General features: G+C 55.4%; 1 protein-coding gene and 1 pseudogene across 1 annotated transcript; both read right to left on the minus strand.

Moving 5' to 3' along the window:
* Positions 1-3,890: 3,890 nt before the first annotated feature.
* On the minus strand, positions 3,891-42,532 carry LOC130039644 (CAP-Gly domain-containing linker protein 1-like; the record flags this gene model as incomplete). Its single annotated transcript, XM_056131530.1, is given in 27 exon segments — positions 3,891-4,004; positions 4,811-5,701; positions 5,703-6,166; positions 6,169-7,014; positions 7,551-7,609; positions 8,335-8,474; positions 8,477-8,493; positions 9,065-9,148; positions 10,930-10,987; positions 12,763-12,876; positions 15,061-15,143; positions 15,146-15,425; positions 21,473-21,586; positions 22,392-22,880; positions 22,926-23,582; positions 25,541-25,747; positions 26,978-27,082; positions 28,964-29,061; positions 29,064-29,652; positions 30,437-30,494; positions 31,518-31,621; positions 31,976-31,995; positions 31,998-32,172; positions 35,634-35,856; positions 37,634-37,758; positions 41,174-41,715; positions 42,448-42,532. Coding segments are annotated over 27 exon segments (6,741 nt in total), but the record flags the coding sequence as incomplete, so codon positions are not given.
* Positions 42,533-68,623: 26,091 nt separating this feature from the next.
* LOC130039645 (CAP-Gly domain-containing linker protein 1-like) overlaps positions 68,624-70,739 on the minus strand; it is a 19,789-nt pseudogene continuing 17,673 nt past the window's right edge.

Here is a 70,739-nt window from a genome sequence, read left to right on the forward strand (position 1 = left end):
CCCAGCGCCTCTAACTTACTGCAGGGACTGGACACATTTCTGCCAAAAGCCGTTGGGTTTCGAGATTTGTTTCTGATTCTCTGGGATCATGGCCGATAAGCAGTTCAATCAGGAACCAGAGCGGCCATGTCTCCAATTATATAGCTGAACTGGAGGTGGTTTGTGGGTGTATCTCCCACATATCTTTTACCTGTTTACTTTCTTGGTCAACTCTGCCTCAAGTTTTTGGGGTCTGGCCAAACGCACGGCAGCAATTTGGGGGTACCTGGAAGTCTGAAGGCGCCATCAGGCTGCTGATGCACTCGCCTCACAGGTACAGACTGACCTGCTGGTGGCACCATACCCCCAACCCAGTGCTTCTTAGGGTTTACTCCTGCCTCTGCACTTAGAGATTGCTCCTGCCAGGGCACAGATGACTGGATGGGATTTCTGCCATTGAACCCAGATCAGCCACATGCAAGTACCCTACTCACTGCACTATCTCTTTAGCCCAAGATAAACGCTTTTAAGAAAATGGTTTACAGGTCCAGAGCAATAGTGCAGCTGGTAGGGCATTTGCTTTGGCCAATCTGGCTTCAATCCCTGACATTCCATATAGTCTGACCAAGCACTGTCAGGAGTGATTCCTGAGTGCAGAGCCATGAATAAGCCCTAAGACATCACCAGGGGTGGCACAAACATAAAGAAACAAAAAGAAATTGGTGTATCAGAATTCCATGGTAGAAACTGTTTGACTTATTTGACTCTATAATTCTTGATGGTTAGCCAAAAATCTTTTATAAATGAACCTGAGCATAATCAGTTATCACTGGCAAAAAGAAATAATTTTATTAAAGTAGATATAGGACACTTGTTTGCTCAAATTTTAATACTGCTTTACATAGTTTGTGAAACAATTTCAATAATGGTTATTACTAAAAATTTCAATTGATACAGATCTTTCACTTGGCAGACAGTTGATAATCTCCAGAGGAAAATACATCAAAAGCATATATACAATGATAGAAGTTCTTATTATACATGTAGCCTGGATGGTACATTATTTATCACTTTTTACAGAACTAGAAAACATTCAAGTGAAAAAAAATAGATTCAAACTGGATGATAAACTTCTGATGGTTGAGGTCCTTCATTTAATTTTTTTGTGATAAGAAAATCCAAAAGAATTAATGTTGAATTTCTCATCATACATCATCTAAACGCACAGTCAAAAAAAGTAACGCTTATAAAAACAGTAAATTGGTCATTTTAGGTGTTTCACAAGTAGACTGTTATGTCATCCATCAACTGCTGGAGATTTCTGCACAGTGCAGAGAATGGGGTGGCCGGGCCGAAACTGTTGTTGTCGTAATTGTTCAATTGTTGAGGTCGTCCCCCTTCCTGGAGAGCAGCCTCGGACATTATCTCCACTTTATTGTTGAGGTCCCGATTCTTTCTTTGGAGGTCCACAATCACGGAATTCAGGAAATCAATCTGTGTTAAAGGAGAGCGTGAGACGGTGAGCCATCTGCGGGAGCCATCAGAGCCCGCCACAGAGGAGGCTGGGCCCCGCTTCCAGTCCCCGCCCCAGGGTTTGAGGCAGCCAGAGCTCCCCTTTCCCTTCCTGAGCGCAAGCTCCCGGGTGCCCCAGGGAAGACCCCAGGAGATGCCGGGCCCCCTCGGTTCCTCTCAGAGCAGGGAGTCAAGAGGGCCTTCCCTCTCCTACAAAGACAGACTCACTTCTTTAAAATCCACGGGGCGGGGGGGGGGGGGGGAATCCCACTTTACAAAAGTAAGCATGACTATAGGCACAAACATTCATGTTTCACTTAAAAACTGGCAGGTTTGTGTCTGAGTGATAGCACAGCGGGAAAGGTGCTTGCCTCGCACGCAGCCAACCCAGGTTTGATCCCTGGCATCCCACAGGGGCCACTGGAGAGCAGCCAGGAGTGATTCCTGAGTGCAGAGCCAGGAGGAAGCCCGGAGTATCGCCAGGTGTGGCCCCCGAAGAAAGTAGAATGAAAACCAGAAAAACAGACTGATTCTTTTTCTCCCTCAGGGCAAGTTCTGATGAGGAGTCTCTGAGAGTGCCCAGGCCCTCCCACACTGGAACCAAGAAACACAGATCTCTCTTCCTCCAGCTGAAAAAAAAAACAAAAAAAACATGGAAATGTTCAGTTCCCAACAAGCCCATGCAGGGTCCACGTCCACAGCCCACATGTAAAGTTCACTTCAGCCCACATGTGCCGTCCAGGGCCACCGGCTGTTAAGTACAGAAGGGCAGGAAGTGAGGGTGTGCGGGAACTCCATAGGGCACGGGGACCCAGATGGTCCCCTTCCTCAGAGAGGATTCAAACTATAAAGCGCTGCAGGCCCGGGTGTGATGGAAGAGGGTTGGGGAAGGAGAGCCATCAAGGAGGCCCCAAGGCTGACTCCTGCCACAGGCCAGACCTGAGCCTGCTGATGGTGGGTGCGGGCACTGGGGTCTGCAGCCAAGTGTGCACACTCCAGAGGACCCCACCCAGCTGTCTCCCTCAACAGGAGCAAGAAGCATGAAGGCGGCCCAGAGGACCAGACTCCCCATTCTCTGTGCCCAGAGCATGCGCAACGTGGCTGGGACAGTCACATGTTGCTGGACGTTTCCGTTTGCGACCGGACCTTCCTGATGGGAAGGAGGCCCTCCAAAGTGGTGTTCGACTCTGGCAAAGTGAAGATTTGCCAATTTTATGGGAGCCCGAAGCCCAGGTTCTGGGAGAGCAGCAGGAGTAAGGGCAGTGGAGGGGTCTGGATTCTCGGCTCTGGCAAGGACGTGACCCCTTGACTGAAGGGATGTGTCCTTGTCCATGGGGCCTTTCACTCCGTAAGCATAACCTCTTGTGCTGGGAGCGTGTGGGGGTGGGGTTCTGGCAGCAGGTGCCCGGGCCCTGGTTCTCACGGGTGCCAGGTGAGCACAGTCCCTTCTTCCTCAGCTTCCTTCTTTTTGGCTTCTGTTATTTTAATTCATCAATTAATTTGGGAGGGGGGATTTTGGTGTCACAACCGGGCGTTGCTCAGGAGTGACTCCTGGCTCTGCACTCCGGAATTTCTCCTGGCTGTGCTTCGGGGACCATATGGGATGCCGGGGATGGAACCTGGGTTGGCCATGTGCAAGGCAAACACCCTACCTGCTGTGCTATAGTTCCGGCCCCATTCTCGGATATCTTAAATGGTAGATATTCCCCGACTCTTTTGAAGCATACACGCATATATACATATGTACATGTCTGTGTATGTATACATGCTTATCTATAACCTTTGTGGGTAGTCAGTTTGGTTTGTTTGGTGGGGTGGGGACTAAGCCCTGGCTCTGTTCTCAGGGATCACTCCTGGCGAGGGAGGAGCAGTCCAGGCCATCAGCAGTCACTCGAGCCCAGGAAAGTGGGGCTGTGTGGTCAGAGGGCAGTGGCTGGCCTTCTCACGGTCATCAAAGAGCCTTGAGACGCTGTGTATGTCAACACATGTGGCTTCTCTTCCTGTCCCGGCCCAGGCTCTGGGCGAGCTAACTGGGGCATCCAGTCCCTGCCGGGCTCATTGCTCCTCCGAGCAGTCTGGGAGTGGTCAGCTGTTCAGTGATCTCGCCAGGCCGCTCCATGTCCCCCGGATCCTGTGTGGTCACTCCGCGCAGCACCTCCCCAGGTGTCATACAGGGGTCATGCAGGGGTACACTTCCCCTCCTGTCCCATGCGAGAACCAGGGACCAATTATTCCTGGCGGTGCTCAGGGGACCATATGGGATGCCGGGGATTGAACCTGGGTCTGGCGTGTGTAAGTCAAACGCCCTCCCCGCTGTGCTATCACTCTGGCCCAGGATATGGTTTCTCTCAAGGCTGAGGCCGGGCCTACACGCCCTGGTCACCACCATCACCCACCTCATTCTGCAAGTTTGCATTGGTGTTCCTGGTGTCCTCCAGGGAGGCCAGGGTCTCTGTCTTCTCTTGGGACAGTTGTTCCATAAAATGCCTGGCATCTTCCGCTGTCTGCACAGCCTGGAGAGAGAAACCTCGTTGAGCCAGGCTGGGGGGCCAGGGAGGGGTTGGCCGCAGTGGCAGAGCACAGCGCGAAACGCCACACAAACCTGCCACAGTGGTTCCGGCCCCCGCTGGGCGCCGCTCACCCCGCGGGGACTCACGTCTAAACCGCTCAGCGGCAAGACTGACGCCCCGAAACAGCCTAGTGCTCCCAAGAGCCTCCATTCCTCACACAGAATAAAAATGACATGAGCGGACAGCTAAGCAGGCCTGGTTGGAAAGCGTTGGGGGCAGGGGGGAAAGGAAGGAGAGGAGATGTGAGCCGTGAGCACAGGTGTGGGAGTGGGAGAAAGGCAAACCCTGAGTCAGCTGGGAAGAGAGAACACCTGCCCGGCACCAGGCACCCTCGAGTCCAGGCTGCCCTGCACCGGGCACACTGCTGGTGGCACAGGGCACCCCCGAGTCCCAAGTGAGCAGACTCAGGGCAACCGCTCAAAGTACCCGTGGAAGACACCGCTTTACTTTACAACTCAGTGCCTCTCTCATGACTTCCCTTACGTCTTGAAGAGCCACAGTGCAATCTTCCGTGAGAACTCCCCCCGGAAATGAACATACTGTCCTTTTTGGTTTTATTCACAGCTTATGCCTTGTCCTAGAGGTCAGCAGGCACGTGGTGACGAGCTGTCCCTGCGCCCGCAGCAAACAGCCCGTGACACACGGGTTCCGTGGGGATCCACCGCTCCTTGTGCCGACGAAGAGCAATCCTCTTAACCGCTAAAAGGGGGTGCCCTGGGCCAACGGGGGTGGGGCCTGCTCCACTTTACCGTGAAAGACTGCAGCATCTCGAGCTCTCTGATTTTAACGGCGAGCCTGATCTTGTCCTTCCTCAGCACGCGGTTCCCCTTCTGGGCCTCCAGGAGGTTGGCAGAGACGTGGCTGCTGGTCTGGGCCAGCCGACTGACCTTCTGGAGGAGGAAGTAACTGCCGGCCAGCTGCTCCTTCTCTTGCAGGAGCTCGGCCCTCTCTTGCTGCAGCTCCCTCTTCTCGGCCAGCAGGCTCTCGTTCTCTTGCCCGGGCTGGGCCTGCTCGGCCAGGGCCGCCTCGTGCTTGCGCTGCAGGTCGGCCAGGATCTCGGCGAGGCAGCTGTGCAGGCCCTGCAGCTCCAGCTTGGATTTGGACAGGGCCACGAAGTCGCCCTTGAGGGCCTCGATATCGGTGGCCAGCCGGGCGGCATCGGCGCTCAGCATCTCCTTCTCCCGCAGGATCTCGGCCACCTTCTGGTCTGACCGCGCCTTCTCCTCCACCAGGTCCAGGCGCTGGGCCTGCAGTCCCTGTGTGTGCGTCCGCAGCTCCTCCGCCTCCTGCTCCAGCAGCCCCAGGCGGCCTCGCAGCTGGCTGGTCTCGTGGGCGGCCGCCTGGGTCTTCTGGGCGCGGGCCTCCCGCTCCTGCACCAGGGCCTGCTGTGCCGCGAGTCCGTCCTCCACCAGCCGCCAGCACTCCTCCTACCACTCGGCGTTGAGCGCCTCCTTGGCCTGTAGCACGCTGGCGTGTGTCTTCTCCAGGCTGCAGGCCTCGTCCTGGGCCTCCTGCAGCGCCACCTCGAGGGCGCCCTGGCTGGCCGCCAGCCCCTGGTTCTCCTGGCGCTGCTCCTGGAGCTCCCGCTGCAGCAGGTCTAGCTCACCGCGCAGCTTCCTCTTCTCTTGGACGGCCACCCGGGCGCTTCGCCGCCGCCTCCTCGTGCTTCTGCTGGAGCTCGCCCAGGGCCTGCAGGGACGCCTCCCGCTCGGCCAGCAGCTCGGTCTGCTGCGCCTCCAGCAGTGCCTGGTCTTTCAGCAACCAGTCCAGCTGCTGCTGGAGCTTCGTGGCCTTCTGACCCAGCAGCTCCTTCTCGGAGCCCAGGCTGTTCAGCGGCTCGCGCAGGGCCGACTCCACGCGCAACGCCTCCTCGAAGCAGCGGCCGAGCTTCTGGGCCAGGAGGTCCTTCTCGCCGAGGAGCTCCTTCTTCTCGGCCGCCAGCTGCCGCTCAGCCAGGCTCTGCGTCTCCTTCTCATGCAGAAGTTGCACGCACTACGAGTCGGAGTTCTCCCTGCTGGTCTTGATCTGCTCCAGCAGCTGTGCCAGGTGGGCGTTGGCCGCCTGCGTCTGCAGTGCCTTCAGCTTGGCCTTGTGCACGGCCTTGTGGCCTCATCCAGCTGCGTGCACAGGCAGCTGGCCTTGGCGCCCAGCAGCTCCTTCACCTGTAGCGCCGCCTCCAGGCTGGCGCCCAGCTTCTCGTGCTCCTGGCTCAGCAGGTCTTTCTCCAGCTATAGCTCCTTGTTGCTCTGGGCCAGGCCGTCACGCTCCAGCTTCAGAGCCACACACAGGCTGTCGAGGCCCGACTGCTTCTCCACGGCCGACTTCTTCTCGGCCGTGAGCTCCTCGATCTCTTGCACCAGCGACTTCTGATCCCGAGCCAGCTCCTCGTAGGAGCACTGCAGCTTCTGGATGATGTTGTCCTTGTCCTTGGCCAGGGATAGGTTCTCCAGAACCAGCTTCTTCGCATGCTCCTCCAGCTGGCCCCTCTCCTCCAGGCCCTTCTTACACTCGGCCACCAGGCCGCTCTTGCTCATCTGCAGCTCCTCCACCAGGGCCTGCAGTCCCACCTTGGCGACCTGCAGGGCGTCGTTCTCCGCGCGCACCCTCTGGAGCTCCTCCTGCACCGCCCTGCCCTCTTCCAGCACTTTCTCTTTCTCCGCCTCGAGGGCTTCTCGGCCGAGCCGCTCCTCCTGCCAGAGCTTCTCTGCGGCCCGCCTGGCCTCGATGACCTTCTCTTTATCGAAAAGAATCGCTTGGTTCAACAGCCAGAGCTTCCTCTGCTCTTCCCGCAGCGAAGAGTTTTTGGCCTCCGCTTCCTTCAACTTCAATAGCAACGACCCTCTCTCTGACTTCAGAGAGAGCTTCTCCTTCGCCAGCAATTGATTCTCTGACCTCAGGGCCCTGCGATCCTCCGACATCAGCTCAATTTCCTCTTTGTCTTAGGTTAATAAGTAAGTTCATGACTACAGAAACAAAAAGTGGGGAAGAATGGAAACAAGAATGAGATCAAGCAGGCACAAGCAAGCCAAGCACTTCATGTGGCCTAAATACCAGAAAAGAAAATCTCAGAGTAGTCTTACCTGTGCACGCGTGCGCACACACACACACACACACACACACACACACACACACACACAGGCAGGATGGAGAGGCTCAAATACAGTTAGCTTCACAGGGTCAACATACCGACCTGCCTATTTTGGGGATGGGGGCCCCACACCTGGTGGTGTTCGGGTCTCGCTCAGGGTTCTGTGCTCAGGGATCACTGCTGGCAAGGCCGGAGGACCATACGGGATGCTGGGGATCAACCCGGGTTGGCCGAGTACAAGACAGCACTACCCATTCTACTATCAGCCGATTTTATTTTTGAAAATCCGTCTGAAATTTTGTCTGACAGCTCCCTGGAAGGTTTACGTACAGTTGGATCAGAGGGGTGCCGAACCCAGGAGGCAAGCTCTGCTGGGGGATCCCAGGATGGCCCCCAGATACCGGCACTCTCTGCGGGAAACTCCGACGCCGTGCCCAGCTGGGGCAGGCTGGCCGCTCGGCTAAGCATTAAAAGTGCAAGAGTCAAAGCTGAATGGTGGGGCTGGAGCGATAGCACAGCGGGGAGGGCGTTTGTCTCGCATGTGGCAGACCCAGGTTGGATTCCCAGCATCCCACTGGGTCCCCCGAGCACCGCCAGGAGTAATTCCTGAGTGCAGAGCCAGGAGGAAGCCCTGAGCATCTCCGGGTATAACACCCCCCCCCCCCCCACACTAAATAATAAAACCGAATAGTTCTAAACATGCCCGCAAAAGGTTTGTCTTGAAACACTCGTTCTTTATCCGGCAGCTATGCAGAGGGAAGAAGACAAGGGCTGGAAGCGGCAGAGGGGGAGCCTGCCGTGAGTGGCCGACCTGGGTTCCACCCCAGCACCCCATTATGACCCGGCAGCTGTGCCAGGAGTGACCCCTGAGCACCCCCGGGAGGGGCCCTAAGACAAAACAGAGAAACTTCTCTCCGTGTGACACGGGTCAGCTGTCCTTCCTCGGATGGGGACTATTTCCGCTGCCTGGGACAGGCCGTGCCACAAGCAACCCACCACCTTTTCTTCACAAATCACACAAAAAAGTGGGTGACGCTGCCGTCATCCGATTGAGCAGCTGACTTGAGGGTCCCTGAAGGAGCCTCAGAGATCTCGGAGAGGGCCTCAGACAGAATTCCGGGAGGGTGACTCGCGGCTGCAGGCGACACCACAGAACCTTCCGGAAAAGCAGCCCGACACACCCACCTCTCCTGCAGGCGTAGTTCATCATTCATTCTCGTCAGCTGTGCCAAGTTTTCCCCGGACATTTTCATGATGTCCGCGATGTCGTTTTCCAACTTGGCCTTTGCCTTCGTCAACTGCTCTTCTCGTACATCTCTCTCTCTGTGAATTTGGCCTCCATAACTGAGGGGAGGGGAGGAGAGGAGTGGGGGAGGGAGGGAGGGAGGGAGGGACGGAAGGAGGGAGGGAGGGAGTGAGAGGGACAGAGGGAGAGAGAAAGTCAGGGAGAGATGCGGGGGGGGGAGAACAGCTTTGGGGTGTCGTAGGCAACGAAGCGTCCCCTGCGCTTCTGTCCCAGGCCTCCCTCCGAGGACGTTTCACTCTCTGGCCCCTGCAAACTGCTCGAACCGAGCAGCAGCCAGTGAAACCAAGGACAACTCACAAGACGGGGAAGAAACGCAGGCAGCGAGCAACGGATGGGGCCAGGACGGGGGTCCGACCGTACAAGGCGCCTCATAGATGGCCCTCAGGGGGGACCTTGGGCAGCATTTGACAGTCGTCCCAGGGCCGAGGTGGCCGGAGTGTCACAGGGCCCCAGGAACTGATGGGGGGGGCGGGCGCGAGGGGCACTGGGACCTGCTGTGGGGGCTCCCTGAGGGAGGCCGGGAGGCTGAGGAGGGGGCGCGGGAGCGTCAGCAGGGAGGCGCCTCACGCCCGGGGTGCCCCTGCACGACACCCAGAGATCATCTCTTACCTGTTCAATTTCCTCGCAACTTCTCCAGTTCAGAAGACAGTGCCTTAAACTGTTCTTCTTGTTGATGTAACTTAGCAACAGATTCTAGTTAGGATAAAGTTAGAAGTTTAATATATTTCACGCACCATCGGGATTATTTGAGAGTCTGTCTGGCAGGCTCCATCAAATCTCACACTGGCGTCTGAGGTCACCGGGGCGATAAAGCGTCTCTACGGGAGAAGCCCCCGGCCGAGGGCAACACCAGGAGGTTTTGGCATGGAGACGGCGGGTCTGGCGCCAGGAGGAACTCGGGGTCTTGGCTGGGGGCATCCCAAAATCTTCCCACCCAGCCAGCTCCCTGCCAGGTCACACAGCACTTTCCCAAGCACACCTGCATGTCACCACAAACAGTGATGTAGGGACTATGATGCCACCAGCAGGTCAACCTGTACCTGCGGGGAGATTGCATCAGCAGCCTGATGGAGCCTGCAGACTTCCAGATACCCCAAAATTGCTCCTGTGCCTTTGGTCACGCCCCAACAACTTGGGGTCAAGTTTACCAAGAAATTAAACGGACAAAAGTTCAGTATGTGGGAGACACATCCACAAAACACTATATAAGCTATATAAGCTATGTAAGCTCATTTATTGGCCTTATTTCAGAGACCCATACATCTCAAAAGAGATCAAAAGATGCAGTTAGGGTCAGTGGCCCGGAGGTAAACAGGAACCCGTGACTGAGCGCTCCAGGCTTGCTCAGATCAGGACTGGGCCTCCTCCCGCCACATTCCCAGTTTTCCAGTAGCTTGGCAGTCACACCCACAAACTGCCCCCCAGCACCACGTAATCTCGTCAATGGCCAAGACCCAGAGACTATGCAGTACAGCTCCCGGAAGAGAATGACACAGATATTCCTGGTCATTATATTCTAGCCATAAGAAGCAATACGAAACAAATCATCTAGCATTGCCTTTTCAGCAGGTTTGAGTGCTGGTGGGACCGGTGTCAAAATATCGGATGTAACCAAAGTAGAGAGAGAGCATGGGGGAAATTGTCTGCTTGCCACACAGGCAGGGGAAGGGTTGGCACAAGGGTGGGGCTGGTGGAATTCTGGGGATTTTGGTGGTGGAAAATGTGCACTGGTGATGGGACGGGTGTTTGATGATTGTGTGACCGAAACTCAAACATGAAAGCTTTGTAACTTATCTCACATGAATCAAAAAAAGGAGGGAAATATAATAATAATAAAATAATAAAATAAAATTAACATTCAGAACAGAATTTTAAAAAAATAAGTAATGTGAAGTTCATGCCCAATTAAATCAGCTTCATCCATGGCTGAATAATTAGTAGTACTCCTACATTGGGCTGGAGCGATAGCACAGGGGTAGGGCGTTTGCCTTGCATGGAGCCAACATGGCGGATCCGAGTTCGATTCCTGCGCCCCTCTTGGAGAGCCCGGCAAGCTACCGAGAGTATCTCGCCTGCACGGCAGAGCCTGGCAAGCTCCCCGTGATGTGTTCAATATGCCAAACACAGAAACTCCTACATTATTAACAAAAAAAAAATTAAAAAAAAAACAATGTGTATGTGTGTGATGTGTGTGTGTGTGTGGGGGGGGGGGGGGGGCTTTGTGCGCGTACATGCTACGCCCAGGGTACCTCCTGGCTCTACACTCAGGGATCAGCCTGCTGGTATCAGGGATGGATACCAGCTTGGCAGTGGGCAAGGCAAGCGCCTGGCCTGCTCGGGTCTCTGGGAATGAACTTTACGTCAAAGAGGAAAGAGCCGGAGGAAGTCAGCTGCGGGAAATGAGTGGGCAGAGCCCTGAGTGTGGGACCCCAGAGCTCCGGCCCTGGCACAGTCACCCGGTGGCCCGCACCCACCTTGCCTGTTTTTCTGAACAGAGGCTGACTCTTCTGAAGCCTCTGTGAACTTTTCTTTCTAGAGAAACAGAATCAGATATTCAGACCAGGAGGGTGCAAAGTAGCTTCCAATCAACGACATGGGAGACACTCCATTTTGTGATGCTGTTCATGAAAATGAACTTGCACTCCAAACGTAGATATTGGGGGCTGAAGGGCTGGCACAGGGTCCAGGCACCCGAGTACAGCCAGCCGGTTAGACCCTGAGCAGGAGTACCACCAAGTTAGGGGGGAGCCCCAATAAACACGGTGAACATCTGGGGGCTGGGAGAGCACTGGGTAAGGCCACTTGGCCCTGCTTGAATCGTGGCACTAACAGGAATATCCTGAGCACAAAGCCAGGAGTCGCCTCCAAGGACTGACAGGCATGCCACTAGTCCCCCCCCCCCACCAAAAAAAAAATATATATATATATATATATCCCCGGGCCAGAGCGATAGCCCAGCGGGGAGGGTGTTTGTCTTGCACAAGGCTGACCCACCTTTGATCCCCAGCATCCCATAGGGGATGCACCGTCAGTAGTAATTCCTGAGTGCAGAGCCAGGAGTGACCCCTGAACATCCCCAACTGTGACAAAAAAAGACCAAAAACAACAAGAACAACAAGACCAAAAAAACCCAGAAAACAAAAATAATCCACCCCAAACTCAGCTACCAATGCCCATTGTGTATCTGCCTGGCAAACATGAGTGAGTTGTGCAAGTATGTATGTACTTGCTTGCATGTCCAAGGACATGTATGAGTCTGCACATGACAGAAGCCCATGTGTGTATACTGGGGTGTGTGCATGGCTGTGGACACACGTGTGTACACATGTTCTCGACCACACACAGATAGCATGTGATGCCGCTTGTGCTTGGCCCATGCTGCCCCAGCAAGGACGCTTCCCTTGGAATCCTCCCGCAGGTTCTGAAAGGCTCCTAAGTGCTCAGTCCCGGGTCCTGACAGGATACAGTCAGCACTGTCTCAGCAGAAAGGCCCGGCTCACCCAGGCCCAGAGACAGAGTGACAGGACAGCGGGAAGGGCATTTGCCTTGCACGTGGCTGACCCAGGTTCAATCTCCAGATCCCATTGGGTCCCCGAAACTCCACCAGGAGTAATTCCTGTGTGCAGAGCTGGGAGTAACCTCTGAGTATCACCAGGTGTGACCCAAAAAGCCAAAAAAAAAAATACCAAGAAAACAAAAACAACGAGATACTTTAGGTGTTTTGCTTTGTATGTATTCAACCCAGGTTCAATCCCCAGCATTCCACGTGGTCCCCTGAGGGCCACCAGGAATGATCCCTGAGTACAGAGCCAGGAGAAAGTCTCAGCACAGCTGAATACAAGAAAACCCAAGACACAAACCAAAAAAACAAATACAAACAAAAAAATCCTAAAAAGAAAACAAGAAAACACACTTTGATCCACCCCAGGAAGGTGTCTGGAAGGTTCCAGAAAAGCGGCCTTCCCAGCGCATGTCTCTCACCTCCCTCCCCTTGCTGTGAGCCCCCAGTGCTCCCGGCTGTCAGGGGAGACAGAGCTGAGGGGGCAGGGGGCGCTTCTGAGGGGAGCAAGGAGCCCGACACTCCGGGAGCATCGCTGGCCAGTCACTGATCAGGCAGAGGCGGAGGGCATAGCGGGGACAGATCAGCCCACCTACCTTTGCTGCCCCAACGGAGGCTTGCGCAGCCCCTGGGGCTTCCAGCTGACACGCTCGTGAGCCTCAGAGGCCACAGGGCCGAGCTCGCTTGAGGAGGCTTCGCTTTACCCTCAGCAAGGTAAAGATCAGCGTCCGACTCCCCTGGTACTCACCAAACTCCGAAGCTCTTTCTCCAAAGCCTCGTTCATTTGGCTGGCGGAGAGACGGTACAAAGGGCTGGAGTACACACCAGGTCCGAGGTAGAACTGCAGCACCACTGAGCGAGCCTGAGATTGGTCCACAAGCTGAAAAGACCAGCTACTGCTGGGTGGGAGGACCCCAGAGGCGAGAGCATGGCTTGGCGAGGAAGAAGGAAGTAAGCAAGGGAGGAGGGAGGCTAAGGATATGAAGGAGGAAGGGAGGAAACAGGGAAGAAAGAGAAAGGGAGGGGAGGGAGGGAAGAAAAGGTTTATCTTTTTTTTTTTTGGCCTGCTCGAGCTAATTGATGAACAACGGGAGGACAGTGACAATGACAGTGACCCTATGGGATGCTGGAGATCGAACTCACTTAGGCCGTGTGCAAGGCAAATGCCCTTCCCATTGTACTATCACTCTGGCCCCCAAGATTTACTTTCTTGTAGTTTCTTGTCTGTGACTTTAAAAGTTGGAGGGGTTTCAATATGAAATTTAAAATGAAGAACCTCTAATCCACTAGGCAGCAGTCACCAGAACTTGACATTTGTTACATCTTGATGCGAAAGTGGGTCAACTATCCCCTGCTGTGTCCTAGGAATTGATTCCGTTTGTTTCAGCCGGTGTTTCTGGAATGCCAGCTAAGGAGTCCTGAGTCCTGAGAGGAACTCCCGGGGGTCTCTGGGTCCTTCTGTTATGTCTGTCACTCCTGTCTACAAATCCCACAGCCCTTCCAACTTGGCCAACAGAGAACTACTTTCTCCAAGCCGGGGGGGGGGGGGAGGGTCTGGGAGGGCACGTCCCTGTCACCACAATCCTATAGGAGGAAAAGGGCACTTCTCAGGGCTCCTTGGTGAGAAATGCAGCTCGCTTGGCTTGGCCCAGAACTCACTCTCTTGTCCTTCCCCAGGGTCAGGGCTACTGATGTAGAAAAGTAGATAGGGAAAGGCCCTTTGCAATGAAACACAGTTTCATGGAAGAAGAATTCTAGGAAGGACCCACCTTGTGGATATAGAAAACAAAGGCCTGATAAGACCATCCGCAGACCCTCAGGACATAGGCCTCCCCATGAAATTCCTCTTTTTGGACCTCCCTGGTAATCTCCTTAGCAACCGGACTTTTACCCGGGAAGAAGCTTCACGTGGCGACAGGCTGGAGAAACCCTATAAAGGCCACCTGGAAGAAAGGCAGGGTGCGCACATGCTGCCTGAGCCCATGTGTGGTACGTCCACGTGGCTGAGCACATGTGTCGCCCGCATCTCCCCTCTTGAGATGTGTACTTTCATGCTCTCGTGTCGAATGCTGGGATGTGTGGAGGGGCTCTCTCCACCCTCGGAGAAGCCCGCGTTCTCTCTGGACGCGTTACTCTCTCTCTTACTCTCCATTCCCCCGCTTATCTGCTTATCCCTTTCTCTCCCTCTCCAAAAATCCTCCAAATAAAATCTATTTGTTTCACTGCTTGTCTACTCCTGAAATTCCTTTCTGTGAGGCGAGACAAGTACCCAGTAAGTAACCCTGGGTCCCGGGTGGCAGAGGCGGGTGGGGAGAAAGTGACCGTCTTGCTCCTCCCCGCTTCACATAAGTCACCCGTGGGGCTCACTGACATCACTACCATGAGAGTCCATGCCCGTGGCTAGCAGGAGGCCATGCTGGAAGGCGGACTTGGCCCAAGCACCCCTTAGAGACTGAAAGGGATGAAATCTCTGCAGGGCTGGGCGGGGGCTTGTGCTGCAGGCAGGGAGGGGCCGGCAATGAGAAATACCAAGATGGGCCACGTCACCAGCCCTGAGGGAGCTCAGAGGTTCAGAGGCATTGAGCACCAGCTGGAAACTGAGGCGCCTCGGGGAGAGGACGGCAAAGCCAGTCACACGATCAGGTGGTCAGCAAGGCCAGGGAAAGACCCTCGCAGCCAGCCTCGAGCCCAAGGGTCTGGGCGGACTCGGCGAGTACGCAGGGGGTGGGGGGGTCGAGGTTTGCTTTGGGGGCTCCTATCTCGTTTTCTCACTGGCCTTGTGAAGAGTTCTCTGTTTCAGAAAGACCCCAGACGGGCCCGATTAGCTGGGGCCAAGGCTAGCACGGCATCTGGGTGCTGGGGACCAATGACAGCCCCAGAATCGTGCCAACACGTTCTCAGTCCCATCAGAGGGAACCGCACAGGACGTGACTGGGAGACCTGTCAGCACCAAGCCGGAACACGGCGGCGAGCACACTGACACACAGCATGCAGGGAGCGAGCGTGGAAGTGGGCGAGGGCGCCCGGGTACCAACCTGCCGCTCTCGGCCCGCTCTGCATTCTCTAACTCCTGAATCTGCCGCTCAGCCACCTGGAGCTGCTGCCTGAGCTTCTCCATTCCCAATTTAGCTCGGAACTGGCCTTCCGGAGCCCATTGAGCTGCAAGAGCTTCTCCTGGGTGGCCTCCAGCTGCGCCGTGGCGTCGGCCAGGGCCTGGGCTTGCTGACTACACATGGCCCGCAACCCCTCCAGGTGCTTTACCTTCGTCTCCGCCTCCTGCAGCTTGTTCAGGGCATCCTCCATCTCCACCAGGTGCTGGTCCTCAGTCTGGTCGAGCTTGGCCCGCGCGGCCTCCAGGCTGTTCTTCTGCTCCTGGGCCATCCTGACCAGCCACGACCTGAGCGTCTGCAGCTCGGAGGCATGTGCCGCACGCTCAGCCGCCAGCTGGGCCTTCAGGCTCTCTACCTCCTGCTGGGACTCGAACTGCAGCCTCTCCATCTGCATCTTGAGCTCGGCCAGCTCGGCCGCCTCGGCACCCACGCCCCGGCTCACGAACGCCTTCGGCTCGCCCATGGCCTGTTGGTGCGGGGCGATGGCCGTCTCCAGCTTGGACTTCCACAGGGCGATCACGTCCGTGTTCTCCTCGTTGGCATGGTCCAGCTTGGTCCTCAGCCACTCATTCTTCTTGGCGAGCTTCTCGGAGGCCACCTGCAGGGCCTTCGCCTCCTTCTGGTGGGAAAACAAAATTTCCATGAACTTAAAACAGGAAGGAAAAGAAGCAGACATAGAAATTTTTCTTTTGCAAACTGCTTTGGTAGGGTCCGAGCTCAGGACAGCCTCACCTGTCAAGGAAAACTCTGAGAGACCAAGTCCACGCAAAAGCAAGAGGTTTATTCGAGCATTCTCGGGCTCACAGCATGACCGCAAACCGTCAGTGGCTGAGAGCCCTGAGCCTCTTCAGAGGGAGCTTCTTATAGGGCAACTTCCCGCCGTCTCAGAAAAGCCAGCGCACAAATCACCCAATACCTTCGAATGATCACATTAGATGCTGCACGCAGGCAGCCAATCAGGCCTTCTCTGGCCCCATGACCTTATTTGGTGAATTCCAGGGGCAACAAGAAGAAGATTGGTGTCCTTGGTGCTATCAACAGGACGCAGCTGCAGGGCAGGATATGGGCTGGGACTTGCTTTTCTAGGGCCCAATTGTCACGGAGCTATCTTTCAGGTATTCAATTATGTAGGCTAAAAGTAACGTTCTTGCTCAAGTTTTTTTTCCAGAAAAATCAACCTGAGGACACATGTGCTGCAAACGTAAAGGAGTTGGTGCTTATAAGCATCTTTGGTTCTGTTAATTTTGAGTTAATATAGCAACTTCCAGTTTCTTTCCCAGACTTTATGGATTGATGGTGTCTGTACTGCATGGTGTCCCTTTATTTTCGTCTTGTCAAATAGCTATGGAGAATCACTGAAGGTATTCATTTTAGGCTACATTGGTTATGAAGCTTTGCAATAATGCAATAGAGGTTTTATTTGTTTTGGGTTTTTATGCCTTTAAACCTCACCCAGTGGTTCTTTTTTTTTTCATTTTTTATAATTTTATTTATTGAATCACCATGAGAGCAGTTACAAAGCTTTTGGGTTTAAATCTTGGTTATAAAATGAAAGACCCATACCTTCACCAGTGCCATTCTCCACCACCAAAAACCCCAGTATACCCCCATCCCACACCCTCCCCCTACCTGTGGAGAGATGATTTTCACATTGCGCTCTCTCTACTTTGATTACATTCAATATTTTGACACTGGACCCACCACTATTATTTGGGATTTTACCCCAACACTCAGAGCTGCTGAAAGGGCAACAGTAGACAATTTGTTTTCTATTCCTGGTTATGAATAACATATGATGTCACGTGGTTGTAGTAGTGGCTGTGCGATTTTGAAATTCCAAAATTTTAACAATTAAATCTGGAGGAATTTCTTCCCAAAACCTGCTGGGTTCCAGGATTTGTTCCTGAGTCTGTGGGATCATGGCCATTAAGCAGATTGATCGGGAGCCAGAAAGGCCGTTAGTGGGTGGTGACTAGGGGTCTTGCTGGGATGGGGAGGAAAGGGCTGGTCCCACCCCCATCCCGTGAGGCCCCACATGTCTCATCACTGAGGGCCCAAACCTGACTGTCCAATGGCCTCTGGAGGATGGCGGCCACCGAGCCGCCAAGGGGGAGCAGGTGGAGGGGATAGCACCCTTTCCTCCCTGGAACGGCCCAGCGACAGTAACCTACTGCAGGGTTCAGATGCATTTCTGCCAAAAGCCACTGGATTCTGAGATTTGTGTCTGAGTCTATGGGATCATGGCCGTTAAGCACCTTAATCAGGAGCCAGAGAGGCCGTTTGTGGGTGACGACTTGGGATCTTTTTGTTTAGGAAAGGGCTAGCTCCACCCCCATCCCGTGAGGCCCTACATGTCTCGTCACTGTGGGCCTAAATCTGACTGTCCAGTGGCCTCTGGAGGATGGCGGCCAGCGGGCTGCCAGGGGGAACAGGCCAAGGCACAAAATCTATTCCCACCTGGGGTGGCCCAGCGCCTCTAACTTACTGCAGGGACTGGACACATTTCTGCCAAAAGTCGTTGGGTTTCGAGATTTGTTTCTGAGTCTCTGGGATCATGGCTGTTCAGCAGTTCAATCAGGAACCAGAGAGGCCATGCCTCCAATTATATAGCTGAACTGGAGGTGGTTTGTGGGTGTATCTCCCACATATCTTTTACCTGTTTACTTTCGTGGTCAACTCTGCCTCAAGTTTTTGGGGTCTGGCCAAACGCACGGCAGCAATTTGGGGGTACCTGGAAGTCTGAAGGCGCCATCAGGCTGCTGATGCACTCGCCTCACAGGTACAGACTGACCTGCTGGTGGCACCATACCCCCAACCCAGTGCTTCTTAGGGTTTACTCCTGCCTCTGCACTTAGAGATTGCTCCTGCCAGGGCACAGATGACTGGATGGGATTCCTGCCATCGAACCCAGATCAGCCACATGCAAGTACCCTACTCACTGCACTATCTCTTTAGCCCAAGATAAACGCTTTTAAGAAAATGGTTTACAGGTCCAGAGCAATAGTGCAGCTGGTAGGGCATTTGCTTTGGCCAATCTGGCTTCAATCCCTGACATTCCATATAGTCTGACCAAGCACTGTCAGGAGTGATTCCTGAGTGCAGAGCCATGAATAAGCCCTAAGACATCACCAGGGGTGGCACAAACATAACGAAACAAAAAGAAATTGGTGTATCAGAATTCCATTGTAGAAACTGTTTGACTTATTTGACTCTATAATTCTTGATTGTTAGCCAAAAATCTTTTATAAATGAACCTGAGCATAATCAGTTATCACTGGCAAAAAGAAATAATTTTATTAAAGTAGATATAGGACACTTGTTTGCTCAAATTTTAATACTGCTTTACATAGTTTGTGAAACAATTTCAATAATGGTTATTACTAAAAATTTCAATTGATACAGATCTTTCACTTGTCAGACAGTTGATAATCTCCAGAGGAAAATACATCAAAAGCATATATACAATGATAGAAGTTCTTATTATACATGTAGCCTGGATGGTACATTATTTATCACTTTTTACAGAACTAGAAAACATTCAAGTGAAAAAAAATAGATTCAAACTGGATGATAAACTTCTGATGGTTGAGGTCCTTCATTTAATTTTTTTGTGATAAGAAAATCCAAAAGAATTAATGTTGAATTTCTCATCATACATCATCTAAACGCACAGTCAAAAAAAGTAAAGCTTATAAAAACAGTAAATTGGTCATTTTAGGTGTTTCACAAGTAGACTGTTATGTCATCCATCAACTGCTGGAGATTTCTGCACAGTGCAGAGAATGGGGTGGCCGGGCCGAAACTGTTGTTGTCGTAATTGTTCAATTGTTGAGGTCGTCCCCCTTCCTGGAGAGCGGCCTCGGACATCATCTCCACTTTATTGTTGAGGTCCCGATTCTTTCTTTGGAGGTCCACAATCACAGAATTCAGGAAATCAATCTGTGGTAAAGGAGAGGGTGAGACGGTGAGCCATCTGCGGGAGCCATCGGAGCCCGCCACAGAGGAGGCTGGGCCCCGCTTCCAGTCTCCGCCCCAGGGTTTGAGGCAGCCAGAGCTCCCCTTTCCCTTCCTGAGCGCAAGCTCCCGGGTACCCCAGGGAAGACCCCAGGAGGACATGTTGGGCCCCCTCGGTTCATCTCAGAGCAGGGAGTCAAGAGGGCCTTCCCTCTCCTACAAAGACAGACTCACTTCTTTAAAATCCACGGGGGGAAAAATCCCACTTTACAAAAGCAAGCATGACTGTAGGCACAAACATTCATGTTTCATTTAAAAACTGGCAGGTTTGGGTCTGAGTGATAGCACAGCGGGAAAGGTGCTTGCCTCGCACGCAGCCAACCCAGGTTTGATCCCTGGCATCCCACAGTGGCCAGCGGAGAGCAGCCAGGAGTGATTCCTGAGTGCAGCGCCAGGAGGAAGCCCGGAGTATCGCCAGGTGTGGCCCCCAAAGAAAGAAGAAAGAAAACCAGAAAAACAGACTGATTCTTTTTCTCCCTCAGGGCCAGTTCTGATGAGGAGTCTCTGAGAGTGCCCAGGCCCCCCCACACTGGGCCAAGAAACACAGATCTCTCTTCCTCCAGCTGAAAAAAAAAAACAAAAAAAAACATGGAAATGTTCAGTTCCCAACAAGCCCATGCAGGGTCCACGTCCACAGCCCACATGTAAAGTTCACTTCAGCCCACATGTGCCGTCCAGGGCCATCGGCTGTTAAGTACAGAAGGGCAGGAAGTGAGGGTGTGCGGGAACTCCACAGGGCACGGGGACCCAGATGGTCCCCTTCCTCAGAGAGGATTCAAACTATAAAGCGCTGCAGGCCCGGGTGTGATGGAAGAGGGTTGGGGAAGGAGAGCCATCAAGGAGGCCCCAAGGCTGACTCCTGCCGCAGGCCAGACCTGAGCCTGCTGATGGTAGGTGCGGGCACTGGGGTCTGCAGCCAAGTGTGCACACCCCAGAGGACCCCACCCAGCTGTCTCCCTCGACAGGAGCAAGAAGCAGGAAGGCGGCCCAGAGGACCAGACTCCCCAGCTCTGCGCCCAGAGCATGCGCAAGGTGGCCGGGACAGCCACATGTTGGTGCACGTTTCCGTTTGCGACCGGACCTTCCTGATGGGAAGGAGGCCCTCCAAAGTGGTGTTCGACTCTGGCAAAGTGAAGATTTGCCAATTTTATGGGAGCCCGAAGCCCAGGTTCTGGGAGAGCAGCAGGAGTAAGGGCAGTGGAGGGGTCTGGCTTCTCGGCTCTTGCAAGGACGTGACCCCTTGACTGAAGGGATGTGTCCTTGTCCAAGGGGCCTTTCACTCCGTAAGCATCACCTCTTGTGCTGGGAGCGTGTGGGGGTGGGGCTCTGGCAGCAGGTGCCCGGGCCCTGGTTCTCACGGGTGCCAGGTGAGCACAGTCCCTTCTTCCTCAGCTTCCTTCTTTTTGGCTTCTGTTATTTTAATTAATCAATTAATTTGGGAGGGGGGATTTTGGGGTCACAACCGGGCGTTGCTCAGGAGTGACTCCTGGCTCTGCACTCCGGAATTACTCCTGGCTGTGCTTCGGGGACCATATAGGATGCCAGGGATGGAACCTGGGTTGGCCACGTGCAAGGCAAACACCCTACCTGCTGTGCTATAGCTCCGGCCCCATTCTCGGATATCTTAAATGGTAGATATTCCCCGACTCTTTTGAAGCATACACGCATATATACATATGTACATGTCTGTGTATGTATACATGCTTATCTATAACCTTTGTGGGTAGTCAGTTTGGTTTGTTTGGTGGGGTGGGGACTAAGCCCTGGCTCTGTTCTCAGGGATCACTCCTGGCGAGGGAGGAGCAGTCCAGGCCATCAGCAGTCACTCGAGCCCAGGAAAGTGGGGCTGTGTGGTCAGAGGGCAGTGGCTGGCCTTCTCACGGTCATCAAAGAGCCTTGAGACGCTGTGTATGTCAACACATGTGGCTTCTCTTCCTGTCCCGGCCCAGGGTCTGGGCGAGCTAACTGGGGCGTCCAGTCCCTGCCGGGCTCATTGCTCCTCCGAGCAGTCTGGGAGTGGTCAGCTGTTCAGTGATCTCGCCAGGCCGCCCCATGTCCCCCGGATCCTGTGTGGTCACTCCGCGCAGCACCTCCCCAGGGGTCATACAGGGGTCATGCAGGGGTACACTTCCCCTCCTGTCCCATGCGAGAACCAGGGACCAATTACTCCTGGCGGTGCTCAGGGGACCATATGGGATGCCGGCGATTGAACCTGGGTCTGGCGTGTGTAAGTCAAACGCCCTCCCCGCTGTGCTATCACTCTGGCCCATGATATGGTTTCTCTCAAGGCTGAGGCCGGGCCTACACGCCCTGGTCACCACCATCACCCACCTCATTCTGCAAGTTTGCATTGGTGTTTCTGGTGTCCTCCAGGGAGGCCAGGGTCTCTGTCTTCTCTTGGGACAGTTGTTCCATAAAATGCCTGGCATCTTCCGCTGTCTGCACAGCCTGGAGAGAGAAACCTCGTTGAGCCAGGCTGGGGGGCCAGGGAGGGGTTGGCCGCAGTGGCAGAGCACAGCGCGAAACGCCACACAAACCTGCCACAGTGGTTCCGGCCCCCGCTGGGCGCCGCTCACCCCGCGGGGACTCACGTCTAAACCGCTCAGCGGCAAGACTGACGCCCCGAAACAGCCTAGTGCTCCCAAGAGCCTCCATTCCTCACACAGAATAAAAATGACATGAGCGGACAGCTAAGCAGGCCTGGTTGGAAAGCATTGGGGGGAGGGGGGAAAGGAAGGAGAGGAGATGTGAGCCGTGAGCACAGGTGTGGGAGTGGGAGAAAGGCAAACCCTGAGTGAGCTGGGAAGAGAGAACACCTGCCCGGCACCAGGCACCCTCGAGTCCAGGCCGCCCTGCACCGGGCACACTGCTGGTGGCACAGGGCACCCCCGAGTCCCAAGTGAGCAGACTCAGGGCAACCGCTCAAAGTCCCCCGGAAGACACCGCTTTACTTTACAACTCAGTGCCTCTCTCATGACTTCCCTTACGTCTTGAAGGGCCACAGTGCAATCTTCCGTGAGAACTCCCCCCGGAAATGAACATACTGTCCTTTTCGGTTTTATTCACAGCTTATGCCTTGTCCTAGAGGTCAGCAGGCACGTGGTGACGAGCTGTCCCTGCGCCCGCAGCAAACAGCCCGTGACACACGGGTTCCGTGGGGATCCACCGCTCCTTGTGCCGACAAAGAGCAATCCTCTTAACCGCTAAAAGGGGGTGCCCGGGGCCAACGGGGGTCGGGCCTGCTCCACTTTACCGTGAATGCCGGCAGCGTCTCGAGCTCTCTGATTTTAACAGCGAGCCTGATTTTGTCCTTCCTCAGACCGCGGTTCTCCTTCTGGGCCTCCAGAAGGTTGGCCGAGACGTGGCTGCTGGTCTGGGCCAGCCGACTGACCTCCTTCTGGAGGAGGAAGTAACTGCCGGCCAGCTGCTCCTTCTCCCGCAGGATCTCGGCCACCTTCTTGTCTGACCGCGCCTTCTCCTCCACCAGGTCCAGGTGCTCGGCCTGCAGCCCCTGGGCACGCGCCCGCAGCTCCTCCACCTCCTGCTCCAGCAGCCCCAGGCGGCCTCGCAGCTGGCTGGCCTCGTGGGCGGCCGCCTGGGTCTCCTGGGTACGGGCCTCCCGCTCCTGCACCAGGGCCTGCTGTGCCGCGAGCCTGTCCTCCGCCAGCCGCCGGCACTCCTCCTGCCGCTCGGCGTCAAGCGCCTCCTTGGCCTGCAGCATGCTGGCGTGTGTCTTCTCCAGGCTGCGGGCCGCGTCCCAGGCCTCCTGCAGCGCCGCCTCGAGGGCCGACTGATTCTCGAGGACCGATTTCTTCTCGGCCGTGAGCTCCGCGATCTCTTGCACCAGCGACTTCTGATCCCGAGCCAGCTCCTCATAGGAGCACTGCAGCTTCTGGATGATGTTGTCCTTGTCTTTGGCCAGGGATAGGTTCTCCAGAACCAGCTTCTTCGCATGCTCCTCCAGCTGGCCCCTCTCCTCCAGGCCCTTCTTACACTCGGCCACCAGGCCGCTCTTGCTCATCTGCAGCTCCTCCACCAGGGCCTGCAGCCCCACCTTGGCGACCAGCAGGGCGTCGTTCTCCGCGCGCACCCTCTGGAGCTCCTCCTGCACTGCCCTGCCCTCTTCCAGCACTTTCTCTTTCTCCGCCTCGAGGGCTTCTCGGCCGAGCCGCTCCTCCTGCCAGAGCTTCTCTGCGGCCCGCCTGGCCTCGATGACCTTCTCTTTATCGAAAAGAATCGCTTGGTTCAACAGCCAGAGCTTCCTCTGCTCTTCCCGCAGCGAAGAGTTTTTGGCCTCCGCTTCCTTCAACTTCAATAGCAATGACTCTCTCTCTGACTTCAGAGAGAGCTTCTCCTTCGCCAGCAATTGATTCTCTGACCTCAGGGCCCTGCGATCCTCCGACATCAGCTCAATTTCCTCTGATGTTATTAGGGAAGTTAATGACTACAGGAACAAAAGCGGGGAAGAATGGAAACAAGAATGAGATCAAGCAGGCACAAGCAAGCCAAGCACTTAATGTGGCCTAAATACCAGAAATGAAAATGGCAGAGTAGTCTTACCTGCACACGCGTGTATATGCGCGCGCACACACTCACACACTCACACACACACACGCACACACACACGCAGGATGGAGAGGCTGAAACAGCTTCACAGGGTCAACATATCTACCTGCCTTTTTTGTGGATGGGGGCCCCACACCTGGAGGTGTTCTGGGCTCGCTCAGGGTTCCGTGCTCAGGGATCACTGCTGGTAGGGCCGGAGGACCATACGGGATGCTGGGGATCAACCCGGGTTGGCCGAGTACAAGGCAGCACTACCTATTCTTACTATCAGCCATTTTATTTTTGAAATGCCGTCTTAAATTATTCCTGACAGCTCCCCGGAAGGTTTAAGTACAGTTGGATCTTGACGTTGGGGCATAAAATTTTTTCCCCCCACTTCAATTATTCTATTATAAAATCCATCACTGTCATAGAAGGGATGCATTAAAAAACTAGTTTTCAGTACAATTCAGAGAACTACAAAAAGTATTTTGTTTTTGAACTTTGTGCAGAAGGGGAAGGCAAAAGCAACCACTGCTGGTCAAACGATTTTCACAGGGACAAACAGAGGCAGGAAATGGACTTAGTCCCAAAAGTTATACACTTTATAGAAAATCCAGACTAATCCACCAAGCTTTGGAGACTGAAGCCAACAGGTTTTGCTTGCCAAACACAGTAACAACAAGTCTCAAAATGGAGACATTAGTGGGCCCGCTCGAGCAAATCGATGAACAATGGGAGGCAGTGTTTGCAGTAATTTGGGAGGGGCCCAGAGGCTCCAGGAGGAGTGGCCGCACACGGGCCAGGGTCTCCCTCACCTGCTCTCCCTGCCCGTCAGCAATGGGTTGTGTGTTTTCTTTTCTGAGTCTCAATGCACACCATAGTTTAACCGCCATGTACTTTCCAGAACTTTCTGCAGCAAGGGCTATCTTCTCTGTCCAGCTCAGCAGCCATGAGCTGCAGCAGGCTACTGGTGTGCGCTGGGCAGCTGACCGCTGACGGTCAGGTTACCGGAATGGGGCTGACCTGAGCATGTACACGAGGCTGCTGGCCACAGAACTGGGCCGTGCAGGTGGTCCAGAGAGGAGACGTAGCCCTGGCTCTGGTGCGTGGTGGAAAGAGGCCGGGCACCAACACACACGCGGGCCATGGCCGCCACTCAGCAGCCCTGGTTTCCTCTGATGTAAGCTCGGTTCCGTTTTCTTTCCACTGGCTTATAGATATGTATACACACACATATACATACAAGCACATATATGTATAGGCATACACAAATATGTATAAACTATACATGGGACCAAGCGTGGAAAACTAAAAATGTATCAAAATATGTACATATGAATTAAAATACACTTATTATATGGATATAAAGATGTACACATATGTACATGTTATGTATGTAGACACATATATGTGTGTGTACATTATTTTCCTTTTTGTTTTGGGGTTCACACCCGGCAGAGGTCACGGCTTCCTCCTGGGTGCTTGGGGGACCCTGGGGGATGCTGGGGATCACCCGGTGGGTCACGTGCACAGCAAGTGCCCTCTCCCTGCACTAGTTCCAGCCACTCTATTTCTCCCCACTGAGCTTCGAACCTTAACATTTCTCTGATACACTAAAAAATGCCTTTGAGCAATCAAGTGAAAACACGAAGGCCTGAACTTACTGAGCAAGCTAAAGACAAAACGGACAACCCAAGCTGGGGTCCCTGGGCTTCTATGTGCTCTGCCGGGCGCCCCGGGAGCAACCCCCTTCTGGCTCTCACAGGCGCCAACGGGCGGAGGAAGTGCCTGAGGCTGCAGGCCGAGGCCCCCAACAGAGCCCGACCCCGAGACGGCGGCCCTGCGCCCACACACCTTGGCCTTGTCGGCTTGCGTCTTCAGCTCGGCCACCTCCCGCAGCAGGCTCCCGTTCTCCGCCTGCACCGCCTGCAGCTTCTCCTCCGCCTGCAGCCGCAGCTTCTGCAGGGCCTGCAGCGCCTCCTCGTGCTGCGCCTGGCTCTCCGTGGTGGACTTGGCGTGCTCGGCCTGCAGAGCCTGGGACTGGCTGCGGCTCACGTCCACCTTCTCCCCCTGCGGGGAGCCGGGGGCCACCATCAGTCGCAGGCCTCCTGCCTGCCCCCAGCACACACGCGCGCACACACATACACACACACACAACGCACACAAACACATAAACATACCCGCACACACACGGGCGACTCTGCTCTGCTCACCAGCACACACACACAATGTTCATGAAAATGAACTTGCACTTAGAACATAGATATTGGGGGCTGAAGGGCTGGCACAGGGTCCAGGCGCCCGAGAACAGCCAGCCGGTTAGACCCTGAGCCAGGAGTACCACCGAGTTTGGGGGGAGCCCCAATAAACATGGTGATCATCTGGGGGCTGGGAGAGAGAGAGCACTGAGTAAGGCCACTTGGCCCTGGTCTGAATCCCGGCACTAACAGGAATATCCTGAGCACAAAGCCAGGAGTCGCCTCCAAGGACTGACAGGCATGGCACTAGTCCCCCACAACCACCATCAAAATATATATATATATATATATATACACACACACACACCCCAGGGCCAGAGCAATCACCCAGCGGGGAGGGTGTTTGTCTTGCACAAGGATGACCCGCCTTTGATCCCCAGCATCCCATAGGGGATGCCCCGTCAGTAGTAATTCCTGAGTGCAGAGCCAGGAGTGACCCCTGAACGCCCCCAACTGTGACAAAAAGACAAAAAACAACAAGAACTACAACAGGAACAAAAAAAACCCAGAAAACAAAAATAATCTACCCCAAACTCACACACACAAAAAAACAAACACACACACACACACACACACAAAATCCTAAAAAGAAAACCAGAAAACACACTTTGATCCAGTGCAGGAAGGTGTCTGGAAGGTTCCAGCAAAGCGGCCTTCCCAGTGCATGTCTCTCACCCCCTCCCCTTGATGTGAGCCCCCAGTGCTCCCGGCTGCCAGGGGAGACCGAGCCGAGGGGGCAGGGGCACGGGAGAGGAGCCTGAGGCGCTGCTGAGGGGAGGAAGGAGCCTGGCACTCAGGGAGCATCGCTGGCCACTCACTGATCAGGCAGAGGCGGAGGGCACAGCGCGGACAGAGCAGCGCACCTACCTTTGCTGCCCCAATGGGGGCTCGCGCAGCCCCTGGGGCTTTCGAGCTGACACGCTCATGAGCCTCAGAGGCGATAGGGGCCGAGCTCGCCTGAGGAGGCTTCGCTTTACCCTCAGCAAGGGAAAGATCAGCGTCCGACTCCCCTGGTACTCACCAAACTCCGAAGCTCTTTCTCCAAAGCCTCCTTCACTCGACTGACTTCGTTCAAGTTCTCCTGAAGACTACGAAGCGCTAGCTCCTTCCCCTGCAGCTCCTCGGCCAGGCTCTCGGCCTACCAGAGTGACAAGGATGGAGTGAATGGACCAAAAAGACGAACAGGAACGGGAAGGGGAAAACAAAACAGAAAACACGTATGAGAAGCCCATGACCCAACACAACCCCGAAGAAGAGGCGTGAGGTGAGCGTGATTGCCTGAAGCTCTCGAAGCCAAGGCTTTGGCGCCATCAGTTCTGGTGATGACTGTCTAGTGGTTATTGAAAATGACTCAAACAGAGGCGTTTTCTAGACCTACATTTGGAGTGACCAGAAAATAAGAAAGCCTATGAGAAAGACTGACTTTCCAGGGGCGGGGAGACGGCACAAAGGGCTGGAGTACACACCAGGCCCGAATTTGAACTGCAGCCCCACTGGGCGAGCCTGTGATCGGTCCACAAGCTGAAAAGACCAGCTACTGCTGGGTGGGAGGACCCCAGAGCCGAGAGCATGGCTTGGCGAGGAAGAAGGAAGTAAGCAAGGGAGGAGGGAGGCTAAGGATACGAAGGAGGGAGGGAGGAAACAGGGAAGAAAGAGAAAGGGAGGGGAGGGAGGGAAGAAAAGGTTTATCTTTTTTTTTTTTTGGCCTGCTCGAGCTAATCGATGAACAACGGGAGGACAGTGACAATGACAGTGACCCTATGGGATGCTGGAGATCGAACTCACTTAGGCCGTGTGCAAGGCAAATGCCCTTCCCACTGTACTATCACTCTGGCCCCCAAGATTTACTTTCTTGTAGTTTCTTGTCTGTGACTTTAAAAGTTGGAGGGGTTTCGATATGAAATTTAAAATGAAGAACCTCTAATCCACTAGGCAGCAGTCACCAGAACTTGACGTTTGTTACATCTTGATGCGAAAAAGTGGCTCAACTATTCCCTGCTGTGTCCTAGGAATTGATTCCGTTTGTTTCAGCCGGTGTTTCTGGAATGCCAGCTAAGGAGTCCTGAGTCCTGAGAGGAACTCCCGGGGGTCTCTGGGTCCTTCTGTTATGTCTGTCAGTCCTGTCTACAAATCCCACATCTCTTCCATCTTGGCCAACAGAGAAGTTTCTCCAACAAAGCGCCCAGCGCCGGGGGGGTGGGGGAGAAAGGGGGGGACGGGCGCGGCTGGGAGGGCACGTCTCTGCCACCACAATCCTATAGGAGGAAAAGGGCATTTCTCGGGGCTCCTTGGTGAGAACTGCAGCTTCCTCGGCTTGGCCCAGATCTCACTGTCTTGTCCTTCCGCAGGGTCAGGGCTACCATGAGAGTCCATGCCCGCGGTCAGCAGGAGGCCATGCTGGAAGGCGGACTTGGCCCAAGCACCCCTTAGAGACTGAAAGGGATGAAATCTCTGCAGGGCTGGGCGGGGGCTTGTGCTGCAGGCAGGGAGGGGCCGGCAATGAGAAATACCAAGATGGGCCACGTCACCAGCCCTGAGGGAGCTCAGAGGTTCAGAGGCACTGAGCACGAGCTGGAAACTGAGGCGCCTCGGGGACAGGATGGCAAAGCCAGTCACACGAGCAAGTGGTCAGCAATGTCAGGGAAAGACTCCTGCGGCCAGACTTGAGCCCAAGGGTATGGGCGGACTTGGCGAGTACACAGGGGGCCCAAGGCGGGGGGGCCGAGGTTTGCTCTGGGGGCTCCTATCTTGTTTTCTCACTGGCCTTGTGAAGAGTTCTCAGTTTCAGAAAGACCCCAGACGGGCCCAATTAGCCGGGGCCAAGGCTAGCACGGCATCCGGGTGCTGGGGACCAATGACCGCCCCAGAATCGTGCCGACCCGTTCTCAGTCCCATCAGAGGGTACCGCACGGGACGTGACCGGGAGACCTGTCAGCACCAAGCCGGAACACGGCGGCGAGCAGAGGGACACACAGCATGCAGGGAGCGAGCGTGGAAGTGGGCGAGGGTGCCCGGGTACCAACCTGCCGCTCTCGGCCCACTTTGCATTCTCTAACTCCTGAATCTGCCGCTCAGCCACCTGGAGCTGCCGCCTGAGCCTCTCCATTCCCAATTTAGCTCGGAACTGGCCTTCCGGAGCCCATCGAGCTGCAAGAGCTTCTCCTGGGTGGCCTCCAGCTGCGCCGTGGCGTCGGCCAGGGCCTGGGCTTGCTGACTACACATGGCCCGCAACCCCTCCAGGTGCTTTACCTTCGTCTCCGCCTCCTGCAGCTTGTTCAGGGCGTCCTCCATCTCCACCAGGTGCTGGTCCTCGGTCTGGTCGAGCTTGGCCCGCGCGGCCTCCAGGCTGTTCTTCTGCTCCTGGGCCATCCTGACCAGCCGCGACCTGAGCGTCTGCAGCTCAGAGGCGTGTGCTGCACGCTCAGCCACCTGCTGGGCCTTCAAGTTCTCCACCTCCTGCTGGGACTCGAACTGCAGCCTCTCCATCTGCATCTTGAGCTCGGCCAGCTCGGCCGCCTCGGCACCCACGCCCCGGCTCACGAACGCCTTCGGCTCGCCCATGGCCTGTTGGTGCGGGGCGATGGCTGTCTCCAGCTTGGACTTCCACGGGGCGATCACGTCCGTGTTCTCCTCGTTCGCGTGGTCCAGCTTGGTCCTCCCCCACTCGTTCTCCTTGGCGAGCTTCTCAGAGGCCGCCTGCAGGGCCTTCACCTCCTGGTGGGAAAACAAAATTTCCATGAACTTAAAACAGGAAGGAAAAGAAGCAGAAATAGAAATTATTCTTTTGCAAACTGACTGTTTGCTTTTTCTTGTTTTAAGGAATTTCACTGTTTTCATTTCATCATCCTGTTATTCGTCGATTGCCTCGAGCAGGCCCCAGTAACGTCTCTTTCATCCTAGCCGTGAGATTATATTCAAGGCTATTTAGGAGAATGAGACCCATCATTGTTACTGGTATTTGGCATATTTGGTACGCCACGGGGAGTTTGCCAGACTCTGCCCTGTGGGCAGGCTACATTCGATAGCCTGCAAGTTTGTCCAAAATAGGAATGAGACAATAAGGTGTCATAAAACAAAAGTTCTGATAAGATGTCGCGCGGCCGCGTGGTTCCGGGATCTGGATTTTATAGTCTCTGAGTCTTGGCCGCTGATGGGATTACACGGCGCCAGGGGGCCAGGTGGTGGGTGTGACCCCCGCCTACTTCAAAAAACTGGGGTTCTAAAGGATTTGATTTGTGCTGCTCGACTGAAAATCAAAGCTGAGGCAAAGGCGTAGACCCAACTGTCAGAACGAGAGAAAAACGCTCTTCAACAGCAGCCTCCAGCCCCAAGGAGCAGAGGTGCCTCCGCCGGGCCCTGCCAGGTGCATGACCCCAGGTATCCCTGTCTGATTTGGAGTCTCCAGCAGAAGTGGTCCCGGCGGGGTCGGCCAGGCCACCCCGCATCCTTGCCTGCACCCTGCAAGCCTCTTGACCTGCCCGGGCTTTACCTCCAGGTCGCCTTTGGTGATGGACTCCTCTTCGACTCGGAACTGGAGGTCCTCCACTTTCCTGTGGGGGAGAGGGAGAGTTGTGAGGGGCGTCACTGCTGCCCCCCATGAGGGCCACCATCCTGTAGATGCACGCCTGACCCAGCCCCCGCCTCCACACACAGGAGGGCTGAGAGAGTCAGCGAGGGCCAGAGCGAGAGTACAGCGGGCAGGGCATTTGTCGTGCACGTGGCCGACCCGGGTTCAATTTCCAGCATCCCATTATGGTCCTCTGAGCAATGCCAGGAGTAATTCCTGAGTGCCGAGGCAGGAGTAACCCCTGAGCATCGCTGGGTTGACCCAAAAAGAAAAAAAACAAAGTCAGCGAGTCCCCTCGGCTGCGAGCACTGGGTAGGACCCGCAGGCTACAGGAGGAAGCTCTGTCAAGCCAACGCCAGGCACAGTGTCATATCAGCCTTTTCTGCTTCGCAGCTAACAGAGGTGGTTAGAGACTGACCAGGTGCACGTGCCAGTCCCTCCCAGCCAGCGCCTGTCCCCGCATCGGGACAACAACTGAGCCCCTGGGGGAGAAGCAGCAAATGACTCGGGGCCAGGGCGGCGGGGGGAGGGGGGCAGGAGGGGCTCCCAGGGGACGTGGCGAGTTCAGCATGTGGAGCTGAGAGGCTGAGCCGTGCACTGGCAGTGCCCCTGGGCACCACACTGCCGGGAGCCCATCTGAGAAGACGGTCTTGGCCGGCACCCCGTGTCCGTCTGTCTGCAGCCTGGCCTGAGCCCTGCCTGTCTGCTGCCGTGCCCCATGGGTGCTGCGGGTTTCCTCCCGCCCAGGACTTAACCCCAGGGACTCCCACAGGACCCCACTGGGATACGACAGTTCCCGGCCACCCATCACAGGTCTCCTGACCACCAGGCCACGTGGACACAGCAGGGAGGGCCGGGGGTGGCTGGGTTCCAGTGAGCTCCCCCCTATCCCCCCCAATGAGGCCACTCTCAGGACTGGGCACCCGCTGGTTTGTGGTTCTCACAGCCCTGGAAGGCCAGGAGCACCCCACCCGAGGCAGCCCCCCAGCTCCTGGCACGGCCTCACCTCTTCTCCTCCTCCAGCTGGTTCAGCAGCTCCACCTTCTCCCAGTCGCTCGCTTCCAGCATGGCCCGCAGCTCGTCCATCTTGGCCTCCAGCTCCAGGATGTACTGTGGAGGCAACTGCATGTGAGTGTCCTCGCCCGCCCCCGACAGCCCTCTGTGGGCTGGCACCGCCACCTGCCACCACGGCATGCTGAATGTGTCTCCCACCTAAGATGCAGCATTTCTGGAAGGCGGGAAGGGAAACACAGCACGAAAGCACCGGCGGGGACAACTCGGCGCTCCCTGAACCCCCACGGGGCGAGCAGAAGGTGCATGCGATCAAACCACTTGGTGGACGCCACCGCAACGACGGCAGACGGGGACCCACGGCCTCTCCCTGCACCGCCTGCACCAAGCTCGCGCCCAGCCTCTGCCGCAGGCGTCTCTCGGACCCGGCACTGCCGTCTGCACAGACGTCACCTGGTTGTGCCCGTCCCGGCCAGGGCCAGCTCCTGCTCTATCTCCCCCACATGGCTCGTGGCCTTGGCCACCTCCACCCGCTCCAGGTCTCGCTCGGCCAGCAGCTGCTCAATGTGCTGCTGCTTCTCCTTCAGCGCCTCCTGGAGGGCGGTGGTGCCGGAGATCTTGCGGGCGCAGCGGGAGGAAGTTACCGGCAACTGCAAAGGAAAAAGAGACGTGAAGGGGGTGGGGGCAGCGGACGCGGGCATGCATGTGGCTATCCTCAGCAAAGCAGATGGAGGAGCGCTGCATCCGTGCATATGGGCCACTGACTCTCAGCAGAAGCGTCTTGAAACCTTCCCGAAGATCCTTGGACGGGACCTGGGCTCCACTGACCTCGGGCCTCGTGGGAATCCAGAGACTCTTCTGCAGAGCCGGAGGCAGCCCCCTCCACAGCCCGCTCTGGCCTGAGCTTCCTTAAGGCTGAGCCCTTGGCTTGAGCTTGAGGCTGGCTCCAGCATCTTCAGCCTTGCACGTCCGTCCGTCAGGGTCTCCCCAGGGCAGCCTGGCCCTTCTCTCTTCCTCTTCCTTCCAGCTCACCTCACTCTCCCCAGCACCCGCCCCAGGCCTGAACAGCAGTAACCAGAGACTCTTGTCTCTGGGAATGGCCCCGGGCCCCTGAGGGTCACTGGGTGTGACCCCATAAAAGACCCCTGTGCCATCTGCCTTCGAAAGTGGGGGATGAGAGGCTAGAATGGTAAAGTTGCGGGGAAGGCGCTGGCCTTGCACGCCGCTGACCCGAGCTGGATCCCAAGTACCCACCCCACAGGGTCCCGAGCCCACCAGGAGTGACACTGAGTGCAGAGCCCGGAGTAAGTCCTGAGCATTGCTGGGGTGTGGCCCAAAATCCAGGGAAAAAAGGAACAAGTGGTGGGTGAGCATGTGTGAGGGCTCACGCCCAGCGAGCAGGACAGCAAGGGCAGCTCAGGGGAAGACCAAGCACAAAGGGAAGGAGAGAAGAGGCAAAGACAGTGAGGAGGGGAGGGGAGTGGGCTGGAGGGCCGTGGGGACCGGGGGTCCTGTCCGTTCTGTCCTGGGCTCATGGTCGCTCTGCAGACCCAGATCCCACTCGGCACAACAGCCCCTGCAGGAGGGGACAAGGTGGGACCTGGTCTTCATTCTTCGGGCACAAGGTGGCAGGGGCTGAGGCGGGGGTGGCTGAGGACGTCCGCTCCTCTGCCCGGCCATCCCTGTTCCATCGCCCTGCTGTGGTCCAGCGCAGGGTCTCTTGCCGCTTCCCCGCATCATCTGAGCTGCTGCCAAACGCCTCCTGACCGACGAGCCCAGCAGGGCCCAGGCTGTCCACCGCTGCTTTGCCTCCTGGGAGCTCTCGAGCTACCTGGTTCTGTCCTGGGAGTGGGCTCATCCTTGGCTCTGCGTAAGGATCTGGCCGTGACTCCCCAATACACTTAAAGTATATTGGTCAGATTAAATGCTCTCCCCAGGGCCAAAGAGTTTGGTTTTTTTTTGGGGGGGGGAAGGTGCTTGCAGAGGTTCAAGATCCAGCACCGTCAGGAGTGACCCCAAGAGCAGAGAGCCAGGAATAAGCCCTGAGCACCCCTGAGTGTGGCCCCAAAACCAAATAATAAATAAATAAAATTTCTAGGAGCACACGAGCTCTCGGGCCCAGCCATATGCAGTGCTGCCGGGAACTGCAGTCAACTCTGATTTCAAGGGGTGGCTGGGAAGAGCTTGACAGCCTTGAGGGTCTCCACCAAGACCTGGGCTCAAACCCCCTCCACCGGGAGCAGCCCCCAAGCACCACGCCTGGAGTCCCTGATCACTGCCAGGTGAGCCCCAAAACCAAAGAGCAAAAATAAAAACTAGGAAAGGCGGGCGGCGGTGTTCCCTGAGCCTCCTGGCCTGAGCGGGTGGGGCAGGCCAGACCCACACGCTTCCTGGGCCCGAGACAGCTCCCTGAGGAAACCAGCATGGGAGCGAACAGCTTCTTTCAGGCAACCATGGGAATGAACGAGACTGTGAGGTTCAGGCGCCGGAGCAGGGAGAAAGCAGCACCCCTGGCATGAGGGGAGGCAGGCGCTGAGGGGCTGGGCAAGGTCGGGGCCACGAACTGAACTCAGGATGTTGATGCCAAAGCCTCTGCTCTGCGCGTGGTGTGTGAGGCCCCAGGCTCCATGCCAGCAAGGCCAGACCCTCTGTGGGAGCCTGGTACCTCAGAAGAGCAACTCAGCCAACAAGCGAACTGGGAGGCCTCCCACAGGGCAAGCACGGACCTGTGTGCATGTATGTATGCATGCACGTACGTTCCTGTGGACATGTCTACACACACCTGTGTGCATGCACGCGTTGTGTCTATGCATGTACGTGCCTGTGTGTATATACCCATCAGCCTGTGTATATACGGTATGTACTACGTGTACATGTATGAGTGGCTGTGTGTGTGTGAACGCTTGTGTGTGCACGTATGGAATTATGTTGTCGAGGTATACTTCCATGAAGCCACACAGACTCATTCTATATCCCTGTCATAGACGCTAACGGTGATGTGCAGTGTAGGAGTAAGCTCCACCCTGCGTAAAGATATGCAATGCAGGGGCCAAAGAGCTGGAGAGCCAAGCCCCAGCGCTGCCCAGGCTCAATCCCGGAGGCCCGCCAGGAATAATCCCGAGCACAGAGGTAGAAGAAAGCCCTGGGCTCTGCCAGGTGTGACCCCGGAACAGAACAAAACAAGACAGCAGGGGGAGGCTGGAGATACGGCTCAGGCGTGGGGCTCTTGCTCGGAGGTGGGAGGCCCCGGCTCAACCCCAGCACTGCAAACGGCCCCTTGAAGCACTGCAGGGTGTGGCCCACAGTCAAGCAGAAAAACAAAACCAAATTCCGCTAATGGGCTGGCTCGCGAGGGAAGGAGAGGGGCTTCTGAGTCTGCTCCCCTCCTGAATGGCGAGGCGAGGGGAAGGAGGACTCGGACGTGAGGATGGAGGCAGGGCAGGGAAACCTGGTGGTGGTCGAGCAAGACAGGACTGGCCCCAGGCCTGTGCCCACAGCGCACGGCCTCCTGGCTCCCGATCCCGTGTCATCTGTTTTGTATCTTCCGTTGCACACACACTCACTCCCTCCTCTTCCGCATCGAGGGTCAATGCAGGGAGCAGAGGAGGTGGCAGGAAGCGCAGCCCCCAGCAAAGCCAGCCCCCCGGGACACGTCTCCATCGTGGGCCCGTTTCCCTGTGGACAATATCTCAGGACACCCTTGAATATTCGGACACACTTTAGTGTTTAGGACTTGCGGCCCCGCAATGGACAGAAGTCGAGGCCCCTCTGCATGTCGACAGGGGTGCAGAGGGACAGGAGGGAGCAGGGAGGGACGGAGAGAGCAAACAGGCAACGCCAAGCACCAAGCGTTCCCCAGAGTCTCTGGGTCCCGCTCTGACCCTCCGACGCCCCCTTCAGCTCCCCCACTTCATCCCTAAGGCGGCCTGAGCCCTGAGCACCCGAGGAAAGGCCCATCCCTGCTCCTGTCACCGGTGGTGGCTGGGAAGCCACTTGCCTGCCACGTGGAGCTGCTCAGCCCACCCGGTCCTGTTCAGCCTCTCGCCCTTGGGGCCTGGGTGTCTGTGGGGGCCTGAGCATCGCACAGGGCGGGGGAGGGGGGGCTGCTTACTAGTTCTGTGTGGCTGGGCCTGCTGCTCACGGATGAGGCCACGGAGCTCACGGAGCTGAGCGAGGAGGCCGACGGGCGGCGCTTCAGGCTGGCGGGGGTGGTGGCCATCACACGCCTCGCGGGGGCTGCCTTGGCCTTGGCCGGCGTCGTGGAGGGGAAGCCGATCTTGGTGACTTTGTGAATGGGAGCAAACAAGCCGTACTTGGGCTGACACTGGAAGTACCTGCGGACAACGAGGAGGGGGGGACAAAAGACACCTTTGGCAAGAGAGACAGGCGCCGACCGCGGAGTCCACTGAGTCCCACAGTCTCACACCCCCACAAACTAACACACTCCCACAGCCCCACACTCCCACCCCAACAAATACTCCCACACTCTCACAGCCCAACCAACAGTCCTACACTCTCACACTCCCACTCACCCCAACAAACACACTCACACCCCAACCAACACTCCCACATTTCCACAGCCCCACACTCACACACACTCACTCCCCAACAAACACACACACTCATACCCCAACCAACACTCCCACACACTCACACTCCAACCAACACACACTCACACTCACACCCCAACCAACACTCCCACACTCCCACACACTCAAACCCCAACACACACATACTCACACCCCAACAAACACTCCCAGACTCACCCCAAGAAACACACACACTCACATCGCAACCAACACTCCCACACTCTCACACTTCCACCACAACAAACACTCACACTCACACCCCAACCAACACTCCCACACTCCCACACACTCAAACCCCAACACACACACACTCACACCCCAACAAACACTCCCACATGCTCACAGCCCCACACTCACACACACTCACTCCCCAAGAAACACCCACTCACACACAACCAACACTCCCACACTCTCACACCCTAACCAACACACACACCCCAACAAACACTCCCAGACTCACCCCAAGAAACACACACACTCACATCGCAACCAACACTCCCACACTCTCACACTTCCACCCCAACAAATACACACACTCACACCCCAACACACACTCCCACATTTCCAGAGCCCCACACTCACACACACTCAAATCCCAACTAACACACACTTACACCCCAACCAACACTCCCAAACACTCTCACCCCAACAAACACTCCCACACTCACCCCAAGAAACACACACACTCACACCCCAACCAACACTCCCACACTCTCACACTCCCACCCCAACATACACACACACTCACAGCACAACAAACACACCCACATTTCCACAGCCCCACACTCACACACACTCACCCCCCAACAAGCACTCATACCCTCCCACAGCCCCACACTCATGCACACACACCCCAACTAACACACACACTCACACCCCAACCGATATTCCCACACTCCCACACACTCACACGCCAACCAACACACCCACACTCCCAACGTCCCACACTCACAAACACTCACACCCCAACAAAAACACACTCACACTCAAACCCCAACAAACACTGCCACACTCCCACAGCCCCACAGTCACACACACGCACACCCAACCAACACTTGCACGCTCTCAAACCAACAATGACACGCTCTCATTCCCTCACAAACATGCTCACACCTCCACCAACACTCACATGCTCATGCCCTCACCAACAATCTCACAGCCCCACACTCACACGCTCACATACACACACCCTCCTACATACATATCCACACTCCGAAGCACACACATTCATACATTCACACACACACTCCCTCGCACGCCGCCCACCCCCACTGCGCAAACCAGGGGCGATTCCAAGCAGCCTCCCTGGCATCTGAAGGGCGACAGCAGGCCTGGGGGGTTCCTGCGGGCCTAGCACAGCTGCATGTGGGAGCCCCAGGCTGTCCCCACATCCCTGCAGGGTCCCCGAGTGCCACCGGAAGTGGCCCCGCCTAAGAACCAAGTGAAGTGGCCTGCAGTCCCCTCAGCGCCTCCCGGGCACCGTGCATTGCCCCAGGCTGTCTGGGGGGGCAGGGGAACCCACCTCGTTCCGGCCACGGCGCCATCGTTCTTGCCCAGCGGCTTGTCCAGCTCCACGCCACACCAATTCCCCTTGGCAAAGTCCGTCTCCCCGAGAAAGCGCACCACACCGGGCTTCACGCCTCCCACCTGCCGGAGGGACGCGGGTCAGGCACCCTGGACTGCGCACAGTGCCCCCACCCCCGCAAAGGAACATTCTGGCTTCAGAGTAGGGATTTCCGGAAGAAACCCCAAAGGTCAAGGTGCCACTTCCCCCCCGCAACCCCTACAGGGTGAGCAGACGCTGCTGCTCAGTGTCCATGCAAGGCAGCGGCGTTCACACCCACTCGCTGTCACTGGCGGCCTGGGTGACCACATCCCCGGGAATCTCTGACCCAGGCCAGCCACCTGGTGTGGCAAGGGGGTCGCTGCCCCGCGGGTGTGGGAGCGGAGCCGTGGCAACCCCACCGCTGGAGAACAATTCAGCCAGAAACCAGCTAAAGGAAAATGACTGTTCTCATATCTTAGCGGACTTCGATTTTCCAGTTCTCCTTCACTATGCCTTGGCTTGATGCTTGGCCCCCGGGATGCAGAGCAAAACAGAGAAAACAGATGGTCCCCCTAGCCCGCCAAGAGTGATTCCTCAGTGCAAAGCCTGAGTGACCCAAAAGCACTGCCAGGAGTGGCCCCAAAACCAAAAAGTCAAAACAGAAAGGGGGGAGAGAGAGAGAGAGAGAGAGAGAGAGAGAGAGAGAGAGAGAGAGAGAGAGAGAGAGAGAGAGGAACCTCAACTAATAATGCCCGAGAGCGTGGTTTTCTTTTTTTGGGTCTGGGGTAGGACTGGGTTCACGTGGTCGGGGGTCACTTGCAGCACGAGGGGTAGCAGCGTCACCCAGGACTGTCTCTGTGAGTCCTGAAGTGCCATCTGCAAAGGCCCTGGCACAGCCTCCATGGCCAGACGTGGGCCCTGGGCACTGTGAGTGTGACAAGGAATAAAACAGCAAGAGAGAGGTGGCTGGGGTGGCGGTCCTGAGGTGAGAAGAGGCTGCAAAGTTCCTGTCTCACAGCTGGTCATCGGCACAGAACATGCCGTCCCTGGCCTGGAAACAGCCTCCTGGAACAGCACAGCTGGAAGCCAGTCAAGTCTCTCAAGACCCTGACATTATATCCTGGAAATATCATCTGCCCAAAACTGCTGCAAGCCTGTCTCCAGAACATTCTGTCAGAGCTCAGCTGGAGAGAAGGGAAGTGATCTCCCAAGTTCAGGAGAACCACCGCACATCAGCCCGGAGAAGCTCTTCACGGTTGGACTCTGAGACGCCACAGGACGGACAGAGTGACCTCCCGCTCTGAGACACCATAAGACTGACCAGAGCGACTGACTGTCCCGCTCTGCGACCCCTGCCTACTTGCGAGCACAGACGGGACTTGAGGTCAGAGCTGGGCATTTCCAGTGACCCCACTGAGGGTCCCTGAGTCTCCAGAGAGAACCAAAGTAGCACAAGCATGGGGGCAACCTGTCCACTGCCAGTGACAGCGAGTGCCGGGGGCAGGGGACCGTCTTCCACAGGCCTGGAGGCTGGAACAGCCATGTCAGAGCCTTCGAAGGGCTCCTCGGAGGTCAGTCCCGTAAACATCGGGGCCAGCTGGCGCAGAACCTGGACTTCCTGTGCGCAGGGAAGAATGGGGCAAAGGGCAGGAGGCCCTTTGGAGAGCCGGGAGGGCGCCAGCCCTGCACGGGAGCTTCGCCTCAGTGCCCCGAGTCCAGCCCCCACTCGCCACGGCCTCCTGACCACGGCTGCGTTAGGCCGTGGAGCGCCAAGCAAACCTTCCTTGAATTAGGAAAAAGACCAAATAAAGTGTTTGGGTTTTCTTTTTTCCCCCTTCTTCTTTCAGAAAACAGCTCTTATGCTGGTTGTGGTCCCCCAAAAAAACCCTCAAAAACTTTTTTTTGAAAGGCGTGCTGTAGCTGAGGTATGGAGCGATGGAACAGCACAGAGGGCAGGACATTGGCCTTGCACACACCTGCCCGGATGTGGTCCCTGAGCACAGGGCCTGGACTCAGCCCTGAGCACCACCACCAATAAATGAGTAACTGATCAGAGTTATTCACCGCAGAGCCAGTGGCGGTGTCCCCGCTCCCTTGTTCCAACGACACTGGTGTCCCTGTGTCCGGGTGTGGACGGTTGTGAATGCAAGTTAAAAAAAAAAAAGTCTTTTTTCTTCTTTGGGTCTTTGGCTCACACCTGGCGATGCTCAGGGGTGACTCCTGGCTCTGCATTCAGGAATCATTCCTGCGATGCTTGGGGGACCCTATGGGATACCGGGGAACCCAGGTTTGCTGAGTGCAAGGCAAACGCCCTCTCCGCTGTACTACTGCCCCAGCCCCCCAAACAGTCTTTAAACCGTGTGTCTCCTCCAGCTCCAATTCCCTCCCCGTGTTACTCTTTGGCCACCTCCGAACGCCGACCGTGACCCTCCAGGACCCTCCGAGGGCCACCCTGCACCTACAGGCGGGTGCCCTCACTGCTCTCCTCTCCCGCCTCCACCACTCGGACACCAGCCTGTGGTCCCCGGGAAGCCACTGGCTCCGGGCCAGCCCCCAGTCTGTCTGGTCAGAGCCGCCCGCCTCAGAGGTTCCCAAGGGGACTTTTCCCGGCCGCTTCCCATGGGTTCTGAAAGCGTTATTGAGTGCTTCTGCTGGGGGAGAACAGTTGTCTACAGCCAAGCGCCTCTGCTTTGGGGACCTGTGCAGAGGAAAGGGCTTGGGGTAGACTGAGGATGCCACGTGCAGGGACCTGGTGACCCCCACCAGAAACTCATCTCACGGGGGTGCCCCCTCACCCCCACCTTCCAGTAGCTGCTCAGAGAAACACAAGAGCAGGTGCTGAGTCTGAAGATCAAGCAACCAAGTCAGCAAAACATACTTTTGAGAATGTTCCGGAGACGGGTCCCTACCCATGGCCTACGCAGGGTCCATCCCCGACACCCCAGATGGTCCCCTGAGCCCTACCAGATCCCTGAGTTCAGCACCAGGAGGAAGCCCTGTGCACTGCCAGGTGTGGCCCAAACACCAAACCACACACGTCTGGAGAGACGGCTCAGGGCTTGCGCACAGCCGGGCACGGAATGGCCCAGAGCGGCTTGGGGTGAGCCCCGTGACGCCCCAAACACAAACATCACAAACCAGAGAAATGGAACCGATTTCCAACTTCGTTCATTGGTTTGTTTTTTGAGTCACAGTCATAGTGCTCAGGGCTTACTCTTGGCTTGGTGCTCAGGGATCACTCCGGGATGTGCTTGGGGGACTGTACATGGGACCAAGACTTAAACCCCGGGTCAGAGGCGTCCAAAGCACACGGCCTCCACACGGCATGACCCCTCCACCCTGTTTTGGCTAAACTGGTAAAACTGGCAGCATCCCCGCACGCATCCATCACGCTGGAAACTGCAGGACCAGGCGTCCCGGCTGCTCGTGCTTCCACCCAAACCGCGAGTCTGGAAAAGCTGATGAACCAGACAGGCGAATGGACACCCACCCGCGACCGCTGCCCTCGGCACTCACCAGCACCCGGTCCCCGAGCTTCAGCTCCTGCTCCCCGTTCTTGAGGGAGCCAGCCTCCGAGAGGTTGGAGATGGACTCGCTGGCCATCCTGGTCAGGTTGCTGATGTGAGGGGCGGCCGGTGCCTCCTTTGTGGAGGGCTGGGGCGCCTTCGGGGCGGCGGCAGGGGCCCGGGAGGCCGACAGGGGCGGTGTGACCCGGGCAGCAGGCGCTGGCTGCAGGCCGTTGGTCTCATCGTCGGCCTGCAAGCTCCTGCTCAGCTTGGACGGCCGGGTGAAGATGCCCTTCAGCGGCTCGCACTGGAAGTAGCGCACACCCGCCACCGAGCCGTCGTTCTTGCCGATGAGCTCGTCCAAGACGATCCCGGCCCACTGACCAGGGGCAAACTGGGTCTCCCCGAGGAACTGGATGAATCCAGGCTTGTTCCCCTTCACCCAGACTCGTTCCCCGACCTGGAAGTCGTCCACAAACTCCTCCTGCGTCTCCGAGGAGGGGGCGCTGGGTATTTTCTCTCCAGGCACAGACTCCTCAATGGGAGCAGCCGCTGGAACAGCAGAAAGGGTCAGAAGGGTCAGAAGGGTCAGGAAGAGTCTGTCCAGGTCCAGTTAAAGTGTGGTTGGGGGGGGGGCACACCCAGCAGTGCTTGGGGCTACTCCCAGTCAATGCCGGGGCTGCTTGTGGCGAAGCCTGGCTGGGCCCGCTGTGAGGGGGACGTGCCTACCTACTGCAGCATCCCAGGCCGCAGTCATATCTGGGCAGCTGAGGGGAAATCTTTGGACACACCCCGTGATGCTACGGAGCAAGCCAGGCGAAAGCTCCACCCCAGTGTCTTATTTCTGCTGTGTCCACTGGCCCATCTTCTTTTACTTTCAGGGGGGAGCACGCCAGCCAGTCCTCAGGGCCTATTTCTGGCTCTGCGCTCAGGGTCACTCATGTGAGGTTGAGGCTGGAGAGTCCCATGGGGTGCCGGTTGCCCTCCCCACTGTCCTGTGGCTACGGCCGGCAATGAGGCCCTTTAGTCCAGGTGAGTCCACCTCCCTCAGCCTGTCCCCAAGCCCGGGCGAGGGGGCTAGCAGTTAGGAGGGAGCGTGTTGGTCGCCTCAGCTGACACCAGTTGCCGTGACACTAAAGTCACAGAACATGACACTCGTGTGTGAGAGCTGTCCGCAGAGCCATGAACGTGCCTACAGCTCAGGGAACCCTTCCCAGGCGAGGACTCGGGAGGGGGTTCCCTGGTGGGAATGAGTCTCCCCTGGCCCGGGCTGAGCGCACTTACCGGCCGAGGGCGCCTTCAGGGCCCAGCTCCCATGCTTGAGGATCTTGGTGGGGGCCTTCAGCCCGCTGGGCCTCAGCAGACTCATGGTCAGGTGGTCAGACGCTGCCGCGGCCACTACCGGGCCCTGACTGTCGAGCCCACTGTGGGGCCTTCTGAGGCGCACTCGTTCTCAGGGATAAATCTCTGAAGAGCAGAGGAGAGAGTCTGTCTCAGGGGAGCGACCACAGCAGCTTCCGGAGCCCAGAGAGCTGCCAGTCTGACACTCGCCACCCCGAGTGCGACCCCCAGCCTCCCGCACAGCCCCCTTAGCCCACCAAGTGTCACTCCTGTGCAAAAACTCAATCACAAACAGACAAACAAACAACTGCAGATTTGGGGCCAGAGGGCAGAGGGGCCAGGTACTTGCCCTGCGGGCAGCTGACCCTCACGCCCTCCCTGGCATCACACCCACCCCCAAACACATTCAGGAGCCAGAAATCGTCCCTGAGCACTGCGAGTGTCACTGACCACCTCCCCGTCCAGACACTGACTAGCCGGGAGGCAACTCAGCAGTGATCGCTGGTCTTGTGTGTGCGTGTGTGCGTATGTGTGTGTGTGTGAGAGGCCCGGGGTTACACACAGAAGCTAAGGCAAGCAACATGCACACTTTTTTCTATGGGCTGAGAACTGCCAGGGAAAAGGGCCCAGCAAGACTGCGCCAAAGGGGGGCTGGAGGGCGATAGCACAGTGGTAGGGCGTTTGCCTTGCACGCGGCCGACCCAGGTTCGATTCTCAGCATCCCATATGGTCCCCTGAGCTCTGCCAGGACTGATTCCTGAGTGCAGACCCAGGAGTAAACCCTGTGCATCACCAGGTGTGACCCAGAAAGAAAAATAATTGCGCCAAAGGGGAGCGAAGGAGGTTTTGGCGTTTCCTTCGTTCCTTGTGACGCTGCCCAAGTTTGATAACCACAAGCCAGTATTAACTCCATTTCTTAACCCACAGAACTGAGGCAGACAGGTGGATTGGGGAAGCGTCGCCACGGCAATGGAACTCCGAGGAAGTCAACAAAAGCTTCATGGCCACCAAAAGACCACCTGAGGGCACGGGACCCAAGGTCTGGTCAAAATTAGTCCACATTAGGAGGCCCAGAGCAGGCTGGACCCCCGAGGGAATAGGAACAAAGGCCAGGAAAGGAATTTCTAAGAGAACCTTGGACCACTCAACTCTACCCCCTTGGCAACCACCCTAGCAACGGACTCTAGGTAGCTAGAAACTCCCACCAGGGGCAGCCTGGGGAAAACCCGAGATTAGCCCCCTTGAACCAAGGGAGGGCGCTCATGTGTGCCCGAGCCCAGGGACTGCTCTTGCCTACGAGGTCGGTCATGTCACGGGCTTCTCCCCTCCTGAGGTGTGGACTTTCGGACCGAACGCAACCAGGCAACCTAACGTGTTCAGTGGCTTTCTGCACCTCTGGAGAAGCCGCACTCTCTCTCGAGCGTGTTACTCCCTCCCTCATTTCCCCTTCCTAAAAGCCTCCAAATAAAATGTTCCTGCTTCATGCTCATCTCCTGAAATGATTTTCTGCGAGAAGGACAAAGGCCCGGGGGCCTGAGGAGGTCGAGGATCGACTCCCTTTCCCTGAAAAGGGCAACCCCTCACTCCGGCCCGAGATCCCGGGAAGGCCTAGTGGGCTTCGTGGGGCTGTCAGGGCTCGTTGCGCTCACCAGTGCCAGCGCTCCCGCCAGTCCCGGGGGAGTGACATCTTCTCCTCTGCTTCTCATCAGCCCCCCATGAGGGCCCACTGACTTCAGAGTCATTCCACATTGAATAGAAAAGTCCGCAAGGGGCAGAGAGGCAGGACAGTGGGGAGGGCACTTGCCTTCTATCCAGTTGTCCTGGGCTCGATCTCCGTCAGCACAGGGACGTTAGCTGGCCAGGGTGACCCCTGGGCACAGCCAGGTATGGCCACCCCACCCCACCCCACCCCCACCCAGCCCCCCAAAAAATATATATATATATAACTACTAAAAAAACTTAAACGAACAACAGATTAAAAACTATCATACACTAAAGAACTGTTAAGAGAAAAAAGCCGCCTGCACGCGGGGAAAAAGCCCAGAGACTCAGATTCACCTGTGTCACACTGCACTCGCAGCTTAAAGAACTGAGCTCTGCCAAACAGGCTCGTGCCAGTCTCCTACAGAGACTGAAAATGGCACTTGGAGTCTAGAATGTTCCAAGGTAGAATGAGAATTCAGCAAGGAGGAGGGCATCATGGGCCCTTCTTAAAGGTGCAGGCGTCACCCGTCGTGACGCCAGGGTCTGGCTGAGGCTCCGGAGGACTGCCCTGCAGACGCCAGCACTAGGTGGCCAATGTGCCTCTGGTCCCTGCGGGGCCCAGTTCTGGACTCCTGGGCCCTGAGAAAGTGGTTTCAGAAAACGTTTGACAAATGTTTATCAGTTACAGATCTCCAACTGAGGTCATTCGGCGTCCCCTGAGTGGGACCTGGACTCAGTGACCGTGCCCAGGGCCCTCCTCAGGAGCCGGGCCATAAAATCTGTGGGCGGGGGGGGGGGGGTCGGAGGGGCAGAGCGACAGGGCAGAGGCCCTGAGCCCGACCCTGAGAGCCCTGCTCTTTGTGACCCCAGTGCTCTGAGCAACACCTGCCGCACCGTGGCCAGGGAGTGGCCCAGCCCACTAAGGCCTGAGAGCTGTACAGAGGAGTATGGCCTGGCCTGCTCCGGATGGGAGCACAAGCTGAATGAGTGCGGGTCCCCTCGAGGATGAGTGAGCAGGAACGGGGGAGTGGTGGGGAAGTGGGGAGGGCGGAGTGACCTAACCTGGGGGCTCAGGACGGGACACCTGGACGGGACACCTGGCGGTGCTCAGGGCCGACTCTGATCCAGTCATCGGGGATCATCCTGGCAGGACCTGGTGGGGGTGACGTACAGGGTGGGGTGGGGTCAGTCGCAGGCAAGGCAGGCTTCTTGGCCCTGGGCTACCCTTCCGGGCAAGGATACCTATTTTCTTTCTTTCCTTTTGTTTCTTGGGACACCCGGCAGTGCTCAGGGTTACTCCTGGGTCTGCACTCGGGAATCACTCCTGGCGGTGCACAGGGGACCTATGGGGTGAGCCATGCACCAGGCAAGCGCCAAGTCTTGATGCCAAGGTGCCCACGAAACACAGTGTACAACAAGGGACTCTACAGAGAACGTCAGGGACAGCAAAGGCTACGAGGAAGTCAATCAATTCTGAAAAAAACACAAAAAGATGCAAAAGGAGGGGCTGAAGTGAGAGCACAGTGCGGAGGGGTTCGCCTTGCTCACGGCTGACCAAGGTTCGATCACCAGTCCTGAGCACTGCCAGGAGTAATTCCTGAGCATCACTGAGTGTGACCCAAAAAGCCAAAAAAAAGAAAAAAACAGCGCGAAAGAAAATGTGTTTGAGCTTCACGCCCTACTGAGGTCGCCAGTTGCCCCCCACGAGCGGCTCTCCGGCACGGCCATGGCCCCAGAAGCACAGAAACCAATCTCTTAGTTATCTAACTTTTAATAGAAATATTTCCAGGGTTAATAAGTAAAAGAGCAGAAATCCAAACCCAGCTGTAGAAAGCAAATCATTTCACAACGCTTTTTCAGCATGTCTGATTTGGGGGCGGTCGTAAGCTCTAAACAATAATGGTGCATCTTTTATCGAAACAATGAATCTAGTCAAAGTAGACAGAGTGTTAACTAGAACTCATCTGCCTCACAGGAATTGGGAGGGGTGGGAGGTGGGGTTCTACTGGGGTTCGCGGTTAAAAATAAGTATTGGTAAAGGGAAATGTGTTTGATATTTACACGACTGAGACCTAAATCTGAAAGCTCTGTAACTTTTCCCACAGTGATTCAATAAATAAATAAATTATAAAAAAAAAGAAAAAAAAGAAAATGTGTTTGAGCCTCACTGTCTCCCTGACACTTGAGCACTCAGTGCCGTGTGTGAGCCCAGTAGAGCCAGTAGAGTCTCCGGCCTGAACAAGTCCCGACCCTCTCACCCCCATGCTCCTGTGTTTGGACCGTGACCCTAAATCCTGTGATGGGATCGCGTGTGTCCATGACAAAGACGCTAGCAGGCTCACACCCCAGAACATCCCTGCTTCACACAGGCGTGGCACACGGGTCCTGGCCTGCTAGCGGCCGGCAGTGATTCGGCAGGAAGCAGAGGTGTGAGCCTGAATGTGGGTCAAGTCCGTTCCTTCAGCTTGGAGGGGAGGAATGTCCGAGAGGGGGTTTTGAGCACTGCCTCACAAGCATGAGGTCCTGAGTCCAAGCCCCCGGGGTCGCACGTGCACCTGGCACAAAGCCGGCACAAATCCGGCAGCTCTGCTGTCCCAGCTCCACGCAGGAAGGGGGGTGACCCCAGGGGGAGGGCCACTGAGAGAGGAGGGGAACACCACAGAAAGGAGGAGGGAACACAGGGCAGGAGTTGAGGGCTGCAGGCCCGGGAGCACTGGGCAGAGAGTAGCCCTGGGGAGCAGGAGAACAGGCGGGTGCCCTTGTCACTGGCCACTCGAGGCAGTCGCACAAGCCGTGTGCAGACCCACGAGGCTGACAGAGCGCCAGGGACGGGGCAACCCCAGCAAGGATTTTTCTTTAAGTTTTGGGCCATGGGGCCAGAACTCTAGTACAGCAGGGAGGGCGTTTGCCTTGCACACAACTGACCCGGGTTCAATCCCGGCATCCCATAGGGACCCCAGAGCACCTCCAGGAGTAAGTCCTGAGTGCAGAGCCAGGAGTGACCCCGGAGCATGTCCAGGTGTGACCCAAAAACAAAACAACAGCAGAGCAAGCGGAAGGGCCCGGAAGCTCCGAGCCACGGAAACGCCAAGGTTGGTTGGTGCCCACTCGCCCCCGACCCCCGCCAGGCCTGGCCGGCCTGGGATCAAGGTGCCCGAGCGTCCCCAGACAGGATCTGTCTCAGCGGCTCGGTGCGTTATCTCAGCCTATCACCCAACTCGACTGGGATTGACTCTGGTTATCTCCTTGACTGGTTATCTTGGGCATCTCCGGGGCCAGCCGCCAAGCTCCGTCCTCCCACCTGGCCAGGGCGGGATCAGGTGTCAGCAGCTGGGCCCTGAACACCCCACCTGCCCGTCCAAACGCAATGCAAGCACAAAGGCCAGGCTCGCCCCCAACTCGTAGGACACGACCAAGCCAGGGGCCCTGGAGAGCACTGGGCCCGAGGTCGGGTCCCAGAGATCCCCAAATTTCCCTTGCTCGATGGCCCAGCCCAGCAATCTGCATCAACCACTGGGCCCGAGCTCTCTGCTTTCCTTCTGCTTGCTCAGCGAAATGCAGCACCTCACACCTGGGTTTGGAGGGGAGGAACTCCAAACTTTTTTTTTTGGCTTCTTGGGTCACACCTGGCGATGCACAAGGGTTATTCCTGGCTCTGCACTCACAGGGTTTACTCCTGGCTCTGCACTCAGGAGTTACTCCTGGCGGTGCTCAGGGGACCATATGGATGCTGGGACTCAACCCGGGCTGGCAACGTGAAAGGCGCACGCCCTACCCGCTATGCTATCTCTCCAGCCCCGAACTCCAAACTTTATATAGAAAACAACGTATTTCACAATGCCTTTTCAGCCATTCTGATTGTTGGGGGGTAAATTCTAAACAATCATGGTGCATCTTTTTTTTTTTTTTTTGCTTTTTGGGTCACACCTGGCAATGCACAGGGGTTCCTCCTGGCTCTGCACTCAGGAATCACCCCTGGCGGTGCTCAGGAGACCATATGGGATGCTGGGAATCGAACCCGGGTTGGCCGCGTGCAAGGCAAACGCCCTACCCACTGTGCTATTGCTCCAGCTCTCATGGTGCATCTTTTGTCGAAACAATGAATGTAATCAATGTAGAGAAGAGTTAAGTAGAAATCATCTGCCTCACAGGCATTGGGTGGGTGGGACCTGGGGTATAGTGGGGTTCTTGGTGGAGAAAAATGAGTACTGGTGAAGGGAGAAGAGAAAGGTGTTTGATCATTGCATGACCGAGACTTAAATCTGAAAGCTTTGTAACTTTTCCCACGGTGATTCAGTAAATAAATAGAAGAAGAAAATTAAATAAATAAATAAATAAAATTATGAAAAACAAAAAAAGTAAGGTGGAGTTCAAGCCCAATACAACCAGCTAATCAGTGGCTAAATAAATAGCAGTACTCCTACATTAAAAACAAACAAACAAACGAAAAACACTGTACTTGTGAGGCAAGTGCATCAGCAGCCTGATGGCACCTTCAGACTCCAGATACCCCAAAATTGCTGCTGTGCCTTTGGCCAGACCCCAAAAACTTGGGCAAAGTTTACCAAGAAAGTAAACGGCCAAAAGTTAGGTATGTGGGAAACGCACCCACAAGCCCCCTCCGGCTCAGCTATATCCTTGGAGGCATGGCCTCTCTGGTTCCTGATTGAACTGCTTAATGGCCATGATCCCAGAGACTCAGAAACACATCTCGAAACCCAGTGGCTTTTGGCAGAACAGCGTCTGGTCCCTGCAGTGCTGGGCCCATGGGTTCATGCCTTGGCCTGTTCCCCCTGGAGGCCAGGTGGCCGCCATCCTCCAGAGGTCACTGGACAGTCAGGCTTGGGCCCTCAGTGACAAAACTTGTTGGGCCTCACAGGATGGGGGTGGAGCCAGTCCTGTCCTCCCCGTCCCAACGAGACCCCACGTCATCGTCCATGAACGGCCTCTCTGACTCCTGATCAAGCTGCTTAATGACCAGGATGCTAGAGACTCAGGAGCAAATCTCGGAACCCAGCAGGTTTGGGCAGAAATCCCTCCAGATTGAAGTGTTCAAATTTGCAATTTCAAAATCGCATGGCCACTACTGCAGCCACATAACATCATAGGTTATTCATAACCAGCAATAGAAAACAAACTGTCTACTGTTGCCTTTTCAGCAGATCTGAGTGTTGGGGTAAAATCTCAAACAATAATGGTGGGTCTTGTTGGGTAACATTGCTTTGTCCTTCAAGAAGTTTAGGTTTAATCTGGTTACACCCATCACGGTGCTCCTGAAGCACTTCCACTTCCATTGTGTTTATCTGTAAACAATCTTCCCTATGCTCTCCTTCCCACCCAGTTAATCAGCTTTCCCCTTAATCAGACTTTGTTAATTTGTAAGATCAGTTTCCCAGATATCTATGATTTTATATGTATGAGTGAAATATTGCCCTTTTCCTCTCCTTATGCCTTACGAATAGTTTACCTTAAAGTAATATCCTTTTTGTATAGATACAGAAAGAACGTTGACATTATGCTTTGTAACTTAGGATTTGATTGGCCTTGAATATTATTCACTCCCGGGCATCTTTCTCGACTTAAGCCTCAGTTGCCCATAGTTCCTAACACCCCAAAAGCAGGGTCCCGACGAGGGACTGAATGGACCCAGGGCAAGCAGTGAGCTACCCTGGCAGCGAAATGGGCCAGGCCAAGGTGCCACGATTCTTAACTATAAGTTAAGAGTTTGATCATGGACAAATGCTGTCATGATCCAAGGTAACGACAAGACTAGGATCCTGCTAGGGGTGGGAAAGACTATCTGGCCTGAGCACCGTAGTCTGAGATCGAGATGGCCATAGGAGAGCAATTCTATAAGTTTAAGATATTTCTTACTGTATCCATACAAAATGATTTATATTGTATTCTTGTATGCTTGTCGGACAAGGAGAGGAGAGGCACGCCCATGGAATTCTGCTCTAGGGTGGGTCCTCCTGCTAAGGAAGGATCTGTCCTAGGAGCGGTCTTCCCTGAGGCTAAGATTTCTACCCCTGTTCATCTCCACCCCTATTGATTGTGACCACACCTATGTGTAATTGTTCCCCAATTCCTCAGGAGAGAGGATTTAACTGTACGGTAGAAGCGGGCCAGGGGAAGGAGGAAGAGAGTTCAGAGAGGGTCAGAAGGAAGAAGGAGGATGAAGGGGAATGGAGAAGGAGAATGAAGTAGCTGGGGGAGGAAGAATGGGGGGAGAGATAGAGAGACAAGGGGAGAAGAAGAAAGAATCAGAATAAACTACGACTAATACCAACCAGCCTGGCCCTTGTTCCTTCCCCCGCCTGACCATCGCCATCGACCTCTCCGGGGTGGTAGAAGGGTGAGACTACCGAACGCGGGTGGTGGGAGAGATAGAGCCGCCGCCGTGTGGGTGCCGAGCCCCCAAGTTGTGTGAGTTTACACAGGTCTGATGTCAAAATATTGAATGTGATCAAATTAGAGAGAGAATAATTTGGAAATCATCTGCCCCACACGAAGGGGGACGGTGTGGGATGGGGATATACTGGGGTTGTTGGTGGTGAGAATGGGCACTGGTGAAGGTACGGGTGTTTCATTGTATGACCAAGACTTAGACCTGAAAGCTTTGTAACTGCTCTCACGGTGATTCAATAAATAAAATCATAAAAAATAAAAAAAAAAGTAAGGTGGAGTTCATGCACAATTCAATCAGCTAATCAGTGGCTGGATAAATAGCAGTGCTCCTAAATAAAAAAAAAAAGAGGGAGACAGAGAAATCCAGAAAAACGCCGCAAATCTGTACCCCAAGCACACTCCTCCCCAAACGATCCATTTTCCCCCACCCGAGCTAAAGCCGACACGCTATGGGTCACATCCTTCTGCCACTGACCCCCAAAACCCGACACTCCCTCCTCCCACCCCGGGGACTGATGGCACAAACTCCATCTTTGTGTCACGCCGTACATGAGACATTTGTCACTAGAACCTGATGACTCACTTCAGAACCTCAACAGAAGCCACAAAGATGGGGAGCACTGCTCAGGGAGCAACATGCAGGGGCTGCTCAGACCCTCTCTGCCTCTGTCCCCCGCCTGCTCTGGGGACGATGCATAGACAAGTGGCCAGGGGTTGAGAACAGAGGAACCAAGCCTGGAGGAAGCGGGTGCTTGTGTTTTGTTTTCTCTGGAGGCCTGTAACTACGGCTCCTCTTAAGAGACAAAGAAGGCCGCAAATAAGCAAACCCTCTGAACTCGGTTAGCACCTAACTCTGATTTACCGCCAAGATCTGCTCTAAATGAACCTTGAAAGGGTAAGCTAAATATCTCTCAGGGCACGGCAGAGCCTGGCAAGCTCCCCGTGACGTATTCGATATGCCAGACACAGTAACAACAAAGTCTCCAATGGAGACGTTACTGGGCCCGCTCTGGTATTAAAAGTGGGAAAAAAAAGTCTAGTTTGTATTTCTTGAAAATGTCAGCTTGACTCAAAGCTGGGGGTTCCGAAGGCAGTTCTATTTCATCCCGCAGCACAAATGCTTCCTTTCTGCTAGAGCTTTGGCTCATGTCTGTCCAGCGTCTTCAGGACAGGGAAAAACCAGCCCTGGGAGGTGTGGCGTGATGGGACACTGGCACACAGGAAGCACCTCAATTTGGGTCATTTTCCCCCCATAGGACTCTGAGGACCCCTTACCCTTCGGGCAGCACCGCACGACATTCTATCAGGAAGTTACATAAAAATCAGTCTTCCGTTCCAAACAAAATTTCAGGAGCTGCAGACACAGTTCAAGACTATATACAGCCTGAAGGCACAGGACATATGCAAACGACATCTATTCACTGTCATCAGCGAGCCCCGTCACCCGTCTCATGCTGGCATACAACTTCAAAATATCCAGATGGAAGACATTTTTATGTGTCAGGGGGGAAAATCAGAGTTAGCAAGAGCTCGAAGAGAAGAGCAAGCCGGCAAACAGGACTGAGAGAAGGTGACCGGACGTGAGGCCGGTCTCTGGCCTAACCCGGGTCCCAGCCCCAGCTACCCTGCAGAACCCACCAGGGGACACCCCACATGCCTCGGAAAACTCACGGACACCCCACATGCCATGGAATCCCCCCAACGCTCACAGCCGCTCAGGTCTGACTCACACCCGCCCTTCCATGCAAAAGAGCTGAAGGAACAAGGATCCCCAGGTCGAAGCTTGTAGTGTTGGGGCTGGAACGATAGTACAGCGGGGAGGACATTTGCCTTGCATGCAGCCAACCTGGGTTCAAATCCCGGCATCCCATATGGTCCCCTGAGCACCGCCAGGAGTAAATCCTGAGTGCACAGCCAGGAGTAACCCCTGTGCATCTCCGGGTGAAAAAATTAACAATAAAAAGATAACACCGTGGAGGTGTGCAGACTGGGGGCGGGGTGCAGAGGGAGACCTCCCAGAGAGCCTGGCCCAGAGTGAGCATAACATCCCCAAAGACCCCGTAGGATGGCTCCGCCAGGTCTGGGGTGCAGCCTCACACTTGAGTCTAAGCCACCCTGGTCAGGATTCCAAAGAGCCCTCAGAAAAGAACGGAATACTCTGCATTGGAGCAGACCACAGAGGATGATGCAGGGGAAGGAAAGCATTAGGGGGCCTCTTTTGAACTGCTCAGGGTCCCAGGTGACTGTTCAGAGCGGGAACTGTGTCTGCCTGCGGACAGCTAAGCCGGCTCCTGCCCGGCCCTGCCCAGCCCCGAGCACCCAAACAAAACATTCATTTTTAAAAACGGCGTATTACTACAGAGAAACCTCTAACAACTCCCACCCGGCGAGGCTCAAGGGATAGGCTCTGCACTCAGGAATTATTCTGGTGGTGCTTTGCGGACCATATGGGATGCCGAGGATTGAACCTGGGTCAGCTGCGTGCAAGGCAAATGCCCTCCCAATGTATATTGCTCCAGCCCTTGTAATTCCCCTTTAAAAGCCCCTAGGGTCATATCTGGTGGTGTGTGGGTCCCTCCTGTCCTGAATTCGGGGCTCCCCAGGTGGTGCTGGGGCTCTAGTCCTCTAAGCTATATCCCCACCACCCATAATTCCGTATTAAAAAATATTTTTTAAAGTTAACCCCAGGGGCCGATGGCACAGCAGGTAGGGCGTTTACCTTGCACATGGCCTACCCAGGTTAGATTCCTCCTCCTTCTCGGAGAGCCCTGCAAGCTACCAAGAGTATCCTCCCCGTACGGCAGAGCCTGGCAAGCTCCCTGTGGCATATTCGATGTGCCAAAAACAGTAACAACAAGTCTCAGAATAGAGACGTCACTGGTGCCCGTTCCAGCAAATCGACGAACAATGGGAGGACAGTGCTACAGTGCTAACAACAGAGGCCAGAGTGATAGTGACCAATGCCAGGCTACTAGAGTGCCAGGAGTACCCTCTGAGCATCGCCAGATTTGTCACACACACACACACACACACACACACACACACACACACACACACACTCGTTAACAACACATGTCTACCCTGCATGTTCTGCTCTGCTGTAATTGGCAGTGGGGAGAACCTTTGCATTATCAGCCGAGTTCTACTCTTCGCAGTGGAGTTCACAGGGCCATTCAGCCCCCAAGGCCTTTTTCGAGGGCCCAGCGCTAAACCCACTGATACTACATACACACATTTTTACTCAGTCCCGCCTGCACGAGCGATACCATGCACAGTATTTTTCGAGCTTGTCTTTACAAAGTAGAGACATTTCCACACACTGACTTGTAAAAGAACAAGTGATGGTCTCCGCATAGCTGAATGTTGAAGCCCCGTCTAGTGGTGGGACAGAGACGCGGGCCCCGCAGGGAGCAGGGCTGTACTGAACTCTGGGTCAGGGGCTCAGCAGAACCGTGAGTCAACTCAGAAAGTTGAGGGCCGGAGTCTGCAAAGCCCCTGAGGGAGCCCCGGCAGGTTTGGTCACGCCAGGCATTTCCTCTCAGCTGCCGACTGAGGTGCAGAGGGGCAGTGAACAGACAGACGGACGAGCCCGTCCCTGCACACAGCTCCTGGCCACGGGCATCCTCTACTCCACGGAGCTGACTGCAGGAGGGCTCCATGTGTGTGTGTGGGCGGGGGGTCGGACACGAGCAGCAGACTCCTTTCTGTGAGGGCTGGAAGGGACCTCATATTCACACAAGGAAGCCTCAGAGACAGACCTTGGTGAGGGCGCCGGGGCCCTTGGCAAACTCCACCTGGGCGGGGCGAGCCCCCCAGCGCCTTGAGCCCAATCTGACTGCTCACAAGACACATGCCAGAGTGCCCATGTTTTGGGGTTCCTCGAGCAGAATACCTGGAGTGAGGTCCACTGCGAGCAGCTCAGGTGAGCAGAGCCGTGGCTACCCCCGCCGGGATGTGGGCTCGGGGGCCATCGTGGCTCAGGGCGGGAGAGAAGATGTGAATGCAGCATCCACGGGGGGATGTGGGGCCCCTGGTTCCGACCTGTCTCGGGTCTGTCTGTTGGGATGGCCCCACCCCGCCCGCGCAGGGCCAGGAGCGACCCTGGGTATGACCGAGACAGCCCCTACCCTCAGCTGGGGTGACCAAGCCGCTTCCTCAAAGCTTCCGCACCGCTGACTGGGAACAGAAGGAGCAGAGAGGCCTCTCCAAGACCTGCAATGACTCGCATGGAAGGTGAACCCCAAGTCCTGTCGCCACACAGGGTCGGGCAGGCCCCTGTCCTGTCACCACACAAGGGCATGCAAGCCCCTCCCTGCTCCATGACTGGGGTGGGGAGAGACCATCGGGGGAGCCCAGGAAAGTTCTGGATTCCACAGGCCAAAGCCCAGGGATGTGAGCAAACCCACGGGGAGCTGGGTGACAGCAGCCCAGAACACAAGCGAGCCCCAAGTTCTTTCTCTTAAGGTGCTGCTGAGACCAACATGCTGAGGGGAAAGGGGGCCCGAAAATCTGGTGATGCACCTGCGTTCTCGAAAGGTCGTGTCTTGAGACCAGCAGAAGTACCACAAATCAACTCACATGCCCAAGAACTCAGGGAAATGCGATCGCGTCTCAAACACACCTGCACAAGCTTCCAATGGCAGAGGGCGCAGACAGGCACCGGGAGCGCTGGGGCCGTGCACAGGTTCAAGCTGACTCCCGGGCTTGGCACTGGGGGTCACACCAGTCGGGGCTTGGAGGACCATATGGGGTGCCAGGGAACGAACCCGGGTCGGCCAGGGGCAAGGCAAGTGCCCTACCCACCTTACTATCTCTCTGGCCCTGGTACGCCGTTTTTAGAGGACATTATCAAGCTGATGTGTTGCCCCTTGCATCTTCCCCTTCATTCCAGTATTTATTTTCCCTTTCCCTCCCTTTCTCGCTGAGGCTGAGGGTCGCACACTCTAGGTGGTGGTTACCCACTTGGGGGCGGGGGGGGGGTCTCACTCGGCCTGCCAGAACTCTAGCCATGCCCAATTTTCCCTATTTCCAGTAAAAAGTACGTCATAGGAAAAGCATCTGGTTGAAAACTCACATAAATCAATGCTTTGGGTTCTACAGATTGTCTTAAGGGACTAAGCATGGAGAAACCTCACCGCACAGAAGAAAGAGCCAGAGATCTGGCCCGGGCGCCCCTAAGAGCCAAGCTGACACTTTGAAAGAGAAATATTTCAGAAGTGCTCCCTGTCATAAAGATAGTAAACAAAACATATAAAATCATATTTGCAAACAAAAAACCACCTTTCAGAAAAAGACAACATTTAAAAAAGAAATAGTCCGGGTGGTCAGATATATAGTTCAGTGCGAAGGTGCTTCCCTGGCATCAAAGAGTCAAATATGGACCCCTGAGGACCCCCAAGAGTAATCCCTGAGCATCACCAGGTGAGGCTCCAAGCAAAAACCAAAGCAAAGCAAACAAATAAATATGTGCTGAAAATAACCAGTAGGAAACAGGCTGGGATGGGCGTGTGGGAGAAACAGAATTTCCCGCACACCCTGCACCCAGCCCTGAGGTCACACTGCAGAACCTCAAGAGTTTGAATGAAAAATGTAGGCAATTGTATTTCTAGAAAATGAGAATGTAAGATTAGAGTCTTCAGGTCTTGCCAAGACTCAATCAAGGGGAAAGGCGGTCACTAAAACAAAATCCCTCACAAGTGGCTAACTGGAAAAACGCAGTGACAGACTTGACTATTTCTGGCTGGAGCGGCCCTGCCTTCCACTCTCGAAGCTTCCTCCACAGCCACAGTCAAGTCAGGGTGGGACGGGCACAAGGACAAAGATCGACCAGCAGCAGAGAAACACCAGAAATAAACACATTTAAGGACAACTGAGTTTTGAGAATTCATTAACGGCATTAACAATTTTAAGCAAATTCGTTGAAACAGGAGGGTCTCCATAAGCAAGAGGAGCAGAGGCCCGAGAGACAGCACAGGGGAAGGCGCTGGTCTTGCACGCAGCCAACCTGGGTTCTATCCCTGGCAGCACATATGGTCCCCGAGCATGGGCAGGAGTGATCCTTGAGCACAGAACCAGGAGTAAACCTTGAGCACTGCTGGGTGAGGCCCAACTCCCGTCTCTTCCCAAAAGGAAGAAACTGGAGGCTTCCAGGAATCACTGAAATGCCAGTGTCAGTGTCACCATCACAAACGAGGCAGAAACGAGCGTCAAGTTCAAAGGGCAAACACTGAACTTACTCGGAAGGCGCCCTCCGGCTCCATGGAGAGAAGGTCCCCGTCGAAGGGAAAGAGGTCCAGGCTGTACTCCTCCCTGTGGATGAAGGAGCCCAGGACGCCCAGGTCCTTCAGCCGCTGCTCACACAGCAGGCTACGCCGGGGTACAAACAAGATGTGGAAATCTCTTGTGAGGCCACGTCTCTCTTCACTGCAAGAGAAGGACCGTGCGTTAGCCCGAGGCCCCGAGGCGAGTACTGCTCCCCAGGGCCCCCCCTGTGCCTGACACACAGTGGGCTCTAAAGAGACGCTTATGAGCTAAGCCCCCACCACTGACTCGGCCCAAGATTCTAGTTTTCTTGCTCTCTTGATTTTGATGCCTTTTCTGGAAACCGCTGACCTGTGCTCTGCCAAGGGGCAGTGTTACTTTCTCATGGGCCATTGATGGGACATGAAAACTCTCAGGGTTGGGGCTGGAGCAACAGCACAGCGGGTAGGGCGTTTGCCTTGCACGCGGCCGACCCGGGTTGGAATCCTAGTTCCCAACATCCCATATGGTCCCGTGAGCACCACTGGGGGTAATTCCTGAGTACAGAGCCAGGAGTAACCCCTGTGCATTGCCGGGTGTCACCCAAAAAGAGGAAAGAAAAAAAGAAAAACCTCTCAGGGTTATTGCAACGAACATCTGTTTCTTGCAGAAAAAATAATGTTTCTATTTAATCAAGCGATGTCTCTAGGAAAATAAAAGTTTGCTCCACACTGTGCCTGATCTTGCGCAAATACCTCGCATGCTTTTAAGTCCTTAGGGGCCACGTCGATCAAACGTAATGCAGACTGGACTGGTGCACTTCCTCCATAGACGCTGCAGCATTAAATTTTAATCAGCTTCTCCTGACTTTGCTTATGAAGTTTGAGCATATGGTATTCAGTACTTGAAAAAGAACCGTTAGCTGTTTTTCTTTTTATAAAGAAATTTGGGTCCTTCTACTGAGACAGGCCGGAGCTTTCTACTGTCCTGAGACAGGGGGTTTATGTGGTTTGCCCTGCCTCCCCAAGCCCCAATACACAAAGTTTCCCATTCTCTATTTATAGTTTTTGGGCCACCCCGGCAGGTGCTCAGGGATAACTCCTGGCTATGCACTCAGAAGTCACTCCCGGGAGACTTGGGGACCGCACTGGGTTCCGAGGATCTATCCTTGGCTGACTGTAGAGTATCCTGCTCCTGACCCCCCATTCTCCTCCGACACACTCTCACATCTGTCCAAAGATCCACTTCCTAAAGCGCTGGCAAGCAAAGGTGTCCTGATGAGCACTCAAACCACTAGAGGAATGATTCCGTATGGACCCAGCATCAGCTCTGAGATACCTAAGCACATTTTCAGCCATTATATCCATCAGTTCTAGCCGGGGTCTGACGAAAAAATTGATATTTTTGACATCGGCTGCTGGCAAGAGGCTTCCTTTGAGTGTGAACATTTTCTCCACCTCATGTTCCTAGGAAAGCACACATACAAATGGTGAACAGAACCCCTAAAACTTACCAGCCGACCCAACCTTGGGCATCACTGCAGGCAGCCAACCTGGGTTGGACTGCTGGCGTCCCACACCGTCCCCAAACACCACCAGGAGTCAATCGTGAGTGCAGAGCCAGGGGTAAGACTGAGCACTGCCAGGGGAGGCCCAAACAAAACAGACCAACAACAAAAACTCAGGTGTTGTAACACTCCCGCTCCAAAGCACAGTATACTTTAGTGTTGAGTCAGAGAGTGCAGGGGCTAAGGTATATGCCTGACACATGACTGCCAACTTCGCCCCCTGGCACCACCAGGGTCTCGAGCATTGCCATGTGCATCCCAAGAGAGGCCACTGGAGTGGCCTGGGATATCCCTGCCACCACAGCACCAAGCACCATCGAACTGCTAAGAATCACCACCAGGAGGTGCCCTGGGGCAGTGCTCAGGAGACCCGGGGCCAGGGAGAAAGTAGAGCGTGTAAGGTGCTGGCTTTGCATTCAGCTGACCCGGGGTTCTATCCCCAGCACCCCATACTGTCCACTGAGCACTGCCAGGAGTGATCCTGAGTGCAAAGCCAGGAGTAAGTCCTGAGCACTGCCTGGCACGAGCCTCCAAATAAAATTCAAAACCACTTTAGTACAAAAATTTAGATTCCCCAAAGCCAGGTCTATAAATTCAGGCTGAAGTAACCAATCCTGTGTCTGAAAAACTTTGAGCCACATTAGGTAACAATCAGAAGACATGCCGCTCCGTCGAGGAGAAGAGGGGGGAGCACACCCACCCTTGAAAGGTCCACTGAAGGCTCCTATGCTGCCCGAGCCCCTGAGCTGCCTGTGCCCATGTAGCCGAGCCAATGCGGTGCCCGCAGCTCTCCTTGACATGGGGGCATTTTTGCTTTCCTAATCTTGGGATGTGTGTAGGGGCTCTCTCTGCCTTTGCAGAAGCCCACGGTCTCTCTTGAAATGTTACTCTCTCTCGGCTCGTCCTCTTCCTAAAAGTCACCAAATAAAAGGTTTTTTCTTCAAATAAATAAACTAAAGGTCCACAGAAGATAAAACATTTGTCACTCATAACAGCGTCAGTGATTCTAAAAACCAGACAGCTCTGCACACCAGTTACTCCAGAAGTGGAACATCACATTACTCTTGCTAGAGTCCAGAATGACAGTTTCAAAAAAATACTAATAACCAAAACCCTTTTAGCTTTAGAAGTGAGCACTGTGCAAGCAATCCAAACGGTCCTGTGAGATGCTCATCCCAAACTACTGCCTGCGGGAGGGAGAAGCATCCCGTCCTTTGAGTGAAAGGAATTTCAATAACGGCCAGCAGCAAACAGTCATTTGCAAACTCCGGACAAACAAAGCTTGCAGTTAGCAACAGCTGACACACTCATCTTCCGTGGCCTGAAGAAAAACAGCATCAGGGCAAGGGGTGCGACTGGCCACGGAAGCAATCACTGTCCTCCACAAAGAGTGTGTCTGCAGGGTCCTGGGGTCAGACTGGGGTCATGAACCCCCGGGTGAACTGCCAAGGAGACCGTGGAGGAGCAGGCAGCTGGGAAAGTGGCTCCAGGGTCGCAGGCGGCGACACCCGCACGCGGGACAGCGGGGAGGGCCTGGACGCGGGGCTGCGCTCGGCCTGCCAGACGGACTCGAGTCGCCCCGTTTCCCTCCCAGGGCCGGGCCGCAGGGCGGGAGCGCAACGCCCCCTCGCTCGGGCCGCACTGGGGGCGCCCCCGGCTCCAGAGGCCGCCGCCCGCCCCGGCCCTCCCCTCGCTGCCCGGGAATCGCCCGGGAATCGCGCAGGGCGTCCAGGGTCTCCGGCGCAGGGGACAGCTGCGGCCTCGGCGCCGCTCAGGCCCGCCGCCACGTGACGCGCGGGTCACGTGAACTCCGTGACGTCACGCCGCCGCCGGAAGCCGAAGCGGCCGGGGACCCCGCGCCTCTTTCCGGTCCGGGTTCCGCCTCTTGGTTCCGCCCAGCCCCGCGCATCCCGCCCGGGTCCGAGGGTCTCGCGTGGCCCCGGCGCGGCCCGGGAGCCCCCGGGAGCCGAGACTGGCCTTAGAGCCGGCAGTGGTGGTGCTAAGCCGTCGGGGCGACCCCTCCCTGGGCAGCCCCTGGACACCGCCGCGTGGGGCCAGAACGTTGGTTTTGTTTGTCCCTTTGGTTGAGATAAAATAAAGCGAAGGGACCGAGGGGCAGCGCAGGGGTCCGGACGGTCACCTGGCACACGGCCGACCCGGGTTCGATCCCCAGCGTCCCCTAGGGTCCCCCGAGCACCGCCAGGCGTGGTTCCCGAGTGCAGAGCCAGGAGGAACCCCCGAGCACCCCTCCATGTGACCCCAAAAGCAAAATAAATAAATAAATAAAAGACGCAAAGTGACTAAGGACAAAATTGGTCCTCGGCCTGCTGGAAAGTCTCACCTTCGGGGCCGGAGATAGCTCCGGGATGCAGGCATTTGCCTGCAGGAGGGATGTGCTTCCTGTGCTCCAGCCCCTGCAGCCCCCCAAAGAACGCTGATGAGTAAGGCTCAGTGTTGGCCAGGGAGAGGCGCCCAGCTTCGGAAGCTTCTGGAGCCTGGGAGCTGACTCCACCACCGCTGCCAGGTGAGGCTCTGCTAGCACCGCTCACCAGCCCACTGCACTGCTGCTCGCTCAAAATTTCAAGGTCGACTGAAATTTGTTTTGACTTTTTAGAAATGTTGTTTTCTTTGTGAATTTTTTCAATCCTAGTGAAATACACGGAGTTGATCATGATTGTTGGATTTCAGTCATATCATGTCCCAACACCTGTCCCTTCACCAGTGTACATCGCTCACCATGAATCTTCCCGGTCTCCCTACTCCCCCAGGCAGGCAAGGCACTTCTCTCTCCCTCCTCCTTTCTGCAGTGCTCTCTCTCTCCTCCCTCTCTCCCTCTTTTCTGTCTCCCCCTCTCTCTGACACACGCCTTTCGGTTTACAATACAGATATGGAAAGGTTATTATGTGTATCTCTTTACCTACTTTCAACACCCAGTTCCCGTCCAAAGTGATTTCCAACCATTTCCAAGCATTATTGCCAGACTGGTCCCTACTCTGTCCCCAATGCTTGTGGGAGCTTCCAACCATTGACCAGTCCTCCTGGCCTCCATTTTCCTAGCCTTGGATATCAATCCCCTGTATATCTGTGTGTGTGTGTGTGTGTGTGTGTGTGTGTATATATTATGGGCTGGAGCAATAGCACAGCGGGTAGGGTGTTTGCTTGCACGCAGCCAACATGGCCGACCCAAGTTCGATTCCTCTGCCCCTCTCGGAGAGCCCGGCAAGCTACGGAGAGTATCTCGCTCGCACGTAAAGCCTGGCAAGCTACCCGTGGCATTTTCGATATGCCCAACGCAGTAACAAGAAGTCTCACTATGGAGACGTTACTGGGCCCGCTCGAGCAAATCGATGAACAACAGGAGCACCGTGACCATACATATTATATTCCACGAAATGGGTGCTTGTATTTGTCAAGGGAGTTGGGAACCATATCCAGCAGTGCTGAGGCTCCTCCTAACTGCGCAGGCATCACTCCTGGAGGGGATGCTGGGGACCATAGGAAGTGCCAGGGAAAAGACTCTGGGTTTGCTGCTTGCTAGGCATCAGCCTTGCCCCAGGGCTCTCTCTCCAATCTACAGTTTACTGACTTACAACCTCGTATTACAGAATATTCACAGTACGATGTAATATTTGGATATCCTGCAAAGTAACCATGATTCACGTATAGACCGTTTGAATTCCCTACCATAGATTCTAAAGTCAAGGACTGCTATTGGGGCTTATGTAGGCTAAAAGTAACGTTCTTGCTCAAGCTCTTTTTCAGGAAAAATCAACCTGAGGACACGTGTGCTTCAAACGTACAGGAGTTGGTGCTTATAAACATCGTTGGTTCTGTTAATTTTGGGTTAATAATATAGCAACTTCCAGTTTCTTTCCCAGACTTTATGGATTGATGGTGTCTGTACTGCATGGTGTCCCTTTATTTTCGTCTTGTCAAATAGCTATGGAGAATCACTGAAGGTATTCATTTTAGGCTACATTGGTTAGGAAGCTTTGCAATAATGCAATAAAGGTTTTATTTGTTTTGGGTTTTTTTTGCCATTAAACCTCACCCAGTGGTTCTATTATTTTTCATCTTTTATAATTTTATTTATTGAATCACCATGAGAGCAGTTACGAAGCTTTCGGGTTTAAATCTTGGTTATAAAATGAAAGACCCGTACCTTCACCAGTGCCATTCTCCACCACCCAAAACCCCAGTATGCCCCCATCCCACACCCTCCCCCTACCTGTGGAGAGATGATTTTCACATTACACTCTCTCTACTTTGATCACATTCAATATTTTGACACTGGACCCACCATTATTATTTGGGATTTTACCCCAACACACAGAGCTGCTGAAAAGGCAACAGTAGACAATTTGTTTTCTATTCCTGGTTATGAATAACATATGATGTCGCGTGGTTGTAGTAGTGGCTGCGCGATTTTGAAATTCCAAAATTTTAACAATTAAATCTGGAGGGATTTCTTGCCAAAACCTGCTGGGTTCCAAGATTTGTTCCTGAGTCTGTGGGATCATGGCCGTTAAGCAGATTGATCGGGAGCCAGAAAGGCCATTAGTGGGCGGTGACTAGGGGTCTTGCTGGGATGGGGAGGAAAGGGCTGGTCCCACCCCCATCCCGTGAGGCCCCACATGTCTCATCACTGAGGGCCCAAACCTGACTGTCCAATGGCCTCTGGAGGATGGCGGCCACCGAGCCGCCAAGGGGGAGCAGGTGGAGGGACAGCACCCTTTCCTCCCTGGAATGGCCCAGCGACAGTAACCTACTGCAGGGTCCAGATGCATTTCTGCCAAAAGCCACTGGATTCTGAGATTTGTGTCTGAGTCTCTGGGATCATAGTCATTCAGCACCTTAATCAGGACCCAGAGAGGCTGTTCATGGGCGGCGACTTGATGTCACGTTGAGACGGGGAGGAAAAGGCTGGCTCCACCCCCATCCCATGAGGTCCCCCTTGTCTCATCACTGAGGGCCCAAACCTGACTGTCCAATGGCCTCTGGAGGATGGTGGCCACAGAGCCGCCAAGGGGGAGCAGGTGGAGGGACAGCACCCTTTCCTCCCTGGAATGGCCCAGCGACAGTAAACTACTGCAGGGTCCAGATGCATTTCTGCCAAAAGCCACTGGATTCCGAGATTTGTGTCTAAGTCTCTGGGATCATGGCCGTTAAACAGCTTGATCAGAAGCCAGAGAGGCCGTTTGTGGGTGACAACTTGGGGTCTTTTTGTTTAGGAAAGGGCTAGCTCCACCCCCATCCCATGAGGCCCTACGTGTCTCGTCACTGTGGGCCCAAACCTGACTGTCCAATGGCCTCTGGCGGATGGTGGCCAATGAGCCACCACGGGAGAGCAGGCGGAGGGAGAGCACCCTTTCCCCCCCGGGGTGGCCCGGCAACAGTAACCTATTGTGCGATCTGGACGCATTTCTGCCAAAAGTTGCTGAGTTTCGAGATTTGTTTCTGAGTCTCTGAGATCATGGCCGTAAAACAGCTCGATCAGAAGCCAGAGAGGCCGTTTGTGGGTGACGACTTGGGGGTCTTGTTGGGGAGAAAAGGGCCAGCTCCACCCCCATCCCATGAGCCTCTACGTGTCTTGTCACTTTGGGCCCAAACCTGATTGTCCTGTGGCCTCTGGAGGATGGCGACCAGTGGGCTGCCAGGGAGAACAGGCCAGGGCACGAAATCTATTCCCACCTGGGGTGGCCCAGCGCCTCTAACCTACTGCAGGGACTGGACACATCTCTGCCAAAAAACATTGGGTTTTGAGATTTGTTTCTGAGTCTCTGGGATCATGGCTGTTAAGCAGTTCAATCAGGAACCAGAGAGGCCATGTCTCCAATTATATAGCTGAACTGGAGGTGGTTTGTGGGTATATCTCCCACATATCTTTTACCTGTTTACTTTCTTGGTCAACTCTGCCTCAAGTTTTTGGGGTCTGGCCAAACGCACGGCAGCAATTTGGGGGTACCTGGAAGTCTGAAGGCGCCATCAGGCTGCTGATGCTCTCGCCTCACAGGTACAGACTGACCTGCTGGTGGCACCATACCCCCAACCCAGTGCTTCTTAGGGTTTACTCCTGCCTCTGCACTTAGAGATTGCTCCTGCCAGGACACAGATGACTGGATGGGATTCCTGCCATTGAACCCAGATCAGCCACATGCAAGTACCCTACTCACTGCACTATCTCTTTAGCCCAAGATAAACGCTTTTAAGAAAATGGTTTACAGGCCCAGAGCAATAGTGCAGCTGGTAGGGCATTTGCTTTGGCCAATCTGGCTTCAATCCCTGTAATTCCATATAGTCTGCCCAAGCACTGTCAGGAGTGATTCCTGAGTGCAGAGCCATGAATAAGCCCTAAGACATCACCAGGGGTGGCACAAACATAAAGAAACAAAAAGAAATTGGTGTATCAGAATTCCATTGTAGAAACTGTTTGACTCATTTGACTCTATAGTTCTTCACTGCTAGCCAAAAATCTTTTCTAAAGAAACCTGAGAATAATCAGTTATCACTGGCAAAAAATAAATAATTTTATTAAAGTAGATATAGAACACTTGCTTGCTCAAATTTTAATACTGCTTTACATAGTTTGTGAAACAATTTCAATAATGGTCATTACTAAAAATTTCAATGGATCCAGATCTTTCACTTGTCAGACAGCTGATAATCTCCAGAGGAAAATACATCAAAATCATACATATAATTATAGAAGTTCTTATTATACATGTAGCCTGGATGGTACATTATCACTTTTGACAGAACTAGAAAACATTCAAATAAAGAAAAATAGATTGAAACTGGATGATAAACTTCTGATGGTTGAGGTCCTTCATTCAATCTTTTTGTGGTAAGAAAATCCAAAATTAGTAATGTTGAATTTCTCATCATCCATTCATCTAAAACCACAGTGAAAAATGTAAACCTTGTAAAGACAGTAAAATGGTTACTCTAGGTGTTTCACAAATAGCTGGTTATGTCATCCTTCAAGTGCTGGTGATTGCTGCACAGTGCAGAGAATGGGGTGGCCGGGCCGAAGTTGTCGTCGTAATTGTTGAGTCGTCCCCGTTCCCGTCGAGAGCCACCTCGGATATCATCTCCACTTTCATCTTGAGGTCCTGATTCTTTCTTTGGAGGTCCACGATCACGAAATTCAGGAAATCGATCTGTGTTAAAGGAGAGCGTGAGACGGTGAGCCATCTGCGGGAGCCATCGGAGCCCGCCACAGAGGAGGCTGGGCCCCGCTTCCAGTCCCCGCCCCAGGGTTGGAGGCAGCCAGAGCTCCCCTTTCCCTTCCTGAGCGCAAGCTCCCGGGTGCCCCAGGGAAGACCCCAGGAGGACATGCTGGGCCCCCTCGGTTCCTCTCAGAGCAGGGAGTCAAGAGGGCCTTCCCTCTCCTACAAAGACAGACTCACTTCTTTAAAATCCACGGGGCGGGGGGGGGGGAATCCCACTTTACAAAGGTAAGCATGACTATAGGCACAAACATTCATGTTTCACTTAAAAACTGGCAGGTTTGGGTCTGAGTGATAGCACAGCGGGAAAGGTGCTTGCCTCGCACGCAGCCAACCCAGGTTTGATCCCTGGCATCCCATAGGGGCCACTGGAGAGCAGCCAGGAGTGATTCCTGAGTGCAGAGCCAGGAGGAAGCCCGGAGTATCGCCAGGTGTGGCCCCCAAAGAAAGAAGAAAGAAAACCATAAAGCTGACTGATTCTTTTTCTCCCTCAGGGCAAGTTCTGATGAGGAGTCTCTGAGAGTGCCCAGGCCCTCCCACACTGGAGCCAAGAAACACAGATCTCTCTTCCTCCAGGTGAAGAAAACAAACAAAAAAAACATGGAAATGTTCAGTTCCCAACAAGCCCATACAGGGTCCACCTCCACAGCCCACATGCAAAGTTCACTTCAGCCCACATGTGCTGTCCAGGACAACGGCTGTTAAGTACAGAAGTGCAGGAAGTGAGGGTGTGCGGGAACTCCACAGGGCACTGGGACCCAGATGGTCCCCTTCCTTGGAGAGGATTCAAATTATAAAGTGTTGCAGGCCAGGTGGGATGGAAGGGGGTTTGGGAAGGAGAGACATCAAGGAGGCCCCAAGGCTGACTCCTGCCGCAGGCCAGACGCAAGCCTGGTGATGGTAGGTGCGGGCACTGGGGTCTGCAGCCAAGTGTGCACACCCCAGAAGACCCCACCCAGCTGTCTCCCTCGACAGGAGCAAGAAGCAGGAAGGCGGCCCAGAGGACCAGACTCCCCAGCTCTGCGCCCAGAGCATGCACAACGTGGCCGGGACAGCCACATGTTGGTGGACGTTTCCGTTTGCGACCGGACCTTCCTGATGGGAAGGAGGCCCTCCAAAGTGGTGTTCGACTCTGGCAAAGTGAAGATTTGCCAATTTTATGGGAGCCCGAAGCCCAGGTTCTGGGAGAGCAGCAGGAGTAAGGGCTGTGGAGGGGTCTGGCTTCTCGGCTCTGGCAAGGACGTGACCCCTTGACTGAAGGGATGTGTCCTTGTCCATGGGGCCTTTCACTCCGTAAGCATCACCTCTTGTGCTGGGAGCATGTGGGGATGGGGTTCCGGCAGCGTGTGCCCAGCCCCTGGTTCTCACGCGCGCCAGGTGAGCACCGCCCCTTCTTCCTCAGCTTCCTTCTTTTTGGCTTCTTTTATTGTGATTAATGAATTCATTTGGGGGGGGGCTTTTGGGTTACAACCCATCGTTGCTCAGGAGTGACTCCTGGCTCTGCACTCAGGGACCATATGGGATGCCGGAGATGGAACCTGGCTTGGCCACGTGCAAGGCAAACACCCTACCTGCTGTGCTGTAGCTCCGGCCCCACTCTCGGATATTTTAAATGGTAGGTATTCCCCGACTCTTTTGAAGCATACACGCATATATACATATGTACATGTCTGTGTATGTATACATGCTCATCTATAACCTTTGTGGGTCGTCAGTTTGGTTTGTTTGGTGCGGTGGGGACTATGCCCTGGCTCTGTGCTCAGGGATCACTCCTGGCGAGGGAGGAGCAGCCCAGGCCGTCAGCAGTCACTCGAGCCCGGGAAAGTGGGGCTGTGTGGTCAGAGGGCACTGGCTCGCCTTCTCACGGTCATCAAAGAGCCTTGAAATGCTGCGTATGTCAACACATGTGGCTTCTCTTCCTGTCCCGGCCCAGGGTCTGGGCGAGCTAACTCGGGCGTCCAGTCCCTGCCGGGCTCCTTGCTCCGCCGAGCAGTCTGGGAGTGGTCAGCTGTTCAGTGATCTCGCCAGGCCGCCCCATGTCCCCCAGATTCTGTGTGGTCACTCCGCGCAGCACCTCCCCAGGGGTCATACAGGGGTCATGCAGGGGTACACTTCCCCTCCTGTCCCATGCGAGAACCAGGGACCAATTACTCCTGGCAGTGCTCAGGGGACCAGATGGGATGCCGGGGATTGAACCTGGGTCTGGCGTGTGTAAGTCAAACGCCCTCCCCGCTGTGCTATCGCTCTGGCCCAGGATATAGTTTCTCTCAAGGCTGAGGCCGGGCCTACACGCCCTGGTCACCACCATCACCCACCTCATTCTGCAAGTTTGCATTGGTGTTCCTGGTGTCCTCCAGGGAGGCCAGGGTCTCTGTCTTCTCCTGGGACAGTTGCTGCATAAAATGCCTGGCATCTTCCGCTGTCTGCACAGCCTGGAGAGAGAAACCTCGTTGAGCCAGGCCGGGGGGGGGGCAGGGAGGGGTTGGCAACAGTGGCACAACACAGCGCGAAATGCCCCACAAACCACCCACACCTGCCACAGTGGCTCCGGCCCCGCTGGCCGCCGGTTCATCCTGCGGGGACTCACGTCTGAGCCGCTCAGCAGCAAGACTGACACCCAGAAACAGCCCAGGGCTCCCAAGAGCCTCCATTCCTCACACAGAATAAAAATGACATGAGCGGACAGCTAAGCAGGCCTGGGTAGAAAGCGTGGGGGCGGGGGGGAAGGAGAGATGTGAGCAGTGAGCACAGGTGTGGGAATGGGAGAAAGGTAAACCCTGAGTGAGGTGGGAAGAGAGAACACCTGCCCGGCACCAGGCACCCTCGAGTCCAGGCTGCCCTGCACCGGGCACACTGCTGGTGGCACAGGGCACCCCCGAGACCCAAGTGAGCAGACTCAGGGCAACCGCTCAAAGTCCCCCCGGAAGACACTGCTTTGCTTTACAACTTAGTGCCTCTCTCATGCCTTCCCTTACGTCTTGAAGAGCCACAGTGCAATCTTCCGTGAGAACTCCCCCCGGAAATGAACATACTGTCCTTTCTCGGTTTTATTCACAGCTTATGCCTTGTCCTAGAGGTCACCAGGCACGTGGTGACGAGCTGTCCCTGCGCCCGCAGCAAACAGCCCGTGACACACGGGTTCCGTGGGGGTGCACCTCTCCTTGTGCCGACAAAGAGCAATCCTCTTAACCGCTAAAAGGGGGTGCCCGGGGCCAACGGGGGTCGGGCCTGCTCCACTTTACCGTAAAAGACTGCAGCGTCTTGAGCTCTCTGATCTTGAAGGTGAGCCTGATCTTGTCCTTCTTCAGCATGCGGTTCTCCTTCTGGGCCTCCAGGAGGTTGGCCGAGACGTGGCTGCTGGTCTGGGCCAGCCGACTGACCTCCTTCTGGAGGAGGAAGTAACTGCCGGCCAGCTGCTCCTTCTCCCGCAGGATCTCGGCCACCTTCTCTTCTGACCGCGCCTTCTCCTCCAGCAGGTCCAGGTGCTCGGCCTGCAGCCCCTGGGCACGCGCCCGCAGCTCCTCTGCCTCCTGCTCCAGCAGCCCCAGGCGGCCTCGCAGCTGGCTGGCCTCGTGGGCGGCCGCCTGGGTCTCCTTGGCGCGGGCCTCCCGCTCCTGCGCCAGGGCCTGCTGTGCCGCGAGCCTGTCCTCCGCCAGCCGCCGGCACTCCTCCTGCCGCTCGGCGTCAAGCGCCTCCTTGGCCTGCAGCACGCTGGCGTGTGTCTTCTCCAGGCTGCGGGCTGCGTCCCTGGCCTCCTGCAGCGCCGCCTCGAGGGCGCCCTGGCTGGCCGCCAGCCCCTGGAGCTCCTGCTGCAGCACCTCCAGCTCGGCCTTGTGCACGGTCTTGGTGGCCTCGTCCAGCTGCGTGCGCAGGCAGCTGGCCTCGGTGCCCAGCAGCTCCTTGGCCTGTAGCGCCGCCTCCAGGCTGGCGCCCAGCTTCTCCTGCTCCTGGCGCAGCAGGTCCTTCTCGAGCTGCAGCTCCTTGTTCCTCTGAGCCAGGCCGTCACGCTCCAGCTTCAGGGCCACGCACAGGCTGTCGAGCTCCAACTGCTTCTCGAGGGCCGACTCTTTCTCGGCCGTGAGCTCCGCGATCTCTTGCACCAGCGACTTCTGATCCCAAGCCAGCTCATGATAGGAGCACTGCAGCTTCTGGATGATGTTGTCCTTGTCCTTGGCCAGGGATAGGTTCTCCAGAACCAGCTTCTTGACATGCTCCTCCAGCTGGCCCCTCTCCTCCAGGCCCTTCTTACACTCAGCCACCAGGCTGCTCTTGCTCATCTGCAGCTCCTCCACCAGGGCCTGCAGCCCCACCTTGGCGACCTGCAGGGCGTCGTTCTCCGCGCCCACCCTCTGGAGCTCCTCCTGCACCGCCCTGGCTTCTTCCAGCACTTTCTCTTTCTCTGCCTCGAGGGCTTCTCGGCCGAGCTGCTCCTCCTGCCAGAGCTTCTCTGCGGCCCGCCTGGCCTCGATGACCTTCTCTTTATCGAAAAGAATCGCTTGGTTCAACAGCCAGAGCTTCCTCTGCTCTTCCCGCAGCGAAGAGTTTTTGGCCTCCGCTTCCTTCAACTTCAATAGCAATGACTCTCTCTCTGACTTCAGAGAGAGCTTCTCCTTCGCCAGCAATTGATTCTCTGACCTCAGGGCCCTGCGATCCTCCGACATCAGCTCAATTTCCTCTGATGTTATTAGGTAAGTTAATGACTACAGAAACAAAAGCGGGCAAGAACGGAAACAAGAATGAGATCAAGCAGGCACAAGCAAGCCAAGCACTTAATGTGGCCTAAACACCAGAAATGAAAATGGCAGAGTAGTCTTACCTGCACACGCGTGCATACGTGCATGCACACACAAACACACAAACACGTGCGCGCACACAAACGCACACACACGCACACACACACACACACACTCGCAGGATGGAGAGGCTCAAACGCAGTTAGCTTCACAGGGTCAACATATCTACCTGCCTATTTTGTGGATGGGGGCCCCACACCTGGTGGTGTTCGGGTTTCGCTCAGGGTTCTGTGCTCAGGGATCACTGCTGGCAGGGCCGGAGGACCATACGGGATGCTGGGGATCAACCCGGGT

This window comes from Sorex fumeus, unplaced genomic scaffold (genome assembly GCF_029834395.1).
Source record: "Sorex fumeus unplaced genomic scaffold, SorFum_2.1 ptg000092l, whole genome shotgun sequence".
Lineage (NCBI taxonomy): Eukaryota > Metazoa > Chordata > Mammalia > Eulipotyphla > Soricidae > Sorex > Sorex fumeus.